Below are 72,089 nucleotides of genomic sequence, written 5' to 3'. Positions count from 1 at the left end.
GTTTGATTGAGAGCATATGTTTCTATAGCAACTTACATACTGTGTTCATTTTGGAACGGAAAACCTAGGGTTGCCGCTAACCCTGGGTTAACTTAGCTGGGTAAGTGATAAAACCGGCTTTGTGGAACACCCCTCAGTACATGAGGAAGTTTACTTTTCTGTGTACATCGCAGTACTACGAACTACCTAGCAAACATCTCAAAGAGTAACAATCAATGTTCTGAACGCCAGCGTGAGAAACAGATAAATGCAAACCCTCTCTCTTGAACCATGCGCTCCAGCGAAACAAAAATACCCACACATTATTGAGTACTATTGTTCCTTGTCGTCGTTCAATATTTTCATTGTAAGGAAACGAAAGAAAAGGACAATGTTTTTTATAGCACCGATGGTCCTGTACCCAGCAGATAATAGACTCTACAGAGTTGATTAGAGTTCATTGTTTCACACCATCACAGGGAAATCTGGTTAAAGCTACTGATACAAGCCTTTTACAATAGATGAGGTGCTAGTCATAGTTGCAGGGTATTGCTGCAATGCACTTTCATGTCCTCCTCTTTAAAGCGCCCACCAGTTCCTGCCCAGTGTAACACATGATGCAATCATCTGGGCCACAACAACAAACCTCCACACAAATAACACGTTTCTACCGAGGCGGAACAACGCAGGGCCGTCTGATGATGCAAAGGCTGAGGAAAATATACCTTCATTCAATTTTAAAGAATGGATTAGAATTTATTTAGCTTTTTTATTTTTTTGCATTTTATTGCTTTATTTATGACGGATACAGTGAGAGATGGACAGGGAGATGAGATATGAGAGAGAGATGCATGAACATGGGCTGTAATCAAACCCTTGTTGGGTTACACAAGCAACCCTTGTGGGTTGCTTGTGTAAGGACGGATCCTTTATTATGTGCTCTATACCCAGGAAGCCACCGGGGCAGTCATTAAATTAATTTTTTTTCTATGATTGATTTGATTCAGCGGAACTGGCTCTGAAAACGGAGGCAGTCGTCCATGTTAAATGATTGGTCTTTGTTTAAACTTTCAAGATAATGATAACATCAGGCGGACACTGACTGAAGTAAATTGGCCAGTCAACAGCTCCGCCAGTGAAGGGCCGTTCACTCTGCATTTAGAAGAAAAATAGAAATAGTTTTACTGCTTTAAACACGTGGTGTGGGTTCACACTGTAACTGAGTGGCAAATGGAGAAGTAATGTATAAAGACAAAACATAGCACCCGGATAACTTCCTTTTGAATACTTTTCATTTGCACCTCTTAAATAAATGTGAAATTCAGAGTAAAATATGCAACTCATTAGCATGCTAATGTGTAATTACCATCATCAGAAATTCAGTACATGTGTCCAAGGATGCCGGCTTGCATTAAAAAAAGGGCAGATTCCATGATCTTATTTTCCCCCAAAGCCTTCTGAGGGGCGAGGCTGAGTGACACGTTTGGCCCTAATTGAACACTGGAGGATTTGACGTGCGGTCGCTATACGGCCCTTCCCTCTTCCCATTACCGCCTGGCATACTCGTATTGGGACTCTAATGAATAGATGGGAATCTGTAATCATGACACTTGAGTCTGCATAATTAACACGGTCCCCCTCACTATTTGCGCTTCTGTCTGGATATTTAGTAAATTATAAAAGATGTGAATGTAGGAAAGCACTTTGCCTTTAAATTACTCCCCCCCCCTCCAGCGCTCACATTTTAATTCACCACACCGCTAACAAACATGGAAGTAGGCTTTAATGAAGCGCTGGTTAGATGGCAACATCTAACAATGTCTTTTCCTGTGCTTTGCTTTCCTAGATTCGGTGTGTGTAAGGTGCAATTGTGAGTTGGTATGTGTTAATCTTCCCTTTTTTCCTTTAAAGATCCCATGCTACTTTATGCATGCTTTTATAATAATAATAATGAATTGAATTTATATAGCGCTTTTCTAGACACTCAAAGCGCTTTACAGTGAAGGGGGGACCTCACTAACCACCACCAATGTGTAGCACCCACTTGGGTTTATATAGGTGTTAGTGGGCCCCTAATACAGTATTTAAAGACATTCAAGAAATTCAGCCTTGGTACAGGTTCTCTGACGTCTCTGGTTCTTCCACTTCCACGTCAATCTTAAGTACAGACTGAACCGCGAAATGGAGGAGAAAGGGATTGTTGCCCGCGATTGTCTCCTGCCGGAGCCCCGCTGCCTGCTGCCCAACAATCCCTTTCTCCTCCATGTCGCTGTTCCCAATTCCTTCTCAACCATGGCTGAGATAACCCCCACTACGAGTCTCGTTGTGGAAATACAAGAGACTTCAGAGAACCCGTCGCAGTCTTTTCACCAAATGTGTTTGAGCTTTCCTTTTTTCAAAGGTGGAGCAAGATGCCTACTGCTCGTTTTACACCTAACGCAATTTGTAACTACTGGGGGAGCATAGGGAGGCTAGGGGAACTCATATCAATGTTAGAAAACCTCATAAAGTGAAATTTTCATAATAGTGAAAATAAACAAGCTGATAAGAATATGAGATCTTTCTAATTATATATAGAGAGATAGGAGGAATAGGAGTGTATTAGTGGCTAGTGGCTACAGGACTCCCAGCCAAAAAGGTCCTGGGTTTAATATTTACATCCTTTGACACACACACACACACACACACACACACACATTGTAAAACAGAGGGCAGGTTTGGATGGTAGAATCCAATTGGTGATCATAGACCGGGGCTGGGGTTAGGGTTAGTTGGTTGGGGGGGGGGGGGGGGGGGGGTTTGACAGGCCTGTAGGGACTACAGTGTTTAGGAGTGATTAAAACGTGGAGGTGCTGTGGACTAAGACAGCCATCTGTGGGCATGCAGGGCAGCTCCGCGGCTGTGTCGTACATCACGTCTGGCTGGGCATGTCGTCCTCCTCGCTGGGGGGGAGAGGGAGGAGGAGGAGGAGCAGCCAGCAGGCCCCTGTTCAACTCCCTGTGTGCTTTCCGTAATGGGTTGGTGGTACACTGTGGGGTTTTGAGTCTGGGCTCCATCTAGAGAGCTGTGGCCTTGAAACAAAAGCGGTGTGTGTGTGTGTGTGTGTGTGTGTGTGTGTGTGTGTGTGGATCCAAGTTCCAAGACCCCCTCAGCATTCCTCCTATACAGGTCTTTACCAGTGGGGTCAATCCACTGCATGATGGACTAGACTACAGCAGGCAGGCAGATAGATGGACAGACACACAGAAGACAATGAAGTCATTTGAAATAGTCTAGGTAAAAAAGTAGGAAGGAAGGGAGAATGAAAGGAAATTAAGTAGGTAGGTCAGTAGGTAACAAGGATGTTATTTGAGAAGGTGGGTAGGTCAGTAGGTAATAAGGATGTAATTTAAGTAGGTAGGCAGCTTGAGGCAGCGAGGCAGGTATGTTTGAAGAAGCAATTACAGCACACCAAACATGGCCATTAATCACTCATAACCAAATGTGTTTCCCTATTTACAGGGTTGCCAACTTTGGGTTTTTGGCTGGAGTGAGACTCTTTTTTTTTTAGCTTTTTACGGAATTGTTGGCGGGGGTGGGGGGGGGGGGGGGGGAGTATGGGGTTGCGGGCAGGCGGATTCAGACAATACTGCTGTGAGAACGTTGTAGGGAGATGTCTTAAACTCCTCCCCTTTCATTAAAAACAATACGCTGCGGTCTGGTCTAGTCTAGTCTTTTTTTTTTGCCGTGACATTTGTTGCGTGTGCGTGAGAGTGTGACATTGATGCTGAAAGCGTGAGTGTCATGCCAGATGCGTGAGAGTTGGCAACCCTGTATTTTTAAGATGAGGAAATGCAAATAGATGCTGTATTCAAGGCATCTCCAACACAAAGTTGATCTTCTAGATAAACAGCGTGCCTACAGGTGAATCAGGAATCACCCAGCTGAATAATTAGCAATTTCCAGACCTGGCGGCGCTAGGAGATGGTTTTAATGGTGAGACCTTTACACACAGGTGACCTTTTTTTAAATTTATTTTTCTTATTGCAAATAGATAGATGTTGGAATTTTTCCTTTTTCTCCAAAATTCTACTATGGTGGTGGATTTGAAACAAGTCTGATTTTTTTTTCTCAGAGGGTTAAATACATTTTGTAATGATAAATAATTGTATAATATTTATTATTATTATTATTATTATTATTACAAAATTATATTTTTTATTATCATTATGAAGATCCGGGTAGAGCCACATTTGGTAACACTTTACAATAACCATAGTTTATAAATGGTAAATAGACCATTTATAAATGGTTAATAGACCATTTATAATGATAGTTAAATATTAATAAATGGTCTATTTACCATTTATGATTGGTCTTGCTGTTTATAAATGATGATTAAACATTAGTAAACTTAGTAAACTATCTGTTTACCTATTATAAATGGTCTACTTAACCATTTATAAATGGTCTATTTACCATTATAATTGGTCTATAAGCTGTTAACCATTTATAAATGGTCTATTAACCATTTATAAATGGTCTATTTACCATTTATAAACTATGGTTATTGTAAAGTGTTACCCCACATTTACCCTTAATGTTACTGTGGCAGCAATACACACCCATAAAGTAGAGAGTGTGTGGAAGTCTTCCCATCGGATCAATGATCTACTGAACCTTAATATTCACTACAGAAAACAAAGGGCTGAGGGCAAACTGAACACACCAGTGTGTCAATACCAGTGGTTCCTCCATCTTCATTTAGGCTATTACGGAAGCCCATTAGGAAGTAAACGCCACATTGATTCCTGACAAAGTTTCCTAGAACGGAATGCTAATGAATGCCAGGATTTCAGAAGGAGGTGTAAGTCCTGTAAATAACGAAGAGGAAGGAGATGGAGGGGTTATCCAGAAGTAAGATGGATACAGGCTTTGTGAAAGGCCAGTTCTCATGCCCTCCCTGGGAGGTGTTTTTTGTGTCCCAACTTAGACACAATTTGACCACGAAGGTCTTGCAATGAAATTGCGAGACCTTTGAAAATGACTTAGAAAGCTTCTTCATTGTTTGCGTTGACATTTATTTCCAGTGGGAGAAAGTACTAGGTTTGTGCGGAGGTATGGTTGATGCCTCCGCTCAGCCCTGCTGCGTGTGATTTCATGATGCCTGAACATACGTATGCAGTGCGGCTTTTATTTCCTTCATGAACATTGTTGCTGAACGCATGCCGTGTCTTCCACATCATGACCGAGACGACATGATGACATCATTGTGTAGCGTCTTATCTTAGCTATCTTTGTTGTGTACGGGGAATGGGTTAACCTAGCAATTGTAAGTGCTTGCCACTTGTTTCTATGAATATCTGTATTGTACCGACAGCGATATATTGTAAGTCGCTTGGGATAAAAATGTAAAGTGTAAATGTAAACGTAATTATTTTTAGTATTTAATTGCATTGTATTTATGTTTTATCATTATTATATAAACAATACATAATCCATATGTACTTTATTTGTATTATTTATTATAATTATTTATTATTATTATTGGGGTGACCACAAATAATGCTTGAAGTTAGATCAGTCCACATCCTGTTTCACGTAGTTATGAAACTTCCTTCTCTCACATTTACAAGTGGCGGTGAATGAGCCGGCATCCATTGAGAAGCACTCAAACAACAAGTCAAACAAGTGCCCCCGCTTACTTTTGCCCATCAACTCCACAAAATCGTACAATCAGCAGTGTTAATAAATGTACTGTGTGAGCGGTGCACCTTACCCGGGGAAAATAAAACACCTCCAACTGTGAGACAACTTTTTAAACGTACCACCACACTGGGAGTGAGTCAAATGGAGTAATTGCAATATCATGCTCAACACAGGCGTCTGCCTTCAGGTTATTTGTGCCCGTGAGAAGCCTGTGAATATCATCGCCAAACATGTGGTGTTCGGAGATTCACACAAACAAACGCACAGCATCAATTTCAATGAGGCAGTATCTGCTTTTCCCATTTGACTTCCAAATGACTTGAATAACATGAATTAATTAACATCAGCGATTGGTCAGAGATTGACTGTTCGATTGATTGATTGATTGATTGTTACCCTTCAGCTTGTTACACACACACTCACACACACACACACACACACACACACACACACACACATACACACAAAGTATACAGACCAATTTCAATAAGGATCAATCTTTTCTGTTTTACCACAGATTGGTGGGATATTTACTTGCAGATAAATATTAGAAACAGAGACAAAGCAGATCGTAAAGACTACCAGATTCATAATCGTAAAGAAATGCAAGAGTAATTTCAAGATACAATTGTGAAAAATGGTAAAATATAATATAAAATATAAATATATAACGCGATTCTTAAAACCATGCCAAATTAGTGCCATTGCTTTTCCTGTTTTATTCATTCCAGTTTTTATGCAATTAAACATAAAAATATTAAATAATGACACTGGAAGGTTAACAATTCTTCCCAATGTACTCAATAAAAGTAAAATCCCCTTGGTTTACAGAACCGACAGTGTATCCTGTCTATTCTCTCGAAGGCTAAACATAATGTCTGTGTATGCGTGCGTCTTGCATCCACGCTACAACAATAGAGTACATTCACCTTCCCGTCATTGCAGTCGAGCCAACCAGGAGAGCAGAAGCTCTCAGGAGGCCTGACAGAACACCATTACATCTGACTGATTGACTGTATGCAGTCTAAGACTACTGCGTCTTCATCCGTGGCGGCTCCAAACTGTTCAGGGGTCTGCACACGCATGCAGAGATGGATGGGGCGATGCCTCCCACCAATATGGCACCTTTCATCATATAGGACATGGATCGCTGCACCGCCGCGATACATCGGCCGCATTAGAGCCTAATGTCCTTTATGAATCTAAATGGCTGCAACACAGCTGTCCGCCATGCCCCCCGTTTACATCCACACAAAGCCCGCTAAACACGGGGACGGATGAGGTTATGAATAGCTGCCGATTGTACAGATGGATATACGACGACACTGCCTTTAAAACACTCAGCTCCTGAAGGGGATCTGAGGGGGTCTGAATGAGTCGAGTGTTGAATGAACGAGGCCTTCGACACCAGTGGCGATTTCTCTAAGACTGCAAGGGAAGCTCAGCTTCCCCTAAAATTTCAATATTAAATGGTCAAATATATACTGTTGTGTTAACATTTCATTGACTAAAAATGTGTTAGGACACGTCCATCTCGAAGACGAGTTTGTTCAGAATCAGCTGCTTATTGCAGGTCGACTGACTCGATGTCCTTCTCATTCATTCCTGTAGCGTCACATTGCATTTGCCTGTTGAAGCTCAGCGTCCATCCATTTCAATGGGGCTGCATAGAACAGCTTTTTTTAGTTTGTCAAAAGTCGACGGTCATTGGATAATGCTGTGATTATGTCCCTCCCACGGACGCTCAGCGTCTCTGGGGGTAAATGGAGGAGTCCAGGCTGGCCTGGACGCTGGGCTTCTGCTGGATGATTGGAGGGTCTGTGAAAGACTGAGTTGCCGTTTGATTGACAGCGATTTTGAACTATAAAAAATTGCCGGAGCTCTCTTCATTCCTCAGTCCCATTGCAGATTTTGCAAGCAAACTGCAACGTATTTCTTGATATTTGCTTGGCGAAATTGCTTGACAATTTTCATTGTACATTTCATACACTTATTCACACAATTCCTTGCTTCAGTTTAACATAATTCCCACATTTCCTTGTTCAAGTTTAATATCGTTTTGGTAGTTGGCCATCACTTTGATTCAGGGAGCCTGAGGTCTGAACTTCAAGTCCTGTATTCAGATCAGTACTTGCAGGGTGACAGGGGAAAGCTGTGTGATTTCTTGGTGTTCCTTAAAGACATGGAGTTGGACAGTGCAATGCCTCAGCTTTACAAACTGTTCTCATTAGTGGCAACAATTGGAGCTACATCTGCATATATATAAAGGAGCTTCTCCTGTTTAAAGCGGCTCAAGTCCTACACCCGTAACACAATGGACCAAGGCTGTTTAAGCAGCCTAGCTCTGCTGGCCATTGAGAGGACACTGGTCAAGTCACTGAAAAAGACCGTTAGTTGGTATGATAGAGCATTTCCTTGAAAAGGAACAGAGAGGATAATTTACAGATACACAAATTGACTATTTATATGATGTAGGCCGAAAATGAGCTTCCCCTTTTTGAGACCAGCAGCCGCCACTGTTCGACACGCCCCGGTGCCTGTTGACACACACTCCCACACTCCGGTATCACAATGTACATGTTGCCAATTAACACCATACTGGATATTTTCAAAGCACAGACCTCATCAGACCTCACAAGCATTTGACGTTTGAGCGGTGGACAAACTGTACTTTGTGAGCATTGTACTTTTGCTGCTGTTCAGAATATTGCACCAATGGCTGGAGAGGAATGCCGTGGAGCGCCGAGCCCTGCTAGTGAGTGACCGAGCTGAGCTGTTATTATACAATCATTCGTATCATTATACCTCCGTCTGAAATTACACCCCCCGGGGAGCCTTTATGGGCCCTTATTCATTGGCCTCCCATCGACATTCAAAGCATATAATGTACGAACTGCTGCTTTTCTGCATCCTCTATGAAATATGATTTTATTTTTTTTTATGTCTCTCTCTCTTACTCTCTCTACCGTTCTCACTCATGTGACAATAGCTATATAGTGGGGTAAATTCAGTATCCTACAGCGCTGCACGTTATAATTTGGTGCAGTGATAACCCTGCACCATGTACAATTCACATTAACATTTTAATTCTAAACTTTCTTTGTTCAGCTTGTGTGACAATAAAAAAATTAAAAAGCAAATGCGTGTGTACACTTGTGTTGTGCATTAGGTTTGTGTGTATATTTAATAATAATAATAATAATAATAATAATAATAATAATAGTGTGTGTGTATGACCGTGTTTGTGGGTGTGTGTGTGTGTGTGTGTGTGTGTGACCGTGTTTGTGGGTTTGTGAGCGTGTGTGTGTGTGTTTGTGACCGTGTGTGTGTGTGTGTGTGTGTGTGTGTGTGTGTGTGTGTGTGTGTGTGTGTGTGTGTGTGTGTGTGTGTGTGTGTGACACCGTGTGTGACACCGTGTGTGAATGTCCTGCCATGCATTAATTCATGCATGCAGGCATTTCCACTACGGCATGGTGTCCCATTACCGGAGCTCCTCTGTCTCTGTCTCTTAGGCCTGCAGGCCAGTCTATCTTGTGCTCCTCGTGGCTCCGGGAGTCTGTGTGTCTGCTCTCTAAATAGCGTTGACCTCGGCTAACATTCTGGGTTTGCGGTAGGCTGTATTTAACTGCTGCACACTGGAGCTCTCAGGAAACGCATGTCCCTCAATGTGCCGAATCGGCTTATGTTGCGTGTGGTATGTAAAGACATGGGCGCCTTTGAGAAATTCTTCTTAGTGATTCTAGTGACAAATAGTGGTAGCAGTCCACATTTATTGAAATTGTTTACCTGCATGTTTGTGTAATGGGATTCAACACATTTCCCCAGTGCCCTCTGCTTGCCATGTTGTTCAAACCAGTTTAACAGAGATCTTTCCCTCTGACTTCATTTATACTCCACCATCATGAGGCTTGCTATGTATAATTAGTATACATACTATTCTTTCATGCCTTTTATTAGGTTGTCATGCGGGACAAATGACAGGCACGTGTATATTATGTGTGTACGTAATGTTTATATATACACCATATAGATGGTAACAATACATTCCTAGACGCATCCGCCTTGCGGCATTTAGGGAATCGTATACATTGTCATAGATAGGCACCCTAAATTTGTACTGAACCAATTTTGTACTGTATATTACTTTAAATTCCAACTATTAAATTGACCGACTTGTGTACTTACATATACTTATTGGGTCAAATGCTGGGTAGCCCTAACAAGAGCATCTCATTAGCTATTCAACAAACAAGTAATTAATCATGATGTTGTTTAATCAAACGGGGGGAAGAGGGACGGACAATAACGCTGCATAAATGTTTCACCATGCGTGACTCTGTCTTAAGCACAATTAAAAGTTGTATACTCTCTGTTAGCCACAGTGTTAAATTTACAAGCAACCAATAGAGTTCCTTGGTTTTATTCAAGCTGGAATGAGAGTGTGTTACTGAGTTCTTCGAAAATAGTTAGCTTTGCAAATCCGCCGGGGTGAAGGTGACTCGAACGCAGACACTAAAACCGTTCCATAATTTGCCAAATAAGACACTTAACTGGTTCCCAGGTCTCTCATCTCAGCCCTGGCCTCCTGGAACGGGGGGCTTCAAATGTGCATTATTTGTGAGAGAACGAGAGTGAGAGGGTGGGACTTCGTAGCAGGCTTTAAACTGAGCGATTTCCATCTCTATTAAACGTTTCGGATATTGCTTTGTCAAATTTTGTCGTCGGAAAACTCAATATTTATTCTGCTTGTCTTGGTGGTTGTTCCCACTCCGGGGAATGTTAAGTGATGTACACAGCTCAAAGGAAGTACAGGGAATGGAAATTGTGTTACGGTAGACGGGGATTATTCATGACCCCTCTTAGCCTAAGAAGACGTGACAACTCGGAGTGCTTAACGGTGACGTTTCTGATCCAGAAATACACAGTTTCTAAATTACCTGTGACCAGCCTATTTCAACAGCAGGTCCTTCTCCTCCTGACCGTGGTGCTAGGCCCAGCATGGGGCTGGCAGCTGGTGCAGCACTGAGGGGGAGGCACTGGGGGCGTTAACCTCGGATGGAGGTAAGAATTCCTCATTAACACACCTCCACCTTTTACCTGCTGCATCTGCTGCACTGTCCAACACACACACGCACACACACACACGTGCACACGACACACACTCACATGCAGGAACACTCACACATGTCAAAACACGGCTGTCATAAATCATTCTTCTGTTGGATTATATTAGATATTAAGGCAAAGGCTGTTTGAGGTGACATCATTTACATTTGCATAACATTTAGGGTATTTAGCAGACACTTTTCTCCAAAGCTACTCAGAGGAAATTTCTTTGCCTTGGTTTTGTCATTATGCTCTGGACGCATCTTCTCTGATGTATCGATTTCTGTTTTTCCACTCAGCTACACTGTGTGTGTGTGTGTGTGTGTGTGTGTGTGTGTGTGTGTGCAGGCGTGCTTGGGGATGAAAGGAAAGTGAAAGAAGAAAAATTATAATAGCAAAGAAAAATTTATCTTTGCCAGAGATGTCCAAATCGATTCCATCTCCCTGTATACTCGTGTGTTCATTTGTCTTTCTAAGATTATTTGAAGCAGATTAGAAATAATTGCATGAATCAATCTGGCTTTTAAGAGCTGTGTCAGTAATTAGTGTCAGAATGGCACAAAATGTGGAAATTGAATTTGATGATTTGGATAAGAAGAGATTTTGGATGAGCTTAATTCCTGATGTAACTGTCATGAAATAAGATAATCACCTGCTCACATGCTTATGGAAAGATCTCAAGGTGATTCTGGGAGTCAGACTGATCCAGAGACAGACTAAAACTCCCCATATATGAAACAGTCTAAGCTGACACCAATAGAGTACTTTCATAGTGTAAGTGTTTCAGGAGTGCAAATACTTATTTGCAACTCTCCAGTCTGGAGAGTTGCATGGCTTATTTCCTGAACTTCATTCTGTAAAAAAAGCTTTTCTTTTGTAATAGATTTATGAATATGAATAGATTTATTTAATTTATGAATATCTTAAGACTCTTAAGCACCGTAAACCATCGTAGAATGGTATCGCTGTAATGAATAGGGGATTCGGGATGATAAATTTTATTTATGTAGACATGTAGTTAACAACTCAGAACTGCAAGTTCTCTCTTTTAATTAAATGAAATTAATTCCATTCTTTCATCTCTTTCTATTTCAATTATTTATGGCATAGGGAACAGAGGCTTTCATTTTGCTTCCCTATAATTGAGTTGCGTTTAAATGCCTTAATGTGATAACTGGCTGGAGTAGTAAACAAGATTTTCGCTCTGGGAGTGAGGCTTTATCTCAAATGCCTGTTTTATACTTTTACTCTCTATACTCTATACTCTCTCTCTCTCTCTCTCTCTCTCTCTCTCTCTCTCTCTCTCTCTCTCTCTCTCTCTCTCTCTCTCTCTCTCTCTCTCTCTCTCTCTCTCTCTCTCTCTCTCTCTCTCTCTCTCTCTAATAGACAGGAGAGGACATGCTAGCTTAAGTTTTATAAATGGCCGACAGAAGTGTAGGACTTATCTCCCTCTCTGCGCAATGTCATTGATGGACGAAGTGGATATTAGCCTTGAGTCTAAAGGGAGATTCCACTAACGATTTCCTTTGTGCACGACAACAAGATTTATTGAAGCCTTATTCTTCCAATGGCTATTTCGGAATACCTTCAAATAGAATAACTTATTGGCAAACTCTCCTTCTACCCCGAATGATTTTTACAAGTTATCAGAGGCCATGGCTGGCCAGCGTTACATTCCAGCAGATATATGGATTCTGTGTGATTTATTGTCTTTTATAATCTGCTGTCTGAATGACGCTAAACACACTGTCGCTCCAGGTGTGTGTATCATCATTGCATTGCATAAGCTGTTCGAGAGGTGTTAGCCAGTCAACTCTGGGCTGCTGCCTGGCTTGACGTATATAACAATTGCATCAAGCACTTTGAGTCTGCCTCATGTGTGAAAAGTGCTATATAAATGAAGTTGCCTTGCCTTGCCTATCATGTTGTCAGTGGTTGGACATCTGAGGGAGGTGGCATTCATTGAAACCTCTTCAAACCATGACAAACACTCTCTTTGGGACGTTTTAAGGATACTCTATCCCACTGCTCAGCCCTTGAAAGGGATGATAGATGTTGTTGATAGTGTTGTTGATTTCGCTCAGTTTAGGCTTGCGTTGGTGGTTGGTTCAAATAAGTGTGTAAATATGTTAACCATAAGTAAAGTAATGAATTTATAAATCAGTAAAGTAATGAATTTAGAAATATGCAAATAAATGAATCAATGAAAGTGTTGAAATAATACTAATATTACAACACCAATAACAATGAAAACATAAAATACTAAAACAATAATTGTATGTATGAAACCAAAATCGTGTTTCTTTGGTTCAAACATATATTATACATAGTAGGCCTAATTTATGTAATTTTGTTACTATAATATATGCCATGTTGAAAAGTCCTATGTATGTCTCCGACCACCAGTTTGTGAACATTCTACACTGCTACAAACGAAAGAGCCAATCTTTTCACGAAATCACAGAGCGAATACAATATCAGTTATAGTCATATTACCTTTTCTCATTAAGTTCTGTATCACTTTACATTTGCGCTCTTAAACAGTTGTAATTCCCTTTTAAATGAAACCAATGCTACTTGCTGCTTTACTAGAACACTAATCCCTGCGTGGGATTTGGTCGTTATTGAAATAAATCTTCTGGTACCATTCCAGTTTAATTGAGCTAGCATCTTCATTCTCCATCTGGCTGTTGACCCTTAACAATCACCTCAAATCAATCACCCTCCGATGCATCCATCTCACCTAGACCTCCCCTTATATGCACGTATTATATAGTCATATTCGCACACATCAACCATATTAGTCATTCTCTGAGCATATTGCCATCATCATAAACCGTTTGGTTACTGATCAAGTCATAATACGGGGAGGGTTTTGATTTAGCCAATGTAATTGCATTCAGTCATAGTTCATTGATTTTTCTTTATTTTCCAGCAGAATTCCTCTCTCTTGCTCTCTTGCTCTCCTTCTCTCTCTCTCTCTCTCTCTCTCGCTCTCTCTCGCTCTCTCTCGCTCTCTCTCTCACTCTCTCTCACTCTCTCTCACTCTCTCTCTTGGATTAGGATACTCATTTGTATGAGCAAGACACAGACAGAGGCCCTAGCACTAAAGCGGTCACACTGAGGTTACGGTACAGCCTTACATATATCAATTATATGCCATCAAGCCCATCCTATTACTGGAAACATCTTGATAACCTTAAACGTACACCTGGTTTCTTGCAACCAAAGGCAGAGGGACAAGTGGGGGATTAATCGTACAAAAAAAGAGTGGAGATTAAATTCTGACCATTCATCCTAAATTCATATTATGGAAGTAGCATTATTAAGCATATCTATTTTCTCTTAGCATATCTTCTGTTTAAAATATGCTATGAAGATCAATCAATTGGTGGATTAGTTAGTCGATCAATCGATTGATTGATTGATTGATTGATTACTTATTTGGTTTATCGATTCATTGTTTGGTTAATTGATTAATGTATTGATTGTTTCAGAACGTGACATAATTCTAAATAATAATTCTAAATAAAGTGTCATCTTTAAGTTCATATTTCTATCCATAGAGCCAACCCATTATCATGGACAGTTCAAACTATCACACAGCATAACCAGCTGTTTCACATTTAATAGGATGTGTCATAACCACGGAGTACACCTGTGCCCTTCTCTTAACGAATGCATATTTCACTCACTGGTAAATCATTCATTTGCTACACCCTAATAAAAGTATCTTCTAAAAGGCATGACGGAATAGGATGAAAAGAGAGATCAGGTGTGACCTTAAATGACTCAGAGAGAAGGAGCGCACTAGAGGGGGCAGAGACCCATGCACGCTGTCTCAGCAAAGGACATTGACTACATTACTTGTCAGTAGAATAGGCTTTCAATGGGAACACGGCTGTCTGTCAGTAACATATAGTCTTCACGGACTGGACTTTCAAATTCTAACAATAGAAAGTAGAAGTAGAAAAACACTGATACTACGTAGTTTTCCAAGATAATTTTATATATTTCTTTATGTTAATTCATAATTATTGTGTACTGTGATGGGTCTTCTATTAAGTTTATTTATATATCCATAAATTAACTAACTAATAAATAGGATAACTACAATTGCCAGTGTAAATGTACTGCTTTTATAAAGCACATTTCTAACCAGTGGCCACTCAAAGTGCTTTAACATTCATCCATTCTTACACCCAGTCATACCACTAGCGGAGTCAACCATGCAAGGCAACAGCCAGCTCATCAGGAGTGTTTATTGTTGGGTGTCTTGGTCAGGGACACCTGGACACGCCAGGAGTACCCAGGGATTGAATTAGCAACCTTCCGGTTGACAAGTCAACCCGGTCTACCTGCTGAGCCACTGTTTCCTATTTGAAACCTGTTATAATGTTCTCTGCCTTATCCCTGGCAAATAATCAAACACATAATGAACCATGAATCATTGTGTATGGCAAATCAAAATGCCATTGCTTTTCAGTTGTTTTTTTCGATCCTACAAACCGGTACAAAGCGGTCCAATCCATTGTTGCTCTTAATGCATTAAGCCAAGGTTACATGGTGGCAGTCTCCATGTTAACTCCTATGTCCACCATCCAGGGCAGCTGTTCCACCTGCGCTGAGCCTGGAATCCGATCAAGGAACCCCCTGACATGACCAGCCTTTCTAATTTTGTTAAATTTGAACTGGTCTTTGCTCGGATACCCTATGAAATGCCTTCCATTTAAGATATTGTACTTCAATTAGAGACGGTGAAGTGTAAAGAATAGAGCAATGGAGGCACACCGTTGATACCAGGACGACCTTTTTAATGGCTTTAAGTCCGGCGCGAACGGCCCGGCATTAATCATAAGGCTTTTCTGTTTTTAGAGAGGCATGAAATGACCAAATCCCCACGGTAGCCGGAGTATCCCCTCAACAGCACTAGCCAGATAAAGAGGCTACCGGTCCATAACGTCGATACTCTGTAAGGCCTTATAAAATAAATAAATATGTAATTAAAGGTACATTTATGCTTGTGTCAAGACATACACTCTATACATAACATTTGATTAATGTCCCTGATGGACTTGATATCATGCCATTAAATCCATGATTTCAGTCTCTTGGTTACTGGGAAATAAAAACCCACAAGCAGAATTGACCTGTATCAATTGTGTATATTCATTAAAAAGTACAATTGAAATATACTGTACTGTCATACCATTAATGTGTGACAAACTGGACCGTGGCTGAGGTCATACATTATCTACAATTGTCCACCAACGAGAGAGGCAGCCACTTCATCTAATTCTAGTGTATTATGAATAGGCTAATGGAAAACCAAGCCATGCATTCCCAAAGGTCAGGGGTTGCTTTTAAGTAACCTGCCCACACTTCAAATGTCAGATTGCACTACTAAAGTGCTTTGGGACATCCCTAAGAGGTACAGTGTGAGAGAGAAGCCGGGCGTCCGAGCAGCGTCCCCCCGGAAGCACGCCTCCCCTATCTCCAGAACGCACCTGGATACCCATGTCCTCCGGGAACAACAGCTCGGCCTAGGTGCTGGATTTACCTCTTGTGTTCAGAACTGGCTTTGTTATTGTGATGCACTCCTATGTATCATGGGCTCGACGGCCACCAGGGAAGACACCCTCTTTTGGGCATCGCCTCAGCACTCTTTCCTGTTTTTGTCTCGTTTAGCTCTCTGACAATTTTCATAGTTTAACCAAGTCAGATTTTATGCTTAGATTTTTCTCGGACAGACTTGTAAGGGGCTTTGGATAAATGTGTCTGCTGTATTACTACATGTAAATGTAAGAGGTTTAATTAACACTTAAAGCATTTACTCCATTTAGGTGACTTATTTTTAGACATGTCTTTTTCTACATATTTGATATTTTATTATTAATTATTATTAATAATAATTATTATTAGTTTTTTGGGTTTGGAAATTGAACACAGGTTAATGTAAACAAGCTTGCAGTTTGAAACGATGCCATTTAGATCAAGACACGTTATTACAAACTAAATTCCTAGTTGATATCTAAGTGATGATGAGGGGGATATAAATACTGTATTTCTTTTAGTCAGACTCCAGCCCCGAGCGATCAATTCATTTCAGAAATGTTAGCTTTTGTTTGAATCTTGAGACTCTCATATTCCATAATGATCTCTTGAACCACTGCCATCAATGATAAAAAAAGCATTATTTATAATTATTTAATTGTAGCCTTGGGTAAGTGTCCAGCCACAGATGTCAATTGCAGTTAACAATGCAGTTTGCTTACCATGATAATATCAAGCGAAGCAGCATGAGTGGGTGTGGGATTGTCTAAATTACACAATAACACGTTGCTTATTTCCCATCCCTCGTTGTCTGCATTATAATTTAATTAAATAACAAATCCATCTGTAACATTAAAAATGAAATCCATAGATGTATATTAAGTGTGCGAGTCACGACCATCGTAAAAAAAAGACAAATGGAGGTGGGATGAAACTGATATGATATTGATTTTGCTATGAATAATTAGGAGAAAATAAAAGCCAAACCAGAGGTTAGACTATAGGTTGGCTACAGTCCCTCTCTCCTCATGCCCGGGGGCTGATAGCTAGCAGGCTCATGCAGCACCCACCACCTCTGCTTGTTCTCTTCTGAAACGAATGAATCCACTGTTGCAGCAAACACCAATGGAGCCGGCCACAGAGCTGAACCGGTCAGTTCTGGTTCTGCTGGAACCAGAACTGACCGGATGGAACAGGGCATCCCTTCAATGTGGATTGTTCTGTTCAGCGCTAGTTCCAACCTTCACATTGGAAAACATGGCATGCCATGGCAACATAAATAGCAATAACAATATATGATAGAAATGTTTTTTTCTGTGTTCAGTAGCACAGGTCTTATTTGTGTGCAACATTTCAATGTAATGGTGTTCTTTGTTTATTTTATTTCATTCTGAGCTGTTGAAATAATGGGAGGCATGGGAGTGGTTAGATTGCATTATCGTTTGTTTTACTTTGACCAAATTCAACATTGAATAGAAAAATAATGAAATACAAAATTATATTTCAGCAGCATATTATGGCGTTGCTGCTCAAATAATAGATTAGTACTTGTCTCTTTGTTTAACAAATGCTGAGCCGTGTTTTTGAGCTCTGGTAGTGGAAACTGGTGATGGATGTTGTATTATTTACTATAATTATGTTACTATAATTGCAGTTTATTCTCCTGCTGTTGAATAGAAAATCTATAGGTCACATTTTCATCTCCAGTATTATTCATTTTATTGCAAAGTAATACAATGAATGTTTTCCTTGTAATATAATTTGAATGAAAGTTGTGAATTAAATGCATTAGGAATGGAAGTAAAACAACCATTTATATTACGATAGTTATATTTTCTGTTATTTATAATTCTTTATTTGATCCCATCTAGACTCAAATGGTAGAGAGTAGCACTCCTGCCAGGGTAAGGGTTCAGTGCACAATAGAACCCCCCCGTGCTGTGAATGTGTGGACCCACTGCCAGTAGAACGCAATTAAAGCCTCCGCCAAATGTATACGGCATTTCAGAATGTTTGTAAATAATAGGTGTCTAGATACTTCCGGGTGGCAGAACGCCAGTGGCTTCCACTGACCAGAAGCGATCCAGCCGGCTGTAAACATAGTCACATAGTCAAAAAACATTGTTGTTGATCTGAAGTTGAAACGATGACGAAAACTATATTAATATAATATTATATTATATAATATAATATATTTAAGCAATAGATCACGACAGGCCGTGGTATACGCTCATTATACCACAGTTAAGGGGCGTTGTCCGTCCCGACGCGCAGCGGAGGGGCGGCGACCCCCTTCACTGTGGTATAATGACCGTATATCACTGACTGAAGTGATCTATTGCTTTTATAAAACGGTTACGTAAATATGGCGAAATTAAAGTCATAGACACCCTCAATTTTGAAAAAGCTAGAAAGTCGGAAAAGCATTTTTTTTAACGAATACAGAAAAGTAGTCCCTCCTGGCTGCCGGCAAAGTGTACGGCGGTTGCTATGCAACACACTAGCGTCCTTCAGAGAGAAGGCTAGAGACGGTAGCTTGGTTCGCCGGCAATTTAGCAATTTAGAAGGCTAAATTGCCGGCGACCGTGTGCCTATTGCTTTACTGCTTTGCTTTATTGGCTTTTTAGGCTTCAGTGAACTATGCTATCGCTTTTATATATAAATAAACAACAGTTCAAGTTAGGCGCGGAGTGATACTGGACTCTGTAAACTGAACGGGCGTCATAGCTGTGTGTATACGCTCAATATACAACGGTTGGGAACCAATCAGATCGCTTGATTTAGGCCCCCCGTTTTATAAAACATAATATATATTCATTCATATATTTATATATTAATGAGACGTCCCGTAGCACCCCACAAGAATAACATCATTAATTCAAGCCATTTACTTGTTTGTTTTCTCGATCGTGGAAGGGTTTGTTTACTAGTGGTGCCATCGGAGAACGCATCGGCTTTTGCCACTTGGAAGAACATACATATTGTGACGTCATGGTGAATTGTCGTATAGAATTGTCTATAAATAAGCTTTGGATGGAAACCAGAAGAAACACTGTTCAGCTGTTACTAGCACTTCAACATCCATGATGTATCCGGTCTGTGTCTTGCTAGCCAGGGACGGGCCTAAGGGAGGATGCATGGAGAGGTGTGTTGCTTATATAAGCAGTGCATTGCACCTTCTCCTTGACATGCCTGGGTCACAATCACAGGTAATTAGAGGTAGACGGACAGAGTCTGTCATAAGAGCCCTCAACACACACCCACACACACACACACAGGCACACACGAGCGTGCGCGCGCAGACGCCCATGCACGCACACAACCACATACACTAGATTCCCAGGAGCCCTCACTACAACATGGCTGGCTGTCACTAGTGGATACCAGCGCCACTCCATAGTTAACGTCATCGCTTCAAACGCTGCTTGAATGTGTGTGTGCGTGTGTGTGCATATGATGGCCGTTGGAAGGGCGGACTACTGCACTGTTAGTCCAGAACACAAGCGACACATGGGCAAAATGGCATTAGGCCTAAGTGTAGTGGACACCCAACGGATAGAAAGTTAAAGAGTGACTCCTTTTGACTCTGTGACAATGAATGGAAGTGGTTGAAAATAAACAGAGGAGAAAGATTGGGGACTGTAAAATGTCATTTTGGTCGAGCAAAACAGTGCTATAGCAACATGTTGATGGTAAGACAAGAATTGTGTCTTACAAGAGTGCTTCCCCTAGTTCCATCAACAGCCCAGCTGGGTGTAATGAGAAAGTGACAGACGACTGTGGGTTTTGGTCTGCAGTCATTCCTCTTCTTCACTGCTGCAGTGTTTTGCTCCAGAATGTGTGTATGTGTGTGTATGATGTGTGTATGTGTCACTCAGTTTAGTTTGTGGTAGTAGTGTGATCATGTTTTGTTTCTGTGAAAATGTGTGAAGAAGAATAACTCAACGCTTAACAACATTCATATACTAACTCAATACCCCACAGCAGCCCTGTTAACCAGCTTCTATTTAAATAAAGCAATCATTCATTGAACAGATTTACCTTAGAGGTACATAATGCCTTAATCCTCAAACTGGTAATGAACTCTAAACGTCCAATACTAATACAATACTTACCCAAAACCCTTAAATGATTATTAGACTGTTAGTTCATGTTTATTAGTGCATTAACTAATGTTAATTGTTTCTTTATTTAATATAAAATAAATGTTTGAACATAAGCTAATTTTTCATATATCTCATCAAATCATCATGAAGGAATAATCCCACTGAAAACTACTGGTCTCTTCCTGCTTTTCATAACGCTCCATAAAAGTCTCCAGGTGGCCTTAAAGGGGAATAATAAGCATGGCTTGTATCACAATATTATCATGCCTTTGTGAGCTCTCCGTAGCTCTTTGCTGATAAAATCGCGCTATTCACTCACTATCTGCATCCGTTCTGGTCATTCAAGTTAAATCAAATCTCATAACAGCAGCCATCAGGACTTTATGAAGGGATCAGACACAGTGCTTAGAAGCCCATCCTGGATAGCAAAGTCTCTCGTTGAAACAACAAGAAGTCCTAATTGGAGACCCAGGGCTTTGGTGAAATCAAAATATGATGGAAAAGATATTGATCCAGGCAAAACACTTTCATGTGTTTATTTGAACATCTAGATCCCGACCATCAGTGGTGAAGATCGTGTTCAGGGTTTGTCAGTGCATTGCGTGAATCAATCCAATCGTCGGTCTCCCTGAGTCTATTTCCACATGTCTCCCAGCAGGTGGCTAAGTGAATCTGGGAATTATAGAGTAGCATGGGGCTTCATTAGCCAACCCCCAGAGGAAAACATAATGGGAGACCAGGGGACCCGGCCCCCGCTCTCTCCTCCTACTGATGTCACCTCCTGCATGCCCCCGCCAGGATACAGCTCTATTTCTGTTCTATTTTCCTTCTTTCTATCTCTCTCTTCCTTTCTCTCTCTCGCTCTCTTCCTTTCTTTCTGTTTATTTTTGTCTTTTCTTCTGTTTTTTTCTGTCTTTCCTTGGGTCTGTGTTTTGTCGTCTGTTTGTCTTTCTTTCATTCTCTGTCTATCTCCCTCCTTCTTTCATTTCTTGCTCTCAGTGGGGGTTCTTTCAATGTAAAACGATATGCTAATGCATATCAAAAAGTACATTTAATTGGATGTTTTTTTGTTCATCCCCTTACGTTGCACAGACGATGTTGGATGTGTGTGAACTCTTTGTCCCACAACTGTCAAGCCTCTTGTCTTCTCAAACATAGGCCTACGAGTATCTGGCGACATCTAGTCTTCCGTCCAGGGATGAATAACGTTTGTCATATATATGATATACTTTCTTTGACAGTCAGGCATTGTATTTCCTTCAACGGTTTTTGGAGCAGTTGGCTAAAGCTCAACATACCAGACCTGTGGAAGAAGTGCTGGTCCCGTGTGACAGAACAAAGTTCTGGTCCGGTTTGGATCAGCCTTACATTTGGTCAAATAGAGGCCCCAACTTTCTGATTGCCAAAGCAGAGCAGTGGCTTGACACATGTCCTACACCTCACATGCGTGTGACTTGTGACTTGCTGACTGCAGGGTCTGGAAGCAGGGGGACTGGGAGAGGGGATCAGAGAAACGTGGATGATGAAAACTGGCTCCAGGCGGAATGGTTGGGAAATATCGAAGGGATGACATTTATTGTATGTGATTGGATGTCAGTGTGTGGGCGGTAGTCAGTGTGTGTGTGTGTGTGTGTGTGTGTGTGTGTGTGTGTGTGTGTGTGCGTGTGTGCCAGACGTATCTGAAATGATCAGAGTCTTTTGTACAACACACTCTAACGTAATCAGGGGGTCATCAATTGACAATTAGTCCAACTGCTATCAAAGGCCCGACAATAGTTTAAAAATAGGTCAAATATTCAAGCAAAACTAGAATCTTGAAACATAACAATGAATCTTAATTTGTCATTTATGGATCCGTAACATGTGTCTTCACTTCAAAGGAAACATCTCAGCAGAATGGCCTTTTAATAAGTGAAATGACGCCAACATCCGTAATGTTAGACGCTTTGTTTCCTCAACTCAATGCCCTTCTGGACATGTGCGATCCATCAGTGCTGTATACTCGTTTTGTTTTTTCCAGTACGAGCGATAAGCCAAACCCAAAGCAGTGTGGCTCTGGTTCGCTATTAGCTCCTGGACCTTCATCTCCAGGTGATTTATGGCTGGAGGAGCCGGAGAAGCCTTGGATCAGCCCCTCGTAGTGGACCAAGAGAAGTGGAGACCTCAGGAAAAAACCTGTCCTTAGAAGACTACTGCAAGTTATAGGAGGATGTTTAGAGAGGGGAGCCATCTCTTCTGCCGCGCTGAGCAGTTTTTAATGCAGTCATGCAGTAAAGGCCCAACTCAACATTGTGTTAATATGGGATAGGAAGTTGGCCTTAATTGCAACCACTGAAACCTTTGGTTTTATAATTTCACACACTGGTCCTCATTTGCTTGCTGATTGCATATAATTGGAAATCACTTCACATTATGCAAATGTTCAACATATACTTTGCATAATTGCACATAAATGTATGTAAGTGAAGATTGAAAATCTTTAGTCAATCAGAATAAATCTCTTAAAGGCTTAACATTGAATTAATCATTTTAAGTGCAAGAGCAGGACCTTACAAACAACTTCAATGGTAAATGAAGACAAATGAACTATATCAGGTTACAAAACAATGTTATCTTCTAATTAACAAAATACTCCAAACTAGCAAAACACTAACTGATTGAGTATAGCACATTCCTCATTGGATTATATCCCGAGATTGGAAAGATACTTTTCATTCATCTCGACAGGACAGGAGACATTGGACAAGAAGGCCAGAATGACTTTGTTGACTTCCTTATACACACAAAAGGATGCCGTAATTATGAAACAACACTTACAGGACAACATTGTGGTTTGCTGCAGTCTGGTATTTGAGTTTTAAGTAAAATTAATAACAAATGAACGTCCATATGAATTGGATTGTACCCCAACACGTGGGAACTATTTGCAACGGTAAAAGTCCAACATAAGCAATATACAATCAACAATTGGCCAAGCCACACAACATATTTTCTATGTATGCATATAATTAATTAGTATATACTACACGTGAACCTCCTAAGATGGCGCAATTTGATTGGTTCGCTATCTCGGGATATTGCGCAATATCCCAAGATTGAGATCTCAAACTCGGGATATTGTTTTTGGAGCGATGGTCTTCACATGGTCTTCACGCTAATAAAAACAAATAAATCCCGGCAAAAAGTGTAATGTGTAGTATATACTAAAACAATTATTCACCTCAGGCTCCGTGAATTCACTTCGCCTTCTGCGAAGGCAGGTCTGCTGCAGCTGGGGGGGCCAAACCAAATACAGTCAGGGCATCTTAGCTTACTTAAAGACTCTTCACTAATCCTCCCTCAGTGAATGCATATCCTTTGGGTTGTGGGATATTAGGCTCCTTGGGGGAGGGGGGGTTAGAACAGAGCAGCACTCATGCATCTTGTTGGTCGGGTTCAACTGTTTCTTAAAGGTCCCATGACACGCCCACCCGTGATGTCATAACAGACAGATTTTCTAAATGGCTTGTAACGCCTAATCACACCACACCTGGTGGCATGTCATGGGACCTTTAAGAATTTGGTGATATTTTGGTGAAACCTGGAAATGTAATTTCCAGAAGTCAGCAGGATGGACCTTGTGATGTGGAGATAAGAGGGGTTTCTCGATCCTCAAAAAAGGAGTCTATCCTGTGACGGATCAAACTGTGGCAGCTTATATATTTGAACTTATATATACGAAATTTGCACATATTCAAGGTTAAAAAAATAATAAAGCATGAAGAAACTCAAATCAAAGCAAGAGCCTAAAGGAAGGACATGAAGGAGGCAGATAGAGGCAGTGGGGAAGGAATCGATCCCGATCCCTACCACAACAACTTCTCGTGGTCTTAAAGAAAATCAAATGCTATTCACATCATTTTTCTTTTCCGAAGATGTGTTAGGTGATATGTTAAACGGTGTTTTAACTCTGCAGATTTGTCTTGCCAGACTATTTGTCGTATTGACTGACTATTTGACCTCGTTGAGGTAATTCAGGCCAACAAAATATGAGGAGTGACAGCTTTAGGCATTCACGCTGTAAAAGGTGAGATTTGTTTTTGTTTGAGTGGACGTTTTTAATACTGGATCAAATAAGTTGTTTATATTCATGGTGTGTGTGTGTGTGTGTGTGTGTGTTCATGCATGTGTTCAGCAGTATCAAACGTTTTATGATTACCTTTGGGGATCTCGGTTTTGATCGTACTTCTGGTCACATTTGATTCTGTATTGCATTAGCCTTTGAACATTTGCTTATAGTTAGGTGTCAGTCACATCCTCTTTTGCTGGCCTTACACTGTTGTTTTCCATTTTCTGAAGGTGATCTAAGGGTGTGTATGAAAAGGCCTCCACATTTCCACTACATGCGGTACATACTTTGCTGGACTCAAAATAAACTCAATATTATACATTCAAATGTATTTTCCTTTCAATGGCAACGTGACAGAGGACTGTTCTCCTCACTCTATATATACATTGTGACCCACATTCATAGAAACCTTTCCACACTTAGTACTAATACAGAGAGGCCCCTCTCTCCTCAATGATGGAAGCCTTACCTGTAGACTACCTGTGTCCCACGTAACTCCAGCTAGTTAACAGTACACCCCTATTTGATCTACCAGGACCTTCTATTTGATCCCCAGGAAGCCAAGTAATGAACATGACTTAACAGTACCAGATGACTCTGTCACCAAACGTGCGGGGGGACGAGGGATTGTGCATGTACATTCAATTAATTACAGTCTAGCGTGACATTACGACGACCCACAGTGATAACAAAAATAAAAGGATTTGAGTTGAATGTGATCAAAGCCGCCATGTGGTTAATGGTCATGGGAGGATGTTAAATAAGAAACCTAATGTACGTTGATGAGCCATCTGGATGGAAATATTTGCTGTTTGGTTAAGTACACTTCATGTTCACAGCATAGATAACAACAATTAGGCTCATGATTTAAGAAGGGGGACCACAGCTACTGGCCTTCAGGCAGTGACGTTACAATGACTCAGACTCTAACATTACGATGCATCCGTGCAATGACTAGGCATTCCTAACTTTGGTGAACAAGTGGTATGAGAACACATTGAGGTAACACCTAGCTGTGTCCATTTCAAGGTCTGCTCTCCTTTCTTTTACGAGCTGCTTGTAAAATTGGTCCTTGGTGAAATAACGACTGGGGTCATTAGGAAGTTCCTCTGGAGAATTCCCTCTGGGAGGATAACTAGATAAAGATCCCTCACTGCTGCAGTGTTTGACTGCCTGAACAGTTCACTCGCAGGGACTACACACACACACACACACAAAAGCATACACACACGCATATGCACACCAATACAATACATGAATGCACACAAACACACATTGGCATGCACACACACACACTAATATGCATATTCACACACTAGCACGCTAATGCAAGAATGCACACACAAACACGCATTCATGGATGCACGCGAACCCACACGCATGATTGATCTCACACACACACACACACACACACACACACACACACACACAACCTTAAATGTTTCGCTACAATATTGGGTAACTGTTGAAAAAAAGAGAGACTGATGTAAAGCAGACGGGACATTTTAATCTCCAATTTCACATAAATTTCACATTTCCAATTGTCACATTAGCCTTTGAAACAGTGGTTCAAGATTCTGATTCTGAATCAATGTTAAAAAAGTGTAATACTTTTCTATATTCTACTGTGATACATATTGTATTGTGATATATTTGTAGTTCTTTCAGTATACAGAGAGATAGCGATCAACACTCATTAGACATTCTACTCAACATTTCCATCTCTCATTCTTTCCTCTTTGTTTTGTTTTGGTCTTCTTTGAAAGCAGTTCTCCATTCATACAAAACCCACTCATTTCCACTCAGCCATTGTGAAGAATAGTACACTCCTTCTCTTTATCTCATTGTTCCACAAAGAAAACTAATGATAATTAAACACATGTCAGTGCCTCATTAAGAGCATTCACAAATGTGGTTCTGATGTTTTTAGGAGGTACCTTTTCCCTCTGCCTTTCTTCTCTGTGATAGGCTGAACTATGTGAGTTTCCAGCATGTAGTAGTAAAGATGTGTAGCCTAGCAACAGGTGGGGTTGGTGATTATTTAGTTCAATTTGCATAATAGTAGATAGCGATCATTTCAATATAGTGTATTAAAAATCTGTAATACACATGTTTATCACAGCATGAAATTATCAACATGATTCTGCGACATGAAATACTTTGCAATATAAATAATGCACTTTCACTGTCATATTGGGATATTTTGAAACAAGTAATACAAGCAAAAAATGTTGGTTATATTTGGTGACACAAAATGTTCGAGTTTGAGTTCGAGTCAGGATTTTTCAATAGCTTCAGAGATCCTATTATCACTGTGTTATCAACCAAAAACTTTTTAACGTTGAATGAACATCCCCATTTATCATTGTGCAACCACAATGCTTTTGCCTCCAAGACCAGACAGCGATAAGGATCAGAAGTATTTTAATAGAAATATGTCCAGACAAAGAAATGCAATCAAACCATAACATTTAGCATTGTAGAATGGATTTCTGGGCCTCATATGTGGCCAACAATTTGATATCTTACATTGCGGCCCCAGCTGTAAAATGTGTTTGTAGGCTTTATTGTACAAAATATTATGTTCCAAATAGAACAAAGACATGCACTATGCCTTAAAACACAAAATATATACACAACACACTTGAGCCCTTAATGGTAAGAAAGACTTTTAAGGTAGGTTTATGAGTAAGTCAGGTGAATTATTTTGATCTGTCTCAAAAGACAGATACCCACGCTCATGGGAGAAAAACGGTTCAGAGTTCTCTTCACAGCCATTCAATGTTTATTTTGTAAACACAAATGTTCTCAACGTCCTGTTAACTTTCGATGCTAGATCCGAGGCAAACGCTACCAGGCAGGAAATGTCACAGCTTGTCAGACAGACATTTTTTTAAATCTTTGCCTGCTTTGAGCAGCACTTAAGAGACTCAGGTATTTATTTGTCTTCTGTTTTTAAAAACCCAAGAGAAGGTCTGTGACAGCTGTTTGAGTTAGCCGCCACATCCATCATTCCAATGGCCTATTCTGACCTCCTTTCTCTTGGTTGAGAGATAGACAGAGATGGAAAAGGCCCGACAAAATGGAAGTATGTTTGAGGAATGCAGTCGATCAATCCTAGAGAAAGCATACCGGATAATCAAATATGCATTAAACTTTATATTTTTTATCTGAATAAAACGCAGTGTTGTTGCTGTTTGTGTTAGTTTAAGTAAACATCATTGATTGTTTTCCGTCGTTGTTGCATTCCTGTCTAAAGCAAAAACAAAAAGATAATCAAATGTAGTAAAACAGCCCGATTAGAGCTGGTGTCTGTGTGGAACTCGGAGAGTGAGCGGACTATTGAGCAATTCTATCCGGATTGATGCTATCAGGTGGGAAAATAAAGATAGAATATAGAATATAGAAAATATCTCTGGACACATAGAATGTTATACCCATCATCATATATTTCTCTATGTGATTTGATATGTAACCATTGTGATTTTCTTCAAGTCTATAATACAGGCCAGTTATTGCAGCAGTGCTACAACAAAACACTGTGCCTGGCTCTGTAAGTAGAGGAATAGAATGGAACTATCCCAATTGTATGTACCAGTAATCTAACACTTGTCTTACACATAGTCACATCTTGTTTTATACAATGATGCATTCATTTTCCCTGATTGTGTGTTCATATTCAAATTTTGTTACAAAACTATTGCACAAAAACATATTCTTCCTTCTCTCAATGTCTTATTGTTCTACTAGTTTCTGAGCACTGGGGCCAGAAGCATGTTGGTATGACGCTACTTCACGGCGGCACTGTGAATGGCTGATCAGCCCCACCTGGGACTGATCCAAGGGATTAAATTCACCTATGGGTTGCTGGCGTGAGTTTCAATAGCAAACACCATATTGACTCAGAGAGAGAGAGAGGAGCATGTGTATGAATGAATGAATGAATGAATAATCAGTCTTGTATAGCGCATTTCTAGGACTCAATGCGCTTTACAGTGAGTGACCTCACTAACCACCACCAATGTGTAGCACCCACTTGGGTGAGCTGGAGCGATTTTTGTATAACCCTGTCTTTTCTTTTGGGATTTAATGATAACGCGTGGATTTAGAGGAACGCCACTAGTTGCGTTTGTGTGTTAACGATCCGTGGTAAACCGAAAATATCACTCCTACAAAGACGAGACTCACGAGACGGGACGACTCATGCCATACATCTTGATAAAGGGTAGTGGGCCTGGTGTGGTGGAACTGAACCCTGATATGGTATCTTGTGGTCATAATGTGTGACACAGTGGGAGCTCACTACTTGGGTGTGCAATGTGCATAATCCCAAAATATTTTCAGATCAGACACCCATGTGGGATCATTCAGTGTTACATGAACTAACAGAGATTGGTTCTGATGTAAATATCTCTTCTTTCATGTCAGTTCCTTTTACATTAGAATCTCTTTATTGTCATTGCACATGGTACCACGGAATTGAAATGCTATCCAGAAGATTCACAACAACAAATGTTAAATTGTAAGAAAGGTACAAAAATATATATAACTAATAAAGAGAAAATATACAAATAACAAATAAAGCTAAAAAATTAAAATAAATAAGAATAGCAGCTGAGGTAAAGCACATTCTTTAGTGCAAATAGGTACATTCAGGATGTTTTTAAGGTGCAATGAGATGTAGTTGAATGTGAATGTATAATTCTTATTTTACATTGTTCAGTTCACATATGGCTATGCTTTGAGCTTTGAGAGACCTGTACCATCTGCCAGAGGGCAGCAGGTGGAACAAGTTGTGTCCAGGGTGTCTGGGGATTTCTGGACGGTGTTGATGACCCTCTGAAGGGCTCTCCTTTACGCTGCAGAGCAGCTAGCATACCATGTGGTCATACAGTATTCCAGCACACTCTTGATAGCGCAGCGGTAGAAGGATACCAGCAGCTTCTCCTCCAGGTCGTTTTTTTCCTGAGGATTCTCAGAAAGTAGAGTCGCTGCTGGGCCTTCTTGACTACTGTGGTGGTGTTTGTAGTCCAGGAGAGATCCTCTGTGTGTACCCAGCAGGCACGTGCAGAGGGGGGGGGGGCTATGGGTGCCCGAGCCCCTGCCCTTTTCCCTCTGAAGGACCAAAGTGCCCTTTTGAGTAGTCATTTAAATTTTCAATGCTTTGTAAAATTACACATGAACAATTAAACATTAACATGTGAATCAATTATTCGAAAATAAAAATGTCTAAAAGTAATAATATAGAAGTAAAGTTTGTACTTTGTAGCCTCGTTTACGGGCGCTCAGTGCACTGCTGCCGCTGGGTGACGTCATAGGCTATCAACGTGACCTTTCACAATTTGCCTGCCTGCAAGATGCACTTGTTGTTTTAAGAGACAGTACAACTCAGGGTAAGATCACTACAGAGTCAGACACAGACAGTTGTTTCCATTAAGTTGATAATGCTAAATAAACTGTAACAGTTATCTCGTTTTGTAATGTCATTTTGAAGTATAGGCCTATGTTTGCCAGCAAAAGCTTTTCAACAAGCATCGTTTTAACTGACCTGTGAAAGTGGCTACCACTTGGTTTATTTTCTATAGCCTACCAGCTAGCTATACAGCTAACCTATCTGGGAAACCTTTTGAAATTGCAAAGGGAAAGCATACATTGTTATATTGAATCTGTATACTCTGTAGTAGGCCTAACTACTTGGCCACATGACATGGCCAAATCCGTTTCATGTCTACTCTGTCTCAGTGTCTCTGGCAGTAGGCTAGTTTATGCAAGTTGGCTAACAGAAAGATTCTCTTATGAAGAGTGCCATATGTTCCACACACGCACACACTCTTCTTTCTTTCTCTCCCTTTGTGTCTCACTCACTCCCTCTCATACACACACACACACTTTATTTCAATCGCATAGTTTGATGTCAGATTGTTGCATTTTGGATGGATAATATTTGTGTGAATATGGTCGGATGTAAGGCTCCATATTTCATTCTAAGGTGTACAGTATTGTGTATTTACTATTATTGACATTGTTAAATGTCATATTGCACTTTCTATAAACAGTATAGTTTGAATACTGTATCTTTACATTTTGCTTGGACAAGGGTTGCATTTTTTTGGATACATTTTGTGTGAAACTCTAACTTAAGGCTCCATATTTAATTTTAAGGTGTACAGTATTGTGGATTATGTATGATGATATAGCCCTTTCTACAGTATTAATAATGTATGTAAAATTACATTTTTTTTGCACAGTTGCATTTTTAAATTTATACATTTTTAAATTTAAATGAAATTGTTGATTTAGTATTTGAAGTGTTTGAAAAAGTGTAATTCAGTATTTAAAATAAAAATGACATATATTGTTAAAAAAAAATTTTTGCATGTGCCCTTTTTTGAATGAGCCCCTGCCCCTCAAAGGGTCTCTGCACGGCCCTGGTACCCAGGAATCTAAAGTCTGAAACCCTTTCCACACAGTCCCCATGTATGATTAGTTGGGGAGTCTGCACTGTTCTTACTCAAGTCTACAATGATTTCCTTTGTTTTTGGGTTGTTCAGGCGCATCAGGTGCATTTGAAGTCCTCCTCGTAACTTGTAGGTTAGCCCTTGGAGTGGTACCCTCCTTACCTGTTGTTGGTGTTGAGTACATACTAGCTCATGACCTAGCTGGTAACAAAGTACATCCTGTGCCCGTTGTACACATCCGGTATCCATGCTGCAGTACCAGGGACGGAACACATGGAAGCAAGTGTTCTCTACCTGTGTGCTAACTCGTTCTCAGGCCATAGAGGAAAGGACAATGGACACTGATGGAATCAGACTGGAATATGGCTTGCTGAAAATATTTATGTGTTTTTTTATTCATGAACATACAGTGAGTTGGACAGGAAGGTATGGGAAAAAGAGGGCAGGACATGCAGCAAATGACCACGGGCCATGGACCTCGAACCCAGGTCTATGCCGTAAGGACTGAGCCTTCACGGTGTTGTGTGGGCCCATGAGATCCCCTCTAGTGGGAATCTTGGAATTCGGAAAACCGAGGAGAAATTCTTAACATTTTTTACTGGCCTAAAATACAAGATGTTAAATTCTGCAATACCTGTCAGATGGTGGGCAAACCAAACCACCATTCCTCCAGCTCCTTTTAAACCATTGCCTATCATTGAAGAGCCTTGCTCCTTGGTTATAATTGACTGTGTAGGTCCCTCGCCTAAGTAGAGAAAAGTTAATAAGTACTTGTTTACCATCATGGATCCGTCTACCTGGGGTTCGTTTCCCAAAAGCACATGCTAACTTCCTTAGCAACCTACAATGTAAAATAATATACAACAACAAGACAAGATGCTGCCCCCCTGTCAAAATGAATAGGCTATCAAAATATTGTAGGAGGGAAATATACAGCCTAGGTACTGTTAAGAGATCGACAGACTTCAAACATCAGAAATCTATCATTAGAACTGAGGAAACAAGATGCATCTGGCAGGGCTTGAACCGGTGGCAAAAAAAAATCAGTTACTCTCAGGACAAGTGCTCTAACCACTCAGCCATTTCACTCTTGCACAGAATTGGGGAGAAAAGTAATTTATTTACTTATCCATATCCCAGAGAATAGTATAATTATTATAGCAAATTTCTCACAATTCATTGTTTGAATTATCTTTTTTTCCATAAACGTATCACTGTTTGCAGCAACGATATTGTATTGCATAGATATTGCCTATGCTGATGAATTTGCCAGTGTCATTAAAAATTTGTATGACGTTTTTTCCAAGCAAACAATTATTTCCGAAATTGTTTTCTAATGTTGATACAAAGGATATAGGCTAGACACAATCAAGTTGGTGAATATTAACCACAACTCTATTAACCACAACTCTATTAACCACAACTCTATAACAAGCATGTAGTCTAAATATCAAAGTTTGTGAGGCTTCCACCTGTGAATGATTGAATGCCTCAGAGCAACTCCGAACTCCGCCTTCAGAAAACATCTGTTCATTATGTATTAGCTGATAAGTACGCAGCTAATCTACGAAGAGGTCAACTACATATTGCTATGTTGGCTGGAGATTTTTGGGAAACACTTGTACTTCAGCTGCTGCATTGTACAACTGGGCCTAGTAATAAGTCGGCAAAATGCTAACTTCCTGACTGTTTTGGGAAATGCACCCCTGGAATCCAGAGGGATTACTCTGCTTATATCACTACTGTTGTTTGCTTATATCACTGTGTTGGAGGCATTTCTTACTTTTTTCTCACCAGTTGGTCTGTCTAAAGGCCCATTCACACCGTACAGTAAATACGGATACGGACGCTTTCGTCTGGTCCCGGAGGTCATTTTGTCCGTCAGTGGGTCCGTCGCCTCAGAGCTTACGATTCCGGAGTACTCCAGACGAACCGGAGATCGAGGCGGCAGTAGAGGCAGTCCAACCATTCGCAAAAATAGAGAGAGAGAATAGTAGGCCTATAATATCTGGTGTATATATATTTTGTTTTTAATGTTTTATACTTATATTATACTATATACCTGACCTTATTATTTTATTGTTCACCTGCTTTGGCAATGCAAATGTATATTTCATGCCAATACAACTTTTTTGAATTTCAATTTTGAGCAGAGAATCTGCAGGTTGCCACATGCCACCGCCACGTACACTTTGTGCCGGATGACACAGAGCAAAATCATCTCCTCTACAGATACCATTGCGATTTTCGATGCCGGTCATTTTATACACGACAGTCACTTCCCTCTAGAGGTTGTTTTGCATAACATCCATAACAACGATGAAACCGGACGGAGGTATGAAGGGTAGTCCCGGAGACAACGTTTAGTACGGACAAACAAATTTTGTCCGGAGGTATGAGGTGGCCTTTAGGAGGTCCAGTCCAACCTAGCATCAATTTTCATATCCGTGGTGTTTTTAAAAGGGTTCCCCAAGAAGTGGGGATAAGTGGACTGCATTTATATAGCGCTTTTCTAACCAGTGGCCAGTCATTACGATATCGAACTAGCAACCTTTCAGTTACCAGCCAACCTGCTTTACCTCCTGAGCCACATGCAGCCAAATGCCGCCGGGATAACGCATATCACGGCATCTGTCTATCATCCCTAGTTCTAGTTTCTGAGCACTGGGGACAGAACAAGCATGTTGTGCATGATGCTACTTCACGGCGGTGCTGAGATTGGCTGATCAGCCCCACCTGGGACTGATCCACTGGGATTTAACACACTTGTGGGATCCTGGTGCAAGTTTAAACATCCAAGACTACAAGAGTATGTGTTGTTGGAACGATTTTGTTAAAAACCTGTATTTTCTTTTGGAATTTAATCGTAACGCATGGATTTAGAGGAATGCTACTAGTTGACAGAGTTTGTGTGTTAATGATCCGTGGTTAACGAAAAGATTTCACGTACCAAGACAAGACTTGGGACATCAGGCCACACATCTTCGGACACTGTCATCCACAGAGTGACTATAGTCATCCATGGAGAGAGGGATCGCTGGCAAGCTGCTGCCATGCCTTCTCCACTGTTTTCTGCAGTTTTTTTGTGATATTTTGCTATTTTGTCTCTTTTGTCGTGTATGAACTCTGGACTTCAAAGACATGTTTGATTCGGCCTGTTCGATCTAACACTCTGCAACACTGAAACACCAGTTAAACAGTCTCTACCTGTCTACTGCTACCTGTTTGCCACTGGTTAGCCTCTGGGCTAGCCTCACCAATACAAGGCTCACCTGCACGGGACTCTCTGCACTCTGTGGCTGAATAGCCTGCTCTGGCATGCCCCACGAAGCACACCTGATCCGACTGGTCTGCTGCTACCCTGCCAGCTCTCCTGGACGCTTACCTGCGCCCACGGATTGCTGTCAACGCGGAGGATGCTGCATCCCCGACATACCAACTCCGAGGGTATGCGCTGAGGATGTTCGCTTGCCTCTAATCCCCGGCGTCGCTCAGCTGCTTCCCCATCTCCAGCTAAAACCTGCATGCTTCATTCCTCTGCCTCCACCGCGCTGGTTCTGTGGCTTCATCACCTGGACCATCTACTGCTGGACTACGTCGCTGATCATATTCCATCATGTGGATTTTTTACATTTTTAACAGCTTAACGACTTTTCCCAGTTAAATGAGGCTGCTCCATCAGGTTTTTGTTTTATTAGTAGACCCTGTGCTACTGGGTGGGTGGTCTCCCTCTACTTCACTGTGATAACATCAAAGTCTACAGGCCACCAAAACCCTCAGCTGCTTTCCTCAATGAATTCTAGAAACTGTATGTGCAATGTCCCCCACTGTTATCCTCCTTGGCGATTTCAACATCCACATTGACAATATGTCAACCTCCCAACCCAAAACAAAGGCCACATACTGGATTTAATTTGCTGCACTGATATCACTCCCACCAACCTTGATATCACGGATTTCCCAATTACTGATCACAAAGCTGTACTTTTCGACATTCATATCCAACTACACAAAGTACCATCTCCAGAAACATCAATCGTATCAACACCACAGATCTCTCCACCCTGATCAGCTCCTACCCCAGCCCTCCCCCAGCATCTTCCCCTGCTGACCTGGTTCTCATTATAATAACTGTCTCTCCTTTGCTCTCAAGACCCTGGCTCCCCTGAAAACCCGCTCAGTGTCATTCACTCACACTGCTCCCTTGTTTACCCTTGACCTATGCCAGCTCAAAGCCACAGGCTGTCAACTGGAGCGACAGTACAAAAAAACCTTATTTACTGTACACAGCCAAATGTACTCGGACCACCTTCACCACTACAAGAATGCCCTTATTACTGCTAAATCTGGATACTACTCTAACCTCATCAACACTGGTACAGGTAACAACAAAGTCCTCTTCTCAACAGTCAGACACCTAACTCAGACTCCTAAAACCCTCCCAAGCATTTCCACCAATCAGTGCACTGCTTTCCTGGGGCCTCATTTATCAACCGTGCATAGAAAAGGATCTAAATTCTCCCTTATGAATGAAATTTAGGATGTGCTTAAGTAAAAAAAAAAATCTGTATTTATCAAACGTGCGCAAGGCTATCGTACGCACATCAGTAAGTAATCTATCTTGATAAATCCCACCTGTATTTAAGTACCATGCTCGTGCACGATCAGATCATTTGCATTCAGAAACGCCTCCAATTAACCATATATGGTCACAGACTTCCCTTTCCTTACCAAGGAAAGGGAAGTCTGGGGCCCCCTGCTAGAGCTGCTTCCCCCGCAATCTGATCGGATAAGCGGTTTGATTTTCAGCGCAATCTTTGAAAACACACTCCCTGCGGAGAGAAGTTTGCAAAGTCTTCCATAACGCAAGATAAGCCATTGCACTACATTTAAAAAATTTTCATAGCTATCTTTTATAGGGTTTGACACAAATTAGTCTGTTTAAAATTATACAAATGAGTAATTTAATGTTTTGTAATTAAAGGCAACACGGGACGTATGTGGATGTTGATTGCTTCATGCATACGTTGACACTCTTAAATGCTTTGCTTTCTGCTTGTAATATCACTATTCTACCCCTAGATTCGGTCCGTACACATGGTCAGCGCTGTGCTTGGATTTACACACATTCATAAATATAAGTACATCTTGGTAAATTCCATACTTTGCATGGCAATATTCGTACGCATTACTTACGCACAAATATATGCATAAGTACGGTTGATAAATGAGGCCCCTGGACTTCTTCAGCTCTAAAATCCATAGAATTCACCAACTGGCTTCATCCTGCTCCTTCTCAAACAATCCAACCTGGATGATCACCTCAGGCCAACCTATTATCAGCTCCCTCTCTGACTTCACCACAGTATCAGAACACAACATCTCCGAACTCATCTGCAAACCCAAAGCCATCACCTTTCAGCTTAAACCCCTTCCCACCTCCCTTGTCAAACCTGTCTACCATCCATCTCTCCCATGATCACCAACATAATTAACTCCTCCCTCACCACTGGCACTGTACCCCCCCACTCTCAAACTGGTTGCTATCACACCCATCCTGAAAATACCCGGTACTGACCTCAACCTTTACCGGATCATCTCCAACCTCCCTTTCATCTCCAAAACACTTGAAAGGGTGGTTGCTGCACAACTACAGTCCCACCTCGACACAAACAACCTCCATCACCTTTCCAATCCAGTTTCCGTCCAAAACATAGCACTGAAATAGCCATGGTCAAAGTCACAAATGACCACCTCTGTGCAGCTGACTCTGGACTACCATTCTAATCCTTCTTGACCTTAGCGCAGCATTCAACACTATCTCCCACACACTACTCCCGGATCGCCTGGCTGGCATTGGGATCAATGGTGCTGCACTATGCTGGTTTACATCATACCTCACTGACTGCCAACAATTCGTGAAAATAAGGGACCACAAGGTGTTGGGTGTCTCACTGGGTGTCCCCCAGGGGTCAGTCTTGGGACCACTCCTCTTCATCATCTACATCCTCTCCCTGGGCACAATCCTCCGTCATCATGGGATCCACTTTGATTGCAATGACACACAGGTCTACATCTCCATCAAACCCACCAACGCCATTCCTCCCACCTCCCTCCTCACCTGACTGGAAGACATCCAGAGCTGGATGAGCAGGAACTTTCTGAAGTTCAACAGCAATAAAACCGAGGCCCTGGGGCCTCATGTACTAAGACTTGAGTGGATTTCTGACTAAAACTTTGCGGACGCCAAAATTTGGAAAGCTGCTGCACACAAATAAATCTGGATGTATCAATCCTTGCGTAAGCACAATTTCACGCAGATTCTCTTTGTACATCCCAATTAACGTGAAATTGTGCGCACGTGCACGAGCCCGTCTCTCCACCCAGTCTCCTCCCTCATTTAATATGCTAATTCGTATAAATAAACCTGCAGTAGTGCGCTTGTTAGGAGAAAGGAGAAAATGGAGAAAGGAAGAAAAAATAACTTTAGTGAATGCGAGGTGGAGGTGCTGATTTCGGAGGTAGAGGCCAGAAATAAGATCTTGTTTGGCTCTCTTTCATCCGGAATCAGCACCAAAAGCAAAAAAGTGGCGTGGGAAAATGTTGCCAAGTCGGTCAATGAGGTTGGGGCCGAAAGCCGAACTCTGGCTGACATTAAAAAAAAAGTGGTCGGACATCAAGGTGGACGTAAAAAGAAAGGTGTCTGCCCACCGGAGAAGTGTGGGTCAGACGGGCAGCGGGGCGGAGTCGGGGAGCTCGCCCTATTTGAGCAAAGGGTGGCAGCTGTGATTTGGGATCGGCTCACTTTTGTCCAAAAAATCATAATTGTCGCAGTAGCCTACACCCCTTCATTTCGAATGCGACCATCTTCTAACAAGGCCAACACTGCCATTGTCAACCTATCGATTATTGCCACATTTTGCGCATGCTTTTATATTCTCATTTATTTGGATGCATGCTGACGGTTGTTCCCATACACCCAAGGTGTCAATAATATGTATATAATTCGAAATCGACCGACTGGTTCATTGATAGATTGAATTTAAGTAACAATGGCTTGTTCTTACTCCACGCAACATCAAATAATAATACTGCAGTCAAGAATCTGACGACATATGCGTGAAGAGAGATCCATTAGCGATGTCATGCGTGGTCATGAAATATGTAACGTTTAATAAACAAGTCATCACTGAAAATAATATTGCTGGGGCTTCCTTTTAATTTCCTTTTAACTCCAATAGTAACAATATATTTGTATGGGTCTGTTTACGTTTAGCCTAATATCAACAACAGTGTCACATTATGCGTCTCGACAACAATAATGTATGATTGAAGTGCATTTAAGATCACACATCCCGACGTTCAAATCCACTTTGAACTAGCCTCATATTGCAATATTACTTCATCATGACTCGTGATCGAGTAGGCCTAATGTTGTTGCGCTGCATTGCCTCTATGTGCCGCCAACTGACAAAATGCAGCAGAAATGTGCGTAAGCCAGGCATTTAGTTTGCGTGGAGAACCACACTTTCTCACGTCAAGTCAGTCTTTGTACATCCGAACGTTTGCGTGAGAAGTTGCTTATGCAGCTTTTTTGTGCGTAAGCAAGCTTTGTACATGAGGCCCCTGCTCATCTACTCCAAATCCAGCCTCACCAAACCACAACACATCCCAGTACCGCTCATCTTCATCTACTGTTTCCATGTACCCTTCTCCCCCCAAGTCAAGAGCCTCGGCGTCATCCTGGACAGCACCCTCTCATTTGCACTTCACATTAAAAATACCACCCGGATTGCTTTCTTCCACCTCCGAAACATCTCCAGACTCCGGCCATCACTGTCCCAATCCAGCACTGAAATCCTGGTTCACTCATTAGTCACTTCCCACATTGACTACTGCAATGCCCTCCTCACCAGACTCCCCGCCAAACTCATCAACAGACTGCAGATTATTCAGAACTCGGCCGCCCGAATCATCGCCCCTATTCTCATCCAACTCCACTGGCTCCCGGTACATTACCGCATCCAGTACAAAAACCACCTCCTCACACACAAAGCTCTCCACCATCTAGCCTCCACCTACCTCTGTGACCTTCTCCAAGAATACAGCCCCTCCCGCACCCTCCACTCAACCTCTGCTGGATTACTCACCATCCCCAAACCCGACCTTATTACCATGGGTGCCCGAGCCTTCAGCTGCTTGGCACCCAGACTATGGAACTCCCCCCCCCCCCCCCCCCCCCCCCACACACATAAGACAGATTATATCACAACATTCAAATCCAAACTCAAAACCAACCCAACTGGCATACTTGCTATGACTGGTCACTGTGCACTACTGTGACCAGTGATCGATGTTTGGTTTATGCTTTGTTGTTATTTTATGCTTTTTACTCTATGTAAGGTGACCTTGGGTGACTTGAAAGAAGGCAAAAATAAAATGTGTCGACGTCCCATCTTCGGACACACATATGTATATATGTATGTAATGGGTCGATTATCATGGCACACATCACGGACTGAACGAAGATTTGACCCACATTATTCTTTGTTATCCGGCCTAAATTATTTATTTGAATGTATTTTTGGACTAACTTCATTGACGAATAAGTGATAACATGAAATTCTGTCAGTTCAACATATAGCTCACCTCTCTAACATACACAAGGCATAAAGCTGGGATGGGTTATTTATTTTCTAAGCATTTTTTGTCATCTTTTTGTCACACAAAAAAGGGAAAAAATCGGGTTTATGTGGCAGTCGCAGGCCTTTAATAAGCCTTTTCAAGCATTTCATTGTGCCTGATAAAATGATTAAATGGGTTACCGTCTGCCCGAGCACTCATCGCGGATGACTGGAGTCTTCCATAATGCTTGGAAGACCCATTGCTAATGCTAGCAAGCTTTCTCTCTCTCCTGTTTTCGGGGTGTGGCTTTGAAGGGAGCCTTCGAGGGAGGGGTTAGGTTTATTTTTTGGTTCAATCCTTACAAAATCTAGCTTACTCTGGTTGGTTTCTCACAATTGCCTATCCTAGCATCCTTGGCGTCAAGCAGGAATGCCGTTGCCAAAATTAATACATTTCTATATAATTCAGCTGGCATAACAAAATTGTTTTGTTTAATATGGCGGCAGAGAGGCATCAAATCTTTATTAAAATGATTATTCAGACTAATGCATCAAATCTTTCTCCATCTTCTCTCATTGCTTGTCCTCAATGTGAAATGTATGTTTGGGCATGTCCAGGCATGCAGTCCAAAGGGGTATGCTTTCTCAGCTGAACACTTTACAGTCCCACTATTTTACTAATCAATTTTCCAGTGGTGTGTATGATAGATTGCACCATGGGTGGCCAATCACATTTCAGTGGGGGCAAGTGTTGTTACTGGCCCCCTTCTAGTCACGCCCGCAGGGCCGTTAAGATGTCAATCCAATGAAAATAATAGGCAAGCAGGTGAAGCCTCAATGATGGCCCAGGGTTTTTCAATTTACTGTCATCATATATTTCAGTTTGGACACACCTCCACAACTATCTATTAGAGAAGGCTTATTTGCTGTCCTTTTCCTGGGAAAATTCTATAATATATTATCCTTTTAATGCGTTATTGTCACAGATAGTTGATTTGAAATAATGTGGATTAATGATGGAAAAAAAACAACATATGACCCTGGTAGTCTGAACACGTGTTTCAAATGTTTCAGTGCCAAGACGTCAATTGCATCAACTGAAGGATTACGTTTATTTAAAGAATTTGATTAAATGGTAAGAGACTTTGGCGAATGGTGACACGATAGATGACAAATCTATCGTCTGTCTACACATCTTCTGTGTGCATGATGTCATTAATCCCAATTTTATTACACCTCAGGCACTTTTTAACATATCAAATGTCTGACAATGACATTTTTAGACAGTGTCATACATTATATGCCCAAGCTAATATGTTGGCAAGAAAATTTCATATGTGTTCTGATCATTTAAAGATATGTCTCTTTAGAGCATATTGCACTCCCCTGTATACTGCCCCCTTTTGGGGTAAGCTCAAAAAATCAAGTATGCATAGACTTCAGGTTGCTTACAATGATTGATTTTAGTATCTTACTTAAAAAGCCAAGGTGGAGTAGTGCAAGTGAGCTATTTGTGAATGCAGGAGTTGACCCCTTGAATAACTCAATGACTATGTAATTATAATGCTGCTGTCGAACCCAAGTTATAGTGCAGTACGCTACCAGTCATACCTTTGGAGACATTGGTATAATTTAGGGTTACCGGGACATTCTCAATTTTGAGTTGTGTGTCCCGAGTCCTGACAAAAGCCTGTCGGGATGCTAAAATGTCCTGGTTTTTACCAACCACTATGAAATGTCCCCTTTTGGCCACAATTACATAGCCAATGTCAGGGCCACCGCTCCCCATACGGAGAGTACGCAAACCGCGTAGGGCCCCAAGTACCTGGTGGGGGCCCCCAAAATTTAGGTTGCTAAACAAATGTCATGATAATTATTACATTATCACATTATAAAATATATAAATTAGTTATGAACAGGTCCACCGTTGTTATTTCTTAATTGTGTACCCTATCACTCAATTCGGGCAAATTACATGTTTTCACCTAATATATAAAATGAAAAAAGTAAAAGCCTCCTGCAGCTGCTGAGAATGCACATGGAATTGAGTATTTTACACTATCCAACAGAAGTTCTGCATAGTGTATGGAAAATATGTTGATTATGACAATACTGCACTTTGAGGTAGTTTTTGGATGTGTGAAAAATAGTTGTGTGTGTGTTTGTTTTGATGACTTCCTTTTATACCTTATTCATGTGCATAATTATTTTTGTTGATCTTTTTTTTTAATCTTACAGTTTGCCATGTGTCTGCCTGGCACAAATGATCCCATTGAGCTGATATTTCCATAATGAACAATACTTGGACTGACTAGAGGAACCTGACTAGAGCATGACCGTTCCCACCTTAAAGGCGTTGCTTGTTACACAGGCCAATTTTGATGACACGTGTCCGCAATTCCACAGCAGCAGGCTGTCAGCAAACAAATCAATTTTGGAGCAAATTGGCTCCTCAAACAAATATGTGTAGGCTAATTTGAAGAGCCTTTGTCTCTGTGCTCTATGAGGTTGATGTCACACACACACACACACACACACACACACACACACACACACACACACACACACACTATGCTTTGTTCAAAACTTTCTGAAGCTTCAGGCTAATTCATAAAAGTATACACTCACTCAATGTCTTTTCATATTTTCTCTTAAATGTGTATGTAGGCCTGCAAAAAACATATATGATTTTTTCCCCATTAGGCTTTGTTGTGAGCAGTAGTCCTATAGGACAGTGATCATGATTTGCCTCAATATCAGAATAACAACCATAGGCCAAATAGCAATGGTTGGTGGAATGCTATAAAGTAGGTCTGTATATGCGGTGTAAGCTTGTCCAGACCTGCAAGTCAGGATGTAGGCTATGAATCTGAACACATTTTTAGGTAGTGTCCATCCCCGAAATGCACCAGAATACAGGAAATCACATCTACCAAATTAACATTTTCGGGGGAAGAGCCCCAGACCCCCCGTCCCTGACTGCGCTCCACCCACAAATGTAATCACCAGCCGCCACTGGTCCTACATGTTGAAATTGAGCATAATATCTGTATATCTCATATGCACACGTACTACGGTCACACGGAAAGTCTCCCGGTTTTAGTTTCAGGAAATCTGGTCACCCTAGTGTAAGTGCCTTTTATAAGAGGCGGGAATGTTTTTATTCTAATGTATGTGTGTTGTCTATTTTTTGTATTGTATGTCTTTTAAAATGGACCTTGAGTCTAATAATAAAAGTTGATGATGATGATTAAAAACAATGAAGGGGTATGTGGAAACCATTTAACTTGCAGTTTAAAGGCAATGATCTGTATGTATGCATTTTATCAGACAACAGAAAGCTTGAAAGACCTATGTAAATTGGTAAAAAATAAATTACCTAGTTTAGTGGAAGTCATTGTTAGTCACACAAGGAAAATATTGATAATTGTAATCCATTATTTCTTCTTAAACAGAACAGTGATATAGCATATAGCAAAAACATTTCAAGGTTGGTACATAATGCACTAGGCGGCCTTTATCTTTTGATGCTCATGCTGGCCCTGAGTTGCAGTAGTCCTAAAAGGACACTTTATATTGATACAGCACGATACCGGCAGCGAGTATATTACTATACTGACTAAATCACCCACACACACATCAGACGCATCACAAAGACATGTCTTGACAGCAGGCCCCAGCCAGGCGGCCGGGACAAGTTAGCATGCTACAATAGCACAGTCACCTGCACATCCTTAATGCCAGCCCGGGTATACCACCAGTCTGCTGGCTGTGCATTGACAGCTCAATTACCTCACCGTGCTAGAGAGAGACTTGCATTTTGACTCCCTTATCAGCTGTTCACCCATGCAGGCGACTCACAGTGAACTGTGAGAGGGAAAAGCAAATAGACCAATTATCGGTTTGAAAGCCACAGTCCAGCCTGACTCTTCCTCATGACATACACAGGCATAGACACTGGGGCCACACTATAATGGCGGCCAATTATCCCACGAGTGCATGACATCATAAAGGTCTCAGGTAACCAGAGATGGTTGTAAGCAGGACACTAAACGCATCGTTGCTGCTGCTGCTAGGGCTTATTGGGCTGTTTATGTGTGTTGGGGTCAGTTGGTGCTTAATTGGAGTCCAATCGACGCACACTAGTTCTGAACGGTTTAACTAAAATGTCTGTCTGTCTGTCACACACTTAGTAATAAACACGAGCCGCGACACTGGCTACAATGTAAACCAATGTAAAAATGTTTGTTATTCGGTCATACCAAGTCTCCGTCAAGGAAAGGTCTCGCTATGATCTTGCGAGAGTTGAGTTGTGGCAGGAAGAGAACGGCAGAACATGAGTTCTGTTCATGAGTTGGAGAGAGTTGTTGCTTGTGGATTTTTGAGGATGGAAGGTTTTAATTGTAATGACAAAAGGGAAACTCTCAATGTCATATTTCAGAGTGTGTCTTCTCCTAGAGGGAAACTTGGTTAGACAGAATAACAAACACACTGGATAAAGAAAAGCATAGATTTTCCCTGCAGGGATCCTTTCCATATTGTCAGACACTTACACTCACATTCTGAGCCTGTCGTTGAGCTCTCACAGAACTGGAACAAATTCAAAAATTGTTTTCTGCATTAGTCATTTGGACCCAAATTATGGGAAAATATCATTATCCGACGAAATTAACTTCTAAGAACGAAGGCTTGCAATGTGAACAGCATCCAAATATTCTGAATAAATTACTTGACTTGTTAAAGTTAAACATTTAAAAAAACTTTCAATGCGTCTTCATTTTTCTCCATTCTCATATGTCTACTGCATATCTAGTCAGGTATTCAGTCAGCGTGTGTTCACAGTTGTTCAGGTACATTGAGTTATTTCGTCTTTTGTAAACAAAGTGTTTCTGGCTTCTTTGTAAACAGTTGTTTGTGTGGAGAAATCGAATGCTTCATTTTTTCACCTCAAGTTTTGTGCGCAAATGATACAAAATCACACAGAAAGTTGAAACGTAATGCTTTCAGAGCTTCCACGAGGGCTGGTTATTTATGGCAAAAAGGTTTGAAATTGAAATGTCTGTACTGGAAAAATAGTTTCACATTTTCCGAGGGGATTGAGAACAATTTCGTCCTGAACTTGCATCAAATGTTTTGGTCGGTTGTCCCTCCAAGAATGATTAGATGTATTTCAGCTCGGTCAATCTGCTGGCTGTGCCTTGGTGGAGGCAAAATTTCTTTACGTTCAAGGAGTGTAAAAACGCTTTTAATCAACGAATGGGTGTCTAAAAAACAAATGGGTGTCTCTTGCTCACTATGAATGAACGGAATTCCTTAAGGCTTGGTAGAAATCCACATTTGATAGTGTAACAATGAGAAGAATTGGATTGCAATTGGCCTGATGCATCGAAACGGTTCTCAAATTTAACACAGAATATCGATCTGTTTGTTCACACTGGCTAACTATAGACTACTGTCGTGGGTGGAATAACATTGCATAGTCAAGTGTGTTGTGAATTCAGTTTTGCCGAGTTCATTAGCAACTAAAAGGGTTGTTCTGGAAAGAGAATTTTAAAAAGGAATTGAATGAAATTTGAATGGCATGATCTCACATCCCGCAATGACTGTGATGTTAAACCGGGTGAAGTGAAACAATGTAGGTCAGTTATCATTTTAATCCGATAAGAAGGAAATGGTTTAAAGGTCAATCCTAATATGTCAATGAGCATGTATCTTTTCTCATTCTGCTGTAATCCCCAGGGATTATATGCTAGAACAGGAAGACAGAGATCAGACGTGGCTGACAAACCATTCTCTACTTAAAATAGCCTTCGAGCCGCCGAGCTAGTATCCGTGTCTCATCTGAAATTCATAAAAGATCTGAATTTGTTGCAGCTAAACTGAAGAGATGGACATTTCACTGAATAACTGCATGACAATGGCGTCAGCTGACCATGGTTAAGATATTTTAAGATACTCCAAATGTCAGTTATTTTTTTATTTTAAATATTAAATAGTTGGTAAATATAACTGTAGTTAACTGTACAACATTTGGAGTACAGTTGTCATTTTTATTAAAATAAAAACAGATGACTTGATGACTGAAATATATATAGGATAACACACAAGGGTCATATTTGACAAAACATTTCCTATATGTTTTATCATAATTTTTAAAAAATGTCAATTTACTCATCACATACCATCTGTCTGAATCTCCCATTGGGATTTGTAATAAATTGATGCCAAAAGTAGGTGAAATTACCCATAAATAGCCCAGTGGCTGTGCCGCTGCTTGGGCAAATCAACCCAATGAGCTGGAAACAAGTCCTTCCCTCCCTGTCCTTCCTTCATCCTGTCTGATTGTTCAAATAGAACAAGGGCCAAGGTTGGCGCACTCAACATATCAGTAAAAAGAGGATAATCTTCTGAAAGAACTTGAGGAAAATGTTAATGTTAGTTTGCCCTTGGACATGTTTACCTTTAGTATACTACATGTACAGTAGATAAAACTAGTGTAAAACTATTTGAATTTAATAAATTACATTAGCCGGATATATGAAGTACACTTCTAAGCTACCATTGGCTTAATATCAAAAAATATATATACAGTAAAAAGGGAAGCTCTTTATGATAGACTACAAGCCCTTTCACAAACATGTTTACAAGTTAACTTACCTTAGGATTTATAGAAAAAACCTAAACCGATTATTGTTCCGGGAAAAAAACAACACAACAATGGGCAGCCGCTCAGCGATGACTTCGTCCCTCAGCAGGGGCTCAGGTGGCAGAGTACAAAATTATATCATGGGGTCAGTGATGTGAGCCAAACAGAAATGAGATGAAAGCTAATGGGCCAAATTAACCCTTTTGAACTGTTATTGAATGCTCTAGCATGGCAGTGATATGGCTTGAGGATAATGACACATCCTCTGTATCTCAAGAAATAAAAGCACCCAAAATGAATAATAGCACTAGTATTGAGAACATCTGAGGCTAATGCGGTCAATTAGGATGCAGTGATTGTACATTGTGTTTTAATTACTGAGGCACCTTGGCACTGCTTAGCTATCTTCCATCATCTGGCCCCAATGGGATAGCTAGCGTCAGATTTACAGTGAGGTGGCCAATCTGCCAAAGGACATTTTACACTAGAGCTTTGTTTAATTTAATGATGTCCTGCGTTACCTCCAAAAATATGCCCTGAAGAGTGGCCAAAATCTCATGAGGTATCATCTCATCACTGTTGAGCCAATGTGCTCCTTGTGTTGTCTATTGAGTTCATAGTAAGTGAAGTGTGGTCCTGTACATGAGTTATAATAGCAAATACACTGAAGGTAAGAGTGCGTCACAATAAATCAATTACAGGTCAAATGGCTCTTACTGCATTGACAGCATGTCTATATAAAACAATTTAAACATTGAACTTATAAGGAACGCGTGTAATGTATTCTAGTTTGATACACAGCTATCGAAACATAAAGAGGGTAAAGGAAACAGATAGTGGTTGGTTTACAATAGTGATCCATTCCAGTTGTTTTGTCCTGATGGTGATTGAAACCCTATAGTGATTGGGACCCACTAATGATTGGAACCCACTGGGAAAAGGAACTAATAAGTGATTGGAATTCAATAGTGATTAGAACCCACCAGTGATTGGAACACAAAGATGATTGGAATTCAATAGTAATGGGTTTCAAATTGACGTAGTTTCTGAACTTTTAAACTTCATCCACATCTTAAAAAGAAAAAAAAAAATATATATATATATATATACCAATTATGAATATATATATGAACCAATTATAAATGATTTGATGGTAATGTGCTGACAAATTCATGGCTAATATATCTAATCTTGGAACAACTGTGAAAAAGTTGGTGAAACACAAATTGTGAGCGGTTCAGTCTGCACAATGACATTATAATAGCTTGTGCCCTGTAAGAGGCTATATCATCTAATTAGTCGCAGTGGTGAGTGTGATGATGAATCGCTGCTGATTAGACAGAAACTCCACTCCACAACTTGATCATTCTGTTATTCAATAAATATTAGCATTTGAAATACCACAGCCCCTAAGCACTGTGCGGAGAACGACTTGGCTGACAGCAGCGGTGTGTGTGTCTCGTGTGAGGAGATACAAGGGGGTCGGGGCTGTGGAGCTAATTTAGTTTGGCTTTAGAGTTATAACAGAACTCTGTGGCTGTGGGGTAAATTAAATAGTGGATTTAGTGTTGTTCCCTCCTGGTTTAGCACCCTGTAGAAGAACGGTGCCTGCGGCGGAGCTCTTATCTGCCATTCCTAAACTAGCCCTGCGATGGTCTGTGTGAACATCTACGGCACGTGTGTCATGGTTCTTAATCCGTCCGGCCTGTCTGTTTGTATATTCAGACCGTTTTCAGCAAACCGTCCTAAACAAGCTAGGATACTGGCTTATACACTAAAAGTGTATCATACCATAACGTTATTATATCAGTGGAAACCCAGTGCTTTTAAGTGTTGATATCTCTTGCAGATGAGGTATAACCATGAGGCAAGTTGTGCTGTATAAACAGTACAGCCACATGTGGTACAGTACAACCAGCTCAGTTAATTAAGCGCCTCAAAAAAAATAGATAAGCCGATTTTAATTTAAAAGCGTAATTGAAAAGGACAACCCCTGTTGATTAATACTTAAATGTTCACACACGCATTGTGATATCTTTCTTCAGCAGCTTCAGCACTTCAATGACTCCTACTTTTCTCTCACTGAAGGCCATTTTGGTGCGGCTTGGGAACAGCCCAAGCCATGCACTGAATTCATTACATCAAATGAGGAGCTGCGCCCTAGCTTGCGCTAAGACACATGTGGCTACTTCCTCGCCCTCCTCACAGCAGAATAGTGTTGCATCGCAGGAAACATAAAGATTTTTTTTTTTGTGCACTTTAAGAGCAGTACAACCATGTGAAAGATAATTTACGATTGTGAGGATAATTTTACAGGTTAATAAATATGAGACATCTGATTTATGCTATAGCATTCTGAATCTATGCATGCCTTTGTTCACACAATGCGAGGAAATTAGTGACTTTTTGATCCAATGAAAAACGGTCACACACAAAAATACAGCATTCATTCTGATGTCACACAAAGGGCGTCAGGATAGCAATCGGTACTTGTTAGTGCTGAATGTCATGATTGAGCACAATTAGACACAGCTTCAGCCAGAGCACTGCTTTCATTCCCTGGAAGACTGCTTTCATTCCCTTTTATTTTTTTTTTGCATCTATATTCAGTCTACTCCTTTTGCTAAATGCTTCTGTTCTTGTTTAGGTTTTCTTTAACCAATTGACTTGAATGAAAGTTTGTGTACACAACATTCCCATTGCTCCTCCAGGGTTCTTTTTTCTCTGGCACGCACACGTGCCACGTGCACACGTCTGGTTGGCCACGACGGCGGCGGCAGTGGTGGTGGAGGAGATGATGGTTGTGGTGGGAAAATGGGTGGGACAGAGCCTGACAGGAAGCACTCGCCTTGTAATTTACCACTCGGGCTTCAAAGAGTGGCAGACGTCAGTGCATAACCCTAGACACACGGGGAGAAACGTGGTCTTGGTCTGCCCTGGGAGAAATGAATGCAGCGCTTTTATCGCAAAGTCTAGAAATGCACTAGAAAAATTAAGCAAATGATAGCTGCACCTCAGCATGCGGTTCATATTATTGAATTATTTTATGAAGTTTTTGCCGGTTTTAATCAAGAGAAATTAATGCCTTTTCGAAAAAGGCAGAGAAAAAAAGCTATCCTTACAGTAAACCAGTTCTGGTTTAACAGCTTTGGTTCTGCCACGGTCTGATGTAACCCAAATAAGTGTTATATTTGCAACACCTAATACAAAATGTATGTCTAGTATGAAAGTGTTACTTAATTCTGTGAGGAACAATATTCACATCTATCACATATTGATGTGCTAATTTGAATCATAGCCTTTGTTCTTATTGTATGAACAGGGTGCAGCGGCATGTAACGTACAGTGAAGATGTTAAAGCCATTATATTAAATAAAACAATTTCTGACAATGAAGATATATGATAAGTGTTAAGTCCTTTGACAATGTATACAACAGACTATTTTAATTCCTCAATTCGAACACAAAGAAAAAAGCTTTGAACTGCTAAACCCAAAAATACTATTGAGCGTAATTATATGCTGCCACATAAATGCAAGTTGATAATTAGGAATTGGCACTTCAACAGATACACAACAGCATACATTGATCCCAATGTGTCAAACAAAAGCACCACAACGATTTGTTTAATGGACTGGTTCAATTGGGAGATTAAAGGGTTACTTGTTTAGTGCCATTGATTCACAGTTTGGGGTGGGGGGGGGGGGGGACACAACATTTGATTCGCAGCAAATGTGCTTGTAACCAGATGACTCATGCAGCCGGTGGCAGTGTCATGTACAGCTGAGGTAGGAAACATACAAATAGCACATATAAAATGCATGCATGCAAACACATGCACGTGTCTAGGCGTTGTAAAGATGTAGATTGTCAACGTTGGCCTTTGGCAACTGGGTTCAGTGCACAAACACACACTTATAAGAGGTGAAACACAAGACTTCCTGTCTGTGCATAGGCGCTCCTTGCTGCATCTATACTCTGCTGTTGCAATAGTTAGTGTCTTGGTAGTAATTTCATTCCGATGTGGGACTCAGTCGATGCTCTTAGTGTGAGCAGAAACGATGGGTCCACTTTTAATAACGATTGTTGGTAGATCTGCTTAAGTGTGTGTCATCAAACCAGAGTGCATTACACCACAGCAGTGGGAGAATGTATGACATCTTTTCACATTGATTTGGACATGTATTTGAACATAAGGTCGCGTAAGGCCACTTTCTTGTCTTCTTTGAAATATATTCCAGCTATTCATATGCCCAGCCACGTAACAATGAATCTCAATGGCACAGTGCCAAATAGATTGAATATTATGATTTTTTTTAAGCAAGGTGAACCTTTTCCCATTGTCGTGACGGTGAAAAAATGAGTTGAAGACAAGGTGAACATTTGTTATATATATATATATGTCTGGTGGAGGGGCCTTCAAACAACTCTTGAAGGGGTGAACATAAGTATAAAGGCCATTACACCATTACTATTATTATTATTATTATTATTATTCCCCATTTTTGGGTGTTTCCACCTTTCCCTTCAGAAGGAGAAGGTGTATTGACAGGTAGAGGAACTTTCTCAAGGACTCCCTCTTCCAGCTCTTTCACTTGGCAGTAGCAGCATCAGCAATGTGTCACATTAGAAGATGTTCCTGACCACAGGGAAGGAAAAGGTGCTTCATTAAATGGTCTTCTTCAAGGGAAAAGAAAATGTGTAAAAATAAACTGAAAACGGAGACAGAGGTTTTAGTGAAGTTGTTCTACATCGGGTGCCCAGGTCAAGAGACAGTGTAGATGAGATTTTTGCTATTCGTCTTTATCATGTTGCCTTCCTAAATGGGTCTCTTTTTCCTCATTCCGAATATGGGATTTCCATTACCATGAGCATGAGGGCCCACTCAACTCCTGACTGTCTCAGACGGAGAGGTTTCAGTGAGATCGATGAAAATATTTCCATTGCCAATGCGCCAACACGATTTCCATAACCTAATATAAAGCCATCGCGCAACATCCCGGTTAGCAATACAAGAATATAAAGCTGGAGGAGATCAATGATCCAGCAATAAGATAGGGGGTTGGGGGGGGAAACCTGACTGACTGACTCGCACAAACATCTGCCCAGTTCCTGTCTCTCAGTTACTGCTTCCTGTCGGCTTTGATCTGGCTAGTGTACATTTAAGGCTCTACCCACTAAGGCTGCCACCCACACTTCTGTGCTTTCATCCTCATCATCATCATCATCCCCCCCCCTTCTGGGTAACCTAATTTTGGTTTCTGGGAAGAATGTTGTCTGGCTGACAGCAGTCTGCTCCATAGATGCAGTCCTGCTTTATAGCTACTGTGGATTGAGGAACAGTTACCTCTAATGGGCCACATCATTACATTACAGCTTCCCCTTTTTCTGTTTATCTATTTCCTTTCCTGTTAAAAACCAAGCCACCTCGGTTGGGCAGCAAGACATCGAGAATCGTTATGTTGCAATTTTCCGTTTGGACTGTCTTGAGAATTTCCTGTAATGTTGCATTATTGTATGGGTGTGTGTGTGCGCTATGGTAATGAATGATTCTAATTGCTGACGTTTTTGCTATGTTACTGCATTGCTATCCGTGAACCAATGATGCAATGTTCATGGCTACGGGCTCTGTGCTTCAAACTGAGCATAAACACCTCTGCCTCGTTGTTTACATTGCATATTCTCTCTCATTCCTTGCTCTCTCTCTGTTTCGACTGCCGCTCTAACAGTCAGGGATGTAAGGTAAGCTTAAGAATCTGGAAATCTTCGTCTTCTCCAAGGTGACTTTCAGCAGCTCCCCCGGGACGGGTGAGGGTGAGGCATGATGGACAGGTGAGGGTGAGGCATGGAGGGCGGGTGAGGGTGAGGCATGATGGACAGGTGAGGGTGAGGCATGGAGGGCGGGTGAGGGTGAGGCATGGGAGATGGGTGAGGACAGGTGAGAGTGAGGCAGGGGGGACGGCTGAGGGTGAGGCAGGGGGGACGGCTGAGGGTGAGGCATGGAGGGTGGGTGAGGGTGAGGCATGGAGGGTGGGTGAGGGTGAGGCATGGAGGGTGGGTGAGGGTGAGACATGGAGGGTGGGTGAGGGTGAGACATGGAGGACTGGTGGCCTTTCATTTCAATTTAAACAACATCGACTCACTCCTCTCTCCCAGGGAACATCTCATTTATATATATATATATATATATATATATAGACATAGATATGGACATCCTACTTACTTTTCGGGAATGCTGACTTCTACTATGCACTTGACTTTTAGCACAAACATAATAAAACATTTCAAATGAAAAAGTATAACATGTGTTCCTTTTCCTCCAGCTGCTGTGCAATGTAGTTGGAGTTAGTGTAGTGGAGTTATTTTGGAAAAATGAAAAGTAAAAAAAAAACCTTCCTTTCAGGCTATAGCTGTGATATCAAACCATTTGTTTTTTTACTAACATTAAGAAAAATAAATTCATCTTTCGAATGCACCTACACTGGGCCCGATGATACATATTTTGTATTCAGTCCCTAGCACCAACTCAGTTTCTTACAAGCCTCTCTGAAGCCTCCATCAAGTGCTGTGCAGTAGTCCTCTTACAAGTACAGCAAGAAGACGCGTGATAGCGCTCCCTTCCTGGCCTTTCAGGGAAGTGTCAATCAAGTAAAGCCAGGGGGGTTATGGGCAAAGCCCCCTCCAAAGCTGATATCTTTGTTCACAGGTGGAGGGTGACAGGACGTCAGCAGAATGAGGTCTGTGCATGCTCTGAGTGATCAGACTAAAGCGGAGGACCCTTGACATCGGGGAGGAACATGGAGTAAGTTACAGGCTCCCCATGGGGGAGGGCTGGACTTTCATCGGGTCTGCTGTGGTGCATGTCTGATATGAATATCAAGGCATTGGTATGTTCATCTTCATATTGATTGGTCTACAGTGGGCCCATACACAATATAAAAGGAAATATAGTAAAGTATCTGATGTATGATGATATAATGTTATCACTCCCCCCAGACAGCCCAGATTTTGACTCCTCCGGTTAAGAGTGAGGAAAATCGAATTGTATGTTTTTAAGATAATGAAGGTTAAATTCTCTGACCTGTAGAGAGTTGATGATCACCTGAGGCAGTTTTATCTGCTCTTCGAGAAAGCATTTAAAGGCTTGACAAGTATGATATTCTGCCCCTACTGCCATATATCTTCACTATATCTGTGTATAGGCTGTATATGCATGGCTATCGGAGGTCAAGAATGAATTAAATTATTTTTTCGCCAATGAAATGGGATCATAATTCCCCGCCCAACAGAGAAGATGCCAGAAGGATAATAGTCATTTCCAGCAAATGTAGACAAATCCTAAAATAGTTTTTTTTTATGCATCTCAAACAGCAGTCAATGCAGGTTCATCATTATACTGTGGAGCTGAAGAAATATGACAAGTGCACCATGACAGATTAATACAAAAAAAAAAAACATGGCGGATACTGTCAGCTCCTTCACTAACACTCCTCGAAATATCTGCTATGCTTGGTTTACTGACTTACACACTTGGTAAAGAGATGTCAAACAACTGGGATGTGGTGTTGGGGGGATGAGTGAGGGGGATATTGACTCTTTACTCATTGAGATACATTACCAAGCAGAAAGGGGATGAGGCAATTGCTCAAAGATGCCTATACACAGTAGCTGCAGACATAGGAATCATGTACTCGAAGCATTCCGAAGAGTATGAGTCCAACAACCTAGCAACTATATTTAGCAAACCGGCCTCAAATCCATTATTAAGCTACCCAGTTGAATAACTCACTCACTCTCAAATCAGGCAAATCATGTGCACATGCATACACATGCACCAGACATGGCAATGTGCCATGTCTGTTGTAGCACATCTGGGTGAGTCACAGCGATGATGGCTGAATAGGGATTCAGACAGGCAGAAAGGGCATGCCTTCCCTGGACCATTTAGCAATACAAAAGGGAGTATTGTACACGCACACACGCACAAACTTGCAGATAATGTCAGTAAAAAACTGACGTAAATAGTAGTATTTACGGTTTTGGCTTGCAGCAGACTTGTGTAATTCCATTGTCACTGAAGCTGCTCCCCCGAGCCACTAGACCTCCAGCATTTCACTGTAGAAACTGAGATCTTGATCTGCCTCTTTGTAGACAGCTGCAGTCAGTCAAGTCAGTGCATTTATAATTCAATTTGACTAAAATGGGAATTGCTTCCTTGAATGACTGGTCTACATGGTCTACTTTCATGGAGAATGTGTCATCTAGAAAACGTTGGACTTAATTGATCAAATCCCCATGTGAACCCAGAATCTAAATCAATACCCTAATTGACACTTAATGCCGCATCATTACGACTTAATTAGTAGTTAATGATAACCTTGGATCTTATCGGAACATATCTACTTGGGAGTAAGTCGGTTGTTTTAAGTACCACATTTATTTTCTCCTTTCTTACTTTTTTTCTGTTTGTGCTTATTGGAAGGTTGGGAGAGCACTTCAAAAAGTCATGAACAGATAAACAGTAAACACACATACAGAAGGCATAGCGCCCTTTCATTCAGAAAAGCCGACAAGCATTTCAAAGGACAACCAGGCTGAAACACCAACCGTGTCAAAATGTTTTGAATGGCAATATACAATGCAATCCAGACCTTATAATATAGTGATGTGCGGTGTAATTTTGAACTTGCCATGTGTATATACTGCTCTGAAATGGTTGTATTTCCAGTTAAGCTCTCGTTAAAAAAAGTGCTGTATAGATATATGTTCATACTTACTTACTCTACTTTACTGTAATGTATTTTACGGTAGCTTTAACAACCTTTATTTACTCTACTGTAGTTTTTTACTTGCCATGGCCTTCCTTGATTTCTGAGACATGATACCAAAATGTCATGTCACGAGAGGACACACAAAGCCACTGGCAACAGGCCATCAGCCTCAAACATCCAGAATGCAACACCTAGGCTATACTAAAGAGAGAGGGCTGTCACAATTAATTGTGGGTATCGTAAGAAAATAACACACTCGCAAATGATGACAGGCACAATACTAAGCATTGCAGAAAATAAAGCCTGGAAGAGATTAATCCTTTTTATAATTAACGGAAAGTCGCTTTGCCCGTGTAATCCATTTGATTAAACTGTAAAAGTTAAAATAGTCACGTCTGTTTACCCATGAAATAATACCTTGGAATGAGTAATGAGTTAATTTTCACTGGGGTCTGATTTATCCACTGTTCTGTCCACTGACTTCTGAGCAAGAACAATAGCAGCTAGCGCTACAGGCTAATTTAAAAAGGAGGTATTTCGGGGAGTATCTGAGTTCACCTTTAGTTCATCACTAAACGGCAGTTGTGTTTCCACAGCTCCCAGAAACAGGCTTTTACAGAGAGATGAGCTTTGATGTCTGGCTTCCTCCAATCGGCTATTATGAGGGACTACAGCACTTCTTAAACTTGTTTGTTATGATTTGATCGGACTGCTGATCAGAACGAAAGCATGCCTGCCGGAAAGGGCGGTGAAATGGACTGTTTGTATTTAACTGAATGCGTTTCAGCTGTGAGTGTTGGGATCAATGGACATTAGCAGCAGAGACGGCTTCTGTTGTTTCAAAATGGAAACTCACTTAGATGCCTCTTAAAGAGGCTGTTTAGGTTCTTTATTGAGTGACGGTGTGAAGGCTGTGATGTTTTGCCTGAGGAAAAATACTTGGATTACTCAAATGGTAAAACAAGTCAGGGAGGACGGGATTTAAATGCAGATGTCATATAAATATTATTTTGAGGTTTTTGCCAGTGTGTTCTGCGAGAAAATTATGCAGTTAGTTAATATTAAGTGAACAAAAGGGTTGTTAAAATTTGTTTCAGAATTCTTAGATTTCAGCTCAATTACACATCAATTGAAGGACACTATGTAAATAGAATACACTGTTGAAAGGAAGCAGAACGTTTTGCACTGCAATAAACATATAGGCTCAACAAAATGACCTTCTGGGCAATGAAATTGTTTTTTGTTAACAGGGACCATGTATAGAACAGGTTCTATACCAGGGTTAGCTAAACAGCTAATTTGCACCTGTGGTCAATCTAATTTATCTGACTCGATCTATCAAACTTACTGACTTTCCTACAAAATTGTAGATGTACTCTACGACTACTAACTTCACGTGGGGGGAAAGAAGGCAAATATTGACTGAAAAATAATCAGCTCACACCCCAGTTTGATGGGAACCAACCCTTATAGAGCTCTCTAAACTCTGCCCTCTACCTGCTGGTATACAGAGACGGGACCTCAGTGTTTAAAACCATGTCATCCTAACAAAGAGTGTGTGTAACGTAATGATGCACTAAGAGGATAAAAAAACGTTGTTAGAATACAACTATGAGGGAATTTCACCAGTTTGTAATTTGGTAGATAGAAGCAGTAATGACAGGAAGTAGTAAAAGTAAAGAGGGAGGGATGTAACCGGCAACGCTTTTATATCAGCCTTGTTACAAAATTCGGAACAGAATGCGGCAATGAACTGCAATTATCATTATGGGCAGGTTCCACGGTAACGGCAAGGACAGCATGATGAACTTGGGAAAGAAGTACGAACTTCTTTAAAAAAAACATGATTCACTGAAACATTTTTGTTTTCATTTTATGAAGCATGCTGCATCTTGTTGTAATGTAATGTTTTTTATTGTCTGCGCTGGAAAAATTGCAATGGCCCTTGAGGTGCAAAACAATCAACTGACAAAATGCAGATGTAAGGAAACATTTTTTCCTGACCTTAATTGAGGTTTCCGTTTGTGTACCAAAACACATCAACATTGCTTATAAACCCACTTGCAGAAGCACACACTTTTAAGAGAGGCTTGGCTTTAGCCAGCCATGTAAGTACCTTGTTCTTCTCTCTGAGGGCTGAAGCGGTTTATATAACAGCCTTGCAGGTTGATAAACAAACATTGCAGATTTCTTCTTCTCCAGCTGTCTGTGTTCCGTAACCGTTCGTCAAATGAACGTTCAGCCCAAACCTCAATATCATACTTTTGTACTATATTTGACTAAATTGCATAGCTCTGTCAATCATATAAGCTAGCATTGTGTCTTTTCAAAAGGTGATGTACTCAAGAATTAAAGCTGCAAAATACCAGGTGTACTGCTCTCCCTGCACATTAGGTACTTCTTGTACGTTATCACAGTTATAATAGTTAGCCAAACTCAGGTATAGCACTACACTTGAGCCAGGATCAGAGCGTCTTGCTCCCTTTATTTCCTTTCTTAAATGGTGGAATACCAAGAGTGAAACTGCAAATAGAAACAACACAAAACCTTAGTTTCCTTTACAGCATGTCGCTAACAAACAGTATTGAATTATGCTATGAAAGAATAGCTAAAGAACTACGTGCCAAAAGTGAGCCCGCTCATAATAACAATAAGCTAATACACCATTGTTTCTAGCATAAGCAACGCACACTTTACATTAGCTCAATATTAACTTCTTGTAAATAAACATCACATTTTTAGAGTGCTAGACATTATATATTCATCTTCATTCATACAAAGTACTGCATTATAAACTTACAGCCATTGCTTTCATGAGCGTGAGAAGGGAAGAGAAGATTCACAGAGTGACCGACTGTCTTTCTTACTGCTGGCTGCTACGGTTGCAACAAGTATAAACATCACATAGCCTACACTTCAAAATAAAAGTGCAGTTCTCAGCATGTAAATATTACTGTGTGTGTGTGTGTGTGTGTGTTTTCTTTCACTGATTTTCTTACCATAAGTTTTAACTATTACATTCATTAAATCATTTAAGTGCATTTAAGTTTGAACATACAATTCTGAGGGCAGAACACCAGGCATCCGCCAGAATATATGTAACAGGCTTTTGAACCCAGAGACAATCAATGATTCACTATTAAATGTCAGTGTATGAACAATTATATTGGAAATGCTGTCTTTAGTCCCACAATTACATTTCAATTAATTAGCCGGTCACTGTTAAAATAGGTTGATCAATCCATCTCACAGTTATCCTCCTAATTAGCACCGAGAACTGTACCGATGCACCCTCCCTGCCCAGCAGTATAAAGGGCTTGGATAGCTTAGTGCTGGATGTGTTTTCCATAATTAAACCCTCTTAAAAGAATTCAAGGTCTGTTGCCTTCAGCCTGGGAACAGAGATCAGTTGGAATTAAGCGTGAGCATGGTAAATGATTTAAATCTCATAAATAAGAATTTTATCTGGGTAAAAAGTTCTGCAGTTTTGATGAACCAAAAAAAGACTGTATAGTATTGTTTTTACTTCAATATCCAGCTAACAGTCCAGATTTTCCAACTTAAATCACCACACTTTCACCAATAGAGCCAAGAATCAGGGGAATACATCTTCCATGTACCTCATAACCTTTAAATAAACCAATAGGCCACCTGTCCAAAGACACTTCTTAACCGACACATTGGCTGTCATGTCTCATAACACTCCTGTGAGACATGACTTGTACCGCTCTCCATCTCCAACTCCCACCCGTCCTCTTCTATTGCCGTCTGTTTGTCTGTTTGGCCAAAGAGATGGAGAGATGGACCAAAATGTGTATCTAAATACACATGTTATAGAGCTGTTTGACTACACTGCTGCTCTCCCCCAAATAGCCTTCTCTGTTGGACTCACGAGTGCAATCTAGAAATTCAATCTCATCTTTCTTTCATTTTATTTCCCTATAAGAAATGTAGTACTTCTCTGATCAAAAGCAAATAAATATGTCTCGCAATCAGACTTGGAGTGTCCCCTACTTGATTTGTGCCGTGATTAGGATGCTTGAGAAAAATCTCTCAAAACTTTCCCACACTTAATATTGAGAGGAAATACCTAGGCTGGGCAAATCACAGCCATTGAAAATAAAATAAAATGTGAATTGAATTCTCAGGCAGACTAGTTTGAGTGCTTTCTAACTAGAGGGGCATAATACACTGCTCTCCTATAGGATGGTATAAAAAGCCAATGTGTAATATAAAAATAATACATTACTGTTTATGATGCAAGTTCAGTTGATTAATTTCTGTTCCAGCATTCACACACAATCTCTATCCACGTTTGCTGGATAGAGATGCTGTGTGGCTCACACAGCAAGCGCACTGCACTACTTTTCTGTTTACCATGGATACAATTTGGAAGGGCTTTAAACTGAGATGCTTTACAAGGTAATTCCCTTGTTTTTAATGAGCCATGGTATTACAGAAGCCCCTGTATGTGTGATTACGCAATCACCGACACACATACACACAAATACACACACACACACACACCACCCCTCTTAGCCCTTGAGTCCATTCACATCAGAGGAACATACCAATTAACTTGAGGTTAATTGCTTGGGAAGACCACAACTAATATAGGCTGTGCAGGTTTTTAAAAACACCTTACTTTTTGTTTGCCTTTGCTTGTCAAAATCTGATTGGCTGTTTATGAAAAAGGTTTGGGACAAATAATTACGCCAATTAATTTAAAATCACTGTTGTGTTCAGTGTGTGGCAGCTGTCTATTAATTACAGCAGTGTCAATAAAAAATAATTCTCGTTGATGACTCGTTGTTGCCCGGCAACAGCTGTGCACTAAAGTGTGCAGATGATGATTTTAACGCTAACTTAATGATAACGCTGATGTCCCACCCACCAGTAAGACCACCTAAAATACATAAAGGAATACATTTAAGTGCTGAAATATTTTTACTACTAATGACTCGGGTGGCAAACCAGATGCACCGAAGTCTATAAAATCTGACATTAAATATAAAATACAATAAATACAAAAAGCTCAAGGGAAAAAGTTACATGGGAGAATCCATGGGTGGGTTTCCGCTTCATGCACCAAGTGCACCCTTACTATCAGCCCTGAGGTGCCACCAATATAAATGTCCAGCACCGGACAGTTTTCAACCATCACCGCCAAGGGGCCCCTACACGCTCTGTTGTTGCGGCACAGAGGGCTTTATGGTGCATTCTGGGTGGGAGGCCCTGAAAGATGTGGTCGCCGGGGTGCAGAGGAATCTTTGAGGGCTCGCCGCCTGCTAGCATCCTGGCTCTGGAAGTATGGGAACCATGGAGGGTGGCTGGCTCGCAGCCCATCATCCTCTCTGCTGGTCCAGCCAGGCTCTCTGCAGCCTCCCCCTGCTGTGCCTGATGACTAACCCAGAGAGTGGAAGTATTATGGTATTATGGGTGGATCCACTGACATCTGCACTGCCTCTAGACTACACTCCTTCTTGCAGGCGTTTCTAGTACGTAGATGAGCCTTGCCGTTAGAATTTCCCTTCACAGGGGGGAAGGGTGCACATAGTACAACAATATTTCATGTATGCCAGAGTTGGTGGTAATACTAACGATTTTGTGGGGGCATCGGCCCTAGTGATGGGTCGTTCGCGAATGAGTCGGCTCAAAGAGCCGGCTCTTTTAAGTGGGAAGATGGGAACGATGGGAGCCGTTGTCTTTTTTGTTCTCCCGCGCTACGGGTGCTACATGCATTCATTCTACGCGTGCTATGCGTGTCACGGCGCATGCATGGCAGCCAGCAACCAATCAAGAGAACAAGCAGCGAGGGGTGGGGGATTTCGATGCGCGATACATGTTGCCTGTGACTGACAGGAGGAAAAGAGGAGAGAGACGAGTGCAAGCGTGTGAGTACAAGATGAATGAGACAAGGAAAATAAGCAGCATTTGGATGCATTTTGATCAGTGTGAGAACACAAAGGTCAACACGCACGCACGTGTCAAAATGAGCGTCGGAATTACGGCATGGCACCATTATAAAAGTTATACAGTAAGCGGTAATATGAAGAGCCGTTTGGGAGCTGAAAGAGCCAGCTCTTGTTGGTGAGCCGTTCCAAGAGATCCAGCTCACTAAAAAGAGCCGAAATTCCCATCACTAATCGGCCCCCCAGGGCCCCTGGTGGATACGCCCCCTGCCGAAGGGCCGTGTTATACTACCCATCCTACAGTAAAACACTGGCTATGACATCCCTATGCACTGCCCTATAGTGAGGTTTCTTAGCGTGCACTGCATCCAGAGCTCCAGATGTCATCCATATATTACAACTTACAACTTACACATGATGTATGCCCTCACTTATTGGTGTGTGATATGTCACGTTAGTGTAGAACATAATGTCAGGGTGTCTGTCAATACTATTAGAGTAATGGGTTAAGGCCAATGAGATGCCAACAGTCCATTTCTGGGTATCTTTAACAAACACGCCCTCCCACACAGTCCATGTCAATCATTTGATCTCACAAAGCAGTTTTTTTGTTGTCGTTTCACCTAAGGTGTAGGACACAGTCGGAAGCGATCCAAAACGCTTTTTCTCACACACACTGTTGTCTGTCTTTATTTGACTTGGTTGGATTTTGGCTCAATTCCTTGGGTTCTTTCATGACAGCCCTTCTTAGCCTCTGTGTGCTGCTCTGTTTTTGACTTGGACTGTGTAATAAATCATTCAGACCAGTGCAAGGATCCGGGAGGCTATTCACACGTTCTCTGTGACCTAGAAACATCAGCGGCTTTCACCACCAGCAGCTCTCCCTCTCTATCTCTGACTCTCTCTCTCTGTTTGAATATATCTGTCTCTCTCTCTCTCTCTTTGATTATCTCTGAATCTCTCTCTTTCACCAAACTGTTTATTTTTAAACATCTCTGTTTCTGGCTTTGACTCTATCTCTGAATATTTCTAGCTGTCTCTCTCCCTTTCTCTGCAGACATTGCAGATTCTTCAAGATGGGTGAGCCCATTTTAAGTGATCCCCTCATTGTTGTTGTGGTTTCCTTAAAATCACTGGGAAAAACTGCAAGTACTCAAGTACAAGCACAATACAAATACATGTTGTTGGACTTCATAGGCCACTGGTCACAGGGTAAACCGAAAAAGATCAAACAACACTTCAGCTTTGAGACAAGCCAGGGATTGTTTTCATTTTCTTCTTTCTTCAAGTTTCTTCCCCAAACGCCCCAAAACCCTAATTTAGAACGACTCTTAAGTTAACGAACAATTTAAAGTATTCACACAGTGGAGTAGCTCAACCGAGTTCCCAACAACCTGGAACTTTCTCCCTTGCCGGTTACACTCTCCACTAACTCCTAGAGGGGGGTTTAAAACCCGAGCCATTGACAAATAGCTTCTCTTCCAGCAGGCCATGCAGCCTGATAGCTTAAGGTTGTTAGATGGGTGGGAATTCATCAGTCGAGTTGAACAAGAGTGCAAATTGAATTCAGCTCATGAGTAATAGATTGGACTGCCGCATCAACAATTAACATTCCTCACCCAAGGCATACAGTATAGTGTATAAATCCAGCACATGAAACCTTTGGGAAATATACATTCCAGATGAATGAGAAATTCCTAATATCCCAAATTTTTTGGCTAACATCTTTACCTCTTATCTATCAATGTCACTTTAGGAAAACCATCGGGGAAACAGCTCACAGGCTGGCCTTTATTTCATTGGTCATACCCACCGAACATTATGACATCAAGTCAGTGTCTATTCAACGTAAAATTGACTCGAGGCCCAACATTGTGCTATAACAGAAAAGTCCTGCTTGTATAAATTACCATTAAAAACAAGTCAATCACAGATGTTGACGGGATGTCAATTTGCGGGGTTGTTTGGCAAGTTTATTTAACAAAAAACTGAATATGGCCAAAAAATAATTTAAGTCTCGTGTTTTGTAATCAACCTATAAGCCACCCTGGAAAATAAGCTGCAGTGACAATTTTGGATCATAAAATCGGGATGCAAACCGCTGCTTTATTTTCGAGAAATACGGTTGTTCTATGCCATTTGATTATTTGTTGTCATTGAACAGGACAGGTAAATAGAAAATACTGCTAAAAAAAGTAATTAAAATGTAAGTCAAAGATTAATTCAAAACAAGACCAAGAAAAGAGCATCGACGGATCAGCCGAACAGATCAGTATTTGATTAGACAATGACATTCAAACACTGAAACAGTAAAGCAACACATTCAACAACAGAGTCTTGGCTTGCCCTGGCTGGGGACATGCTACAAATGAGGTGCTGGATGGACTCATTGGAGTTTGTGTACCATCTCATCACTGGGCCTGAAAAGGAAGGTAACAAGGCACAATCCACTCATCAAAAGCAAGTGTTTCAGCTACCACCAAAGTGTTCATTAGGATACTTATAAAGATAAAACACACGACACACTAAACATCCAAATAATAGGCAGTACGCCCAGTATGTGGATAAAAACAGAATCACTACAAATACACTACCCAAGGCAAGGCAACTTTATTTATATAGCACTTTTCATACACAAGGCAGACTCAAAGTGCTTCACATATAAACATTGTCATAAAATAAAATAAAATAATAGATAAGTAAAAAAAGTACCCAAGCGAAGTACCCAAGTGAAAAAACAAATATATTTAAATGTATTCAAGTATACTTAAAGGTATTCGTCTGTTAAACATGTAATTGTGTTCGAAATGTATTATTCTATGCTATTCTATTACATTTTTTATGTCTATACTCAAAAGTAAGAATACAATGCAAGTACACACTAAATATTATATTACTACACCAATTAACGCTATATGGAACATATTGAACTTCTCTCGAAAGTAATTCAAAGTGTATTCACAATGATGAATTTGGATTTAAACAACTCGTCTAAATCTGGTAAAACAGGCAAACGCCTATTTATATCAATTTATATCTCTGGTTTCCTTTTAAATGTCCAAAGTTATAGTCTTTGACAAAATGAATATCTGTTGGATGACATACGACTGTAATGATGTGATAATTATTCTCTTCTTTAAACTGGGCGTCCTCCTCCGCACTCTCCTATTTTTTGGTGGTAAGCTACCCAAGCAATAAACGGGTATGTTTGATTGGATAATCACATTATCTTACATGACTATAGGGGGTAAATTGCAGAGATGCTGGCTAAGTGAGATCAGTGCACTGTGAAATTATTTCAGCCCAGTATATTCAGTGTTTACCGTATCATAGATGTGAAAAGTGACATTCAATACCCTGCATGGGGGAAATTGGGTGGAGATGATAGATTTTTGTAAACTGTTTCCGCAAGTAATCTGAATCCAATAACTTAAATTAACTTTTGACTTCTGTCTTCTTATGTATCCCCCTAATTTACTAAACCTCAACTTATTAAATGGATTATTATTCTGAAGATCAAGAAGATCTCCTTAATATGCTGTACAGTTTATGATGACAAGGATTTCTTATCAGACAATGGGATAATGGCTGATAATGGCTTATCAGGCTTTGCCAGTAATATAATGTAGTCCAGGTCATTTTCTATTTCTGTTATTGGATTGAGTGCTGTTATTGTGCGTCCTAGTCACCTGTGGGGTAGCTGGGATACGAAAGTTGCTCTCTTTGGTCAGGAGCAGATTTTCAGCTAACTCTATCGGGTTAGTTCAGCGTGCGCAGCTTCCTAGCCCCTCTTTTTACAATGTCGTCACCATTTGTGGGTTTTCCCGTGGACCTCGGAGCCCACATCGTACAGGGGTCTCTCCGGAGACAGAGGGTGTCTCGGGACAGATCTGATCCCTTGGCATTGCCTGAGAATTATTCTTTATGAGAGATACAGGTTCTCAGAGGGTATTCGCTATTTGATCGTCCTTGTTGGACCTTATGTAGACAGTGCTTACTGTTGCGCAGTCTGTCTCTGTGAGAGAGTGGTAGAGTGGAGGTAGCGCGTCAGTCTTGAATTTCTGCGTTCATCTCCCAAGTGATGCGCATTTCTGTGAAGCTTAAAATGTCCCAAATCATATGTCATACGGAATACTTCACTTCATTCACTAAAGGTTATGGAATTATATTTTTGTGCTTATTTTGAACTTGAACCCATGTTCTCAAGGCCGTGCTGGGTAAAAGGCATGATGGACCGGTGGATTTGAACCCCAGTCGCTGGCGTTCGGGTCTTATAATAATCCACTACGCCACCTCCAATACCTCACAGCGGGTGAAAACATATGCGATACATTTCTTATATAGGGTGTATTTAAAGTGAATTCTCTAAATTATAGAACAAGGCAGGTTGGACGTTGCTTATGCATTTTGAAATCATCATCATCATCATCATCACTCTATTGGGATTAATGGCGAACAATTCATCATTTGGCATAGTTATTTTATAGACTGTATGCAGAATCCTTTCACTTATACGAATTTACATGATCGGCTATTTTTTGCCAGCACACCTCCCTAGCCAGTATGTGCAATTGTGTTGCCCCTAGCTGTTATCTGATTTTTGAACTCCTCATAGGAGTTAATTATCTATCTGTTCATCTTGAGTGAAATAGACTTCTCTTGCTCTATCCATTTTGTAAAGGTGAGTAAAATGACGCGATAAACACCCCTTTCACTTGAACGCATGTCGAACCTAAAGCGGAAAACCTGGCTCGACTAATCGAATCCTAAGTGAGCGTTGTAGTACCATTTAACTGTGATCGCGAGTTGCGTCTCTATTGATCCAGGTTTTCCCAAGAATGCCTGGGTATGTTCAGCGAGGTTCGTAGTATACCTCACTGGTGTACATACAAATGGGGATGATCGCTTGTGTGTTCTGCTAGTCTATAGTAGTCAACACTGGCAGATTTACTGCAGATCAAGTCTGCATGTAGCCTTTTGTGTAGGGTTTCGATTTTGTACCCTGCCTTTTTTCCACCCCGCTTTTGGTTTGTTATCACATGTATGTGACATGCATTTAGCCTGATATTATTAGCATTATATATATATTACCTGCATCGTACCTCATCATATAAACATCTTATCAACATCATGCCAATTTACACCTGGGAGATGTATCAGATAGAGTTAAGTCTTTTCCACAACCTCAATTAGGCATCTTTTCAATTAGATCTATTTGACCCCTTTTAGGTGTCTTTTCCGTCTATGAGACATATTTCTTTCTGCGTCTATTAGATGTCTATATTTTATTATATTGGTACACATGGTGATGATTAAAAAGGTTATTTGTTCTAAATTGTAATATCCATGTTTCTTGTTTTTCCCCATTAAAACTTGTTTTAATGGGGTTTTTGTCTCAAAATGTTAAAGGTAAATCAGTCCCTGCACCTGTTGCCTCCAAAGAATTAACTTCAAAATATTTAAAACCGATCGTATGGCTTTCCATGAACCAAGCTAGTATAGCCTTTGGGAGCGTCGGGCAGGAAATTAGTTATCATCAGTGCTCTTTCAGAGGCTAAACCGTCAACACTTACTAGTAATAAGTCTGCACTGCTCCTGCGGGGGGAGAGGAAATAACCCTGGATACACAACAAAAATAACCTTCTCCAGTAGTTAGTCTCCGAGAACCACCAGAATAAGCAGCCAGTTCTTTCTGTTCATTTACATTTGCAAGGAGATGGGGCATCTTCTGCACGAGCAAGTCCCTGCGGCCCCGTCCCATTAACCTTCTCCATCACGGTGGAAGCGCCACTGCTGCTAATGTGTATTTAGCTGTGGGCTGTTTGAAATAAACATGTGCTCCTGCTATATTTGACTCTTTTTCATGACGACGACGAGGGAGGAAGTGAGTCATTACACCGAGGGTCTCCGACAGTCTTGTATAATGGTCTACTCTTTTAGCAGTTGGTTCATTGTGTTTCATGTTCTCTATTAAAATTGCACACGTGGGACCAAAAGTAAAAAATAATAATAAATGCCAATTTGAAATACAAAAGGTATTCTCCATAATGTTAACAATTATATCAATCATTGCCAAACAAATACATTGGTTGAGATAATTGAATAGGATAATTGAGATGGGTGAACTGAATGAGGTGCAGATATGTAGGTCAGCTGTCTGTCTGTTATTAAAGCAATGCTGCTTAGATGAGGTTCTCCTCACAAAATGCACAAAAGGTGTTCTACAATACTGGAAAAACTGTATACAAATCGTTTTAAATCTAGATGCTGCTATAAATGGTTAATGCAGATGTGGCTGCGTTGGAACAGCCCAGGACTAATTAATATGGATGAAGGGCGACTTAAATGTCACCGAAATGTTGTCTATTTAATTCAAAATGTATTAACGCTGACGTGAAATGGCATTCACCATGTATCTGGATTTCAATTATATGATGTATAAGCAGATAAGCAGAAAATTAACACTGCACAAAATGAGGGGACATGTGATTTGAAAAGTTGAATTGTCTAGGGAAAATCACAAAGTGTATAAAGTAAATTTCCCTTTATATTGTCTTTTGGGTTCAAATATTTACAACCAAATGGTTTGGGCAATTTCAACATGTAAACATAAGGGTAGATATTTTCACTCATTCTCAGTGTTTAGTTTCATGATCTATATATCAGCTAGTTGGCTATAGCCTACAATGTCTAAGGTGCTTTTCTCCCAGTTGAAAAGCGTATTGGGTTTGATCTTCAATGTCCAATGTCTCTACCTGAGGGGTATTCCATCAAAGTCGCTAATGAAAGCGGCGCTTAGTTGATTAAGCCCAGTTAGAACTAGCGCCAACTTCCACTTGTGGCTTAAGCCTTTCCATCAACTCAGTTCAGCCGCGCCTTGCTCAGGTTAGTTCAAGCCAGGCTAAAGTTATCCTGGATTATGCTCGTTCACAAGATATGTAACCAGCCCAGAACCGTGAATGTCGAATCATGGATCAAACGTCCGAAAAGGACCGAGCGGGATCTTTTCCAGCGACGAACAGAAGCTGCTTGTGGAGGTCTATGAGGAGTACAAGCGTAATAACTCAAAAAGGGAACACATAATCATTAATAAAAACAGGGAGGCCGCCTGGCCGCCTGGTTGTTGAATGCATAAGTAGTATTGAGCGTAACATATTTTAATTGAATATTGACTATAGATTTGTAATCAGGGAGATAGTCTCGAATAATTCTTCATGCCATTTATTTTCCATTTCTTTGAATATTCTTAATTAGGGAATTAATAAAATTAATAAAGGGAATTACAAAAAAAGCCAACGCCAAGAATACTATGAAATTCTCAGGACGCAAACTAGGGTTGCACGTATCACAGGGCAAGTGCTAGACCATTCACCCAACCACTGATTCCTGATTATGCTATAATACATAGATTTGTATAAAAATATGTTGAAAAAATAGCCACAGTAACAATAGATAATTAATTTAATTATTTCATTTGCATCATTTAATCTTAGACCCTTAGTGAAAATATACGCTGTTTGTACTTCATATATGTACATTTATGACAAAATCGTGAGGACTAGGCTTGGCTGAACCTTCTGATGATACAATTGTTGCTGACAGATGGATTTATCTGAAACACCGCTCAAGTTAGCCTGACAGTTAACCTGCTACCGACCAGGTTAGTTTGGTCGGATAAGTTGCCATGGTTACTTAGCGGAGATTCTCAAGTCACGTTCATGGAACGTAACTCTAGCTGAAAGAAGGCTAGGCTGAAGGCTAGGCTGTAGGCTTGAGCAGATGCCTTAACCATCAACAAATACCTCTGAATTCAAGGTAAATTGCTTTGGATGAAAGCATCTGCTAAATAGTCAATAGAAGGGAAGTTGGCAGTTGGTGGAATTGGAGCACAGCTGTAAGCAATCAGTTATTAACTGTGCATTTGCCTGAAGCAGTAAGAGGCTTGGAGGTGCTGCCATCTCGGAGACGTCCCTATATAGCGTCTGTGGACCTTTCCACAAATATAACTACAGGCTGACAGGAATGCAGTAAGGACTTTGATTTTGGGATTTTCCGCTTCATCTTTTCTGCTGCACGCGTTCTTTTCCAGTGAATATCTGCCAAAGAAAACAACATGGAGCAGATTTATGAATAGAGGAATTTTGCAAATATTTTAATTTGTACGGTGTTACCTTCTTACCCTTTGTTATCGCATTCCTGTGGTGTTGTTTATTCTCTGTTTTGTTGTTTGTCTCGTAAGCACTTTGTAACTTCTGTTAAGTTGCTATATAAATACAGGTTATTGTATAATCACCATGTTACACAGACAACCAGATGTTCCTGAATTCGTGGTGAGAAGAATCCCTTTGGCAGAATCACAGACGGAGAACCATAAATACGAACAATAGCACCGTCGTAGAGAGCAGACGACGCAAAGCTCCAGGGATGCAGAACTTAAGCATGTTTTAAGACACTTAAGAAAGAGGCTGTCCTCTGTTGTCCACACACACATACACACACACACACACACGGACGGACAGGACAGTGAGAGTCTGAGAGTCATCACAATACACAACATCACAGACCTTATCATGGCTGAATAATAAATATGAACATAAAACATGTAACTTGTCCGAGGGGCATTGACATGTTATGAGGGACACATTTGAAATGTCTTTGTTATGAAAGATAAATAAGGATAAAGATATAGATTATAGAGTCGGTGGAAAATGGGATTGAAGTTCTAGCACTGGCACACTGTGTGTACTGTGTGTATGTGTGTGTACCATGATGTTGGTTTTGAAAGCCTCTTAATTTTAAACCTCCTGCCAGAAAGAGGGGAGAGTGGGGAGAGAGGGTGGCAGAAGGTGAGCGCGCGTGTGTGTGTGGGAGGGTGGGAGGGTGGTTGCTTGCGAGACAGCTGCAGACACTAAGGAGAAAAGCTCCTTTGCTAAGAAAGTCCATCCTATATATTTTTTTCCTCCCACAGAGATTTCACTCATCCCACTACGACCCAAATCTGGGGCAGGCGGGGCTCCTTTGAGCAGGGCTGTTTGTTGTCATGAAGGTGAGGGGAGACCGCCCATTTATAGCTTTGTAGGACTAACTATGCGAACAGAGACCTGTTCACGTTTATGCCAAGTATGGCCCATCATGCTGAAAATAATAACCTGTAAAAATCAAGGTGAATCGCAACAGAGGATTCTGTTATGAGCCACACTATGTGACTAGAGTGGGATTTTCTACTTTAATGAAGCCATCAAAGGATGGAACACAGAATCGACTTTGGTACTGAACAAAGAGAGAAGGAAAGAAGAGAAAACCCCACGATGGGCCATTATTAATTGCCATATTTTGTGCAGTCATTGATTTTCCCCCATTTAAACATTGATCACTCAGTACCATCGTGGTGCCCTCCTCAGCCGTGCTGTACTGTAGACCTAAACCGCTGACCTTTGAAGAATCATACCAATGGGCAGCTTTCATCATGAGCCACAGAGCCAGCATTGATCCAGGGATTGGAAGACAAGCGAGAAGACCCTTCTGGAATGGACAAGCAGCCGCAGTCTGTTCACGGACAGAACCGTCAGTCCCATTGTTGTCCAACATGTGAAGCGTGGTCGTTAAGCGCTGTTGCGTTGATAAGGAGACTCACAGACTCCGTGAGATAACCCTAGCCCTCTATGAGGGCCGTGCATGTGTGGGTCTTCAGTTTAGCCCTTTGCCTTTCAATCTGGTTCTTCAATGAGGACCTTGGTACTGAAAACAAATGAATGCCCGGACCTACTGGGCACAATTTGAGTGTTTACATTTTTTTATTATTCATTTGACACAAATGTTGGAGTCCCTGATATGAACTCGGTCTACAGGATGATGTGTACGTGCGTGCATTTTCTTGTGTGTGTGTGTGTGTGTGTGTGTGTGTGTGTGTGTGTGTGTGTGTGTGTAAATTATTGTGTGTGTGTGTTTGCGTGTATGCATTTCCATTCCCTAAAAGCTTTCTTGAGTGGCTGTGGTGCCATTTGCACCACAGTACACAGGTATAATTAGGTTAACGCAGGTAAGAAAAATGTAGAGATGCATCCCCTGCCATTGCTGTTTTCCTGATAATTTCCTTCTACTTGTTTTTCTCTCTTTACTTATTTTGCTTTTTTTTCATTGTTGTTCATAATCCATATTTAGGCTGGGGGGCATTTTTGGGGGGTTTGTGACGTGAGTCAACACGGGCATCATACTTCATCCCATGCCACTACACGCACACAGGCGCACAACTCGATGCTAGACCAATTAGTTTGGCCCGCCAGCACTATTGGCCATAACATTTTTGTGATATACGGCTATACGGATTTAGGCTTGCAGTGTTCAGAACAGATTGCAGCATTTATCTAATTTGCAGCCAGTGGGAAAATAATCAACGGGCCTGCCAACAGTGATGAATGTCAAAATGTAATAAAATCATGGCTCTTTCCAGAATAACTCCCCAATTTCCTGAAAGGTCTTGGCACCGCAGTGTATCCGTTCCCTGTCAGACGCGGGTCAGGGCCGAGGTGCAATACTCTGTCCCCATCGATACATATTTATAGTTATGGTAATTGGGTCATTATTTTTCCCGCCGCAAATGAACGATCTGTTTAATGAGTAAAATGTTGAAACCCATGAAACCACATTGTTTGTATTGGATTATTATAAACTATTTTGGAATATGTCATTTTGTGTTTTGTAAATTATGCGAGCCCAGTCTCCTCCGTATTCTTGCTATGGCTCTATCAGAGATTCATACTTTCACCTCATGTTGCATTGTTCCAAATTCCTCCTGGTAAACAATCCCCTTCAAAATAAAAGCCACTTTATTAGAGTGAAAATTTTACATCAACGGCCATTCAAAGCACAAACAACAAAATGTCTTTACAACATTATATATGATACAGTATTGGTCCAAGTCAACCTCCAGGATGAGTTGCATAGTATACACACCATAGTGTCCTACTACTATTGAGTTCCCTTCCCCAGAAGTTATGTAGTATGTTCATGGATGCTGTGTGAACATTATCACTTGCTGCATGGTCCACTGACATCCAGCATGATGGATGCTCGCGCTGGTGTTGTCCCGTGTGCAGACTGGGCCCCTTATCAGTCCGGAACAGCAGGGCACAGCAGTA

Source organism: Micromesistius poutassou (genome assembly GCF_964030765.1).
Source record: "Micromesistius poutassou genome assembly, chromosome: 3".
Taxonomy (NCBI): Eukaryota; Metazoa; Chordata; class Actinopteri; order Gadiformes; family Gadidae; genus Micromesistius; species Micromesistius poutassou.
The sequence above is the reverse complement of the archived record's forward strand: the minus strand, read 5'-3'. Positions refer to the sequence as shown.